The sequence below is a fragment of the Peromyscus eremicus genome, chromosome 5, assembly GCF_949786415.1.
Source record: "Peromyscus eremicus chromosome 5, PerEre_H2_v1, whole genome shotgun sequence".
Taxonomy (NCBI): Eukaryota; Metazoa; Chordata; class Mammalia; order Rodentia; family Cricetidae; genus Peromyscus; species Peromyscus eremicus.
In genome coordinates, this window is record NC_081420.1 from 122,271,276 (window position 1) to 122,343,364 (window position 72,089).

Below are 72,089 nucleotides of genomic sequence, written 5' to 3' on the forward strand. Positions count from 1 at the left end.
CTGTCCCTTCTCTCCCCCATTCCTCCTTCAATACTTTTTTGCACTAGCTATACTGATTGTCGTCTTCTACTGTGAATACAATATTCTCCAAGTCCTGCTCTCCCTCCCAACTCATTTTAAAGCTACGCTGTATGCTGGAGTTTCTCCATATCCTTTTAATGATAAGTGCAATATTTTTACCCTGCAACTACTGCAGAATTTAACTGCTTACATTGTTCATGCCAATTATTGAATGGCAGTATGACCCTTGGCACCTCTCATTTCACTGTGACCTTCTCACATCAGTCAGAAATCAAATATGTGGGGGCTGCATTGTAGCCAAGTTCAACCAAATAGTTTCCTTTGCATTGGAGCTTGTTAAGCGTCAGGAAAGCAGGGAGACTGCATGATTTGGAATATGTCATGGTTTAGATTATTTTTTCATTCTGTTTATTTTACTGAGCTGGCTAATCAAAGAGTCCACGTTCTTATCATTGAGTCACAAAGGCAGGGCCACTTGTTAGCTGTTGTTTTGAATTAAGAAAACACTAAGGTCACAGCTAGCATAGAATATTAATCTGACTCTACTATAACACTTTCATCATTGACAAAGTCTTAGCAGATGATAGCAAACAAAGAAAGATCTAAAACAGTGGTGCTGATTTATAAATTTCAATTCCCAAAGGTGTTACTTGAGTGAATAGGTCATGATGTAAAAAGAATTGGAAAGAAAGAGGTGGTTGTGCTTTTCTTCAAGACGGTTAGCCTAAGGTTACCAGCCAAGTATAATTCTTGTTTAATTCTCCCATTACCATCCAATCCTGCTTGTGTTAGGAGCACCTTTAATAGGATGTCACTTCGAATCACAGAGCTACACACAGGCCCTGTAATTTACATTAGTTACACAAGGACTGCTCTTCCCTGAGCACCCCTGAGCTTGCACATACATCCACAGGTGATGATGCATGGAGTCTCCGAGCTCTCCCTGGAATTTACAGCCAGCCAAAACCTGCACCTTCCTTCAAATGCTGTGGGTGACCATCGAAAGCAAAGTGCCACAGATTCCAAGCCATCTGGAGAACACATATCCTGAAGTACACTTCCCATAGGAAACAATCATTGTTGTTACAGTAAATGTGTCATTGGTGAAGCCAGGACATGAGTGTTGACGGTGCCGTTGGACGGCAACGATGAAGCCAATGATTGTTCATTAGTCATACATTTGGGCAGCAGACTAAACTTTGATTCCAGAAATACTGAACTCTACAGAAACCATTGCTAGAATGACTAACAATTTATTGCATTTACAACAAATTCGGACAATGAATTTACCATCGTAGGGGTAACTCACCATGGGGGGAGCTTTGTACATTTAAAAGAAGACACTCCCCCTCTCTGTAAATATGATGTGCACTATGAACATGTCAGAGTTCAAGGACACAGTGGGAGTGAGGCAGCAGAGTCATATGTAAAGCATGAGTCCAATAGGACCTCAGGGCACCATGGGAGATGGCATAGAAGTAGGCTCTGCTCCAGGCTTTGCAGTCTCCTTATGCATCATACCACACCCCCAGCTTCCCCTTTTAAAGGGTCACTTGGTCTACTGTGGTGGCTCAAAACTTATAGGAAGTTAGATTGCTGGACTCCAGTTTCAGACATGTGCTTCGTTGAATCTAAAGAGGACAGACTGTAGTTTGCATCTCTGACTACACTCTGTGGGTACCTTGGTTTATCACAAATGTATTTGGAGCAATTTCCTCCAGGGCTCTCATCACAGCATCTCCCCTGTTTTATAACTGTTCTCCCTTGTGAAGCAGACAGTCTACTCCATGACAGTAGCAACTGTGCTTGCAATTATACATGACAGAGGAAGAGTGTAAGCTAACATCTAGCTTTATAAAGTGGTACATCACATCACACCGGTAGACCTGTGTTCACGGGCATGTTGGAGAGGCCATAAGGAGCCGATGGAAGACAGAACATGGCTCCTGAAGGAGGTGGCACAGGTGGGTGCCTAGTATTAGCCCATGAACTTCATGTGGAGCTCTGGAATTCTCTTCTTAGCAATTGCACCTGCCCTCGATTTCTCTTCCTGGGCACTGTGTCTTTGTACCGTGACCATCTCACTCACCCCCTCATGCAGAGGAAATAAAAAACAGCAGCTTTGTGCTCAGTGCTTAGTGTTCTCATCTTAGGTTCACTCTGTAGAAAAAAACCATGATCTTTGACCTCAAGTACCTCACGAACTGCTCTCTCCCAGAGAAAGGGCAAACTTATTTATTATTTTCCCCATCTCTACTTTTCTTAAAACCTAGTAAGTTGACATTTTCTGTGTAGTGTTTCCACAAGCAACTTAGTAACAAAATTGTTACTTCAGGTGATTTTTCTTTGGGGTCCCAGAAGTCACATCCTGAAGAGCTATCAGAGGTGACAGCTGGTGTCTAAAAAGGAGAGCAGTGTCCACATGGATTGGTCTCCAGCAATCTTCCAGGGAATTTTTCAGCTCACTCAAAGTGAAGGTTGTGTTCTGAAAGGAATTATCAAGGGGGCATTACCATGGACATGTCAGGTAGTCTTTGAGTGTAGCTTAGATTCTTTCTGACATTGCACACACAGTTCTGAATGATTCAAATGACATTTTTAGGCCACATTGGTCTTTTATAAAATACTAAGCCTCACCCAGTATTTTTCTTAAAGTCAATATGAAAGGACCTGTATAGTCACGGGTCTTGTCACCCCACATAGTTGGGTCACTCTGGCTGTTGCAGCCATTTCCTGTACAACCACCGGATGTCTGTGTTATCTACATTTCCTTTGAAGGGTCCTGTCAGAAACTCTGGATTTACCACAGGAGTTCCAGCCAGTGCCCTCTCACCCAAAGGGGTTTCTGAAAAAGATGTGTGTCTGAGGAAGACAGTGGACAGCAACACCATATTAACAGATTTTCTATCATGAATCTGGCTCCCCTGGGACTCAGTATAGCACTTTGTGTGGTGAACTATGCTCTCTGGTCCTTCTGATTTGAATGCTTTAATTCAACCCATCTTCTGAATCCCAGTCACTGTCAAGGCCAATGGAGAGAGGAAATCTCCCTGTTAAGATAAAAGACATGACAGAATATTCCATTAAGCCATAGAGTATGGAAAAAAATATATTTAAAAGTCCATGCATGCCTGGAGTGTCTACATAGTGCTTATATTACCATCCCAAAGAAAAGAGAAGGGTCTGGAAAGAAAAGAGAGTCCAAACACACACACACACACACACACACACACACACACACACACACACACATATACACATACACACAGAGACACCCACACACAGACACCCCCACACACAGACACACACATACACACACATACACGCACATACACACAGACACCTACACATAGACATCCCCCACAAACATACACAGACACACACATATACCCATAGACACACATAGACACATACACACAGACACACACACACACACACACACACACACATCTCCATTTTTATCCCTATCACATAAATCTATCCATTTTTTTTTTGTGATGCTCTAGTACAACATCCTTGAATGAAGGCATATTTTACCTTGGTGTTTCTGGAATGTTATTATATATCTAAGAAAAGATATTTGATTATACTTTACACAATTCTAATTAGTAGTTCGAAAGGTGACTTATATTACCTAGAAATGGTCAAATGGGTCAGCTTTCAGCTGTACTAGAGTAGCAAACAATGGACATCATAGGAAAAATCAGGAAGCATTATAAGGACTTGAATTATTGAAAGGAATTTAAAAACTGAAGACTGGCTTGGAAATGGAACGGCAATGTAGTCAGTCTGGATCTGTCCGACTTGAGCTTGCTAACCTCATCTCTCCATTTCTCTACGGCTTCTCCGCACTCTGGATCTCATTAGCTCCATTCTTTCCCCTTTACAGCATCAAATTTCGTTTACTCAAGAAAAGTAGGTCTAAGACATATCTGCTCCGAGTGTCTCCAAGAACCTTCTACTCTTGTAAAAACTCGTCACCCATTCTCCCTAGTCAATGGCAAAAACACTCCAGGTGCCACATTATCATGTAACCCACAAGGATGATCAAGTCATTTCAAGCAGGCATAATTTGTTTTCCCAAACACATCGAGTTTTTAGGAAGGTGGTCTCAGAGAAATCTTCTCTCTTTGGCATCCCGTTGCTCTTGTAACTAAAGGAGCAGATAATGAATCCATAAATCTCCAACCTTAGCTTATTTGAAGGTTGTGATAAACAGCACAGGATAAAAATGAGAAATGTTAAAGTAGGAAATATATACTTTAAAAGAAATGCACTTCAGACTCACAAAAGTCTCACTGACTGGGGTGCTGGGGGGTGCAAAGCCCACATTTTCCTTGTTTTCTGACTTTAGACATGGCTATGCTCATCATCATTACTGACATTATCATTTTCTTCTTTAAAATTGTTTTAACTTTTATAGAAATGCTATATGTTTGTGATAGGGGATTAGATAATTCCATGCCTAATGAATAAAACCCTCAATAGTGTACACATAGAGTTATCTCCTAGAGATAAACACTAATCAACTTTTACCACATCTTTTCACTATTTTCTAAATAAAATTTTAAACATGAAACATTTTATGATATTTTAAATTTTATTGTGAGCCATAGATTACTATAGTTTACCATATCAATAAAATATACTTTATTACTAAAATATTCTTTTACTATCATTGTACTCTATTTTATACTTGTAGCTATGAAGTGTATACCTGAGTGAGTACCCTGATGTAAGCCCTTCCTGAAGATACATGCCTCTGTTAAAAAAAAATGTATTTAAGGACACATCTGCTGTGGATATCACTCTGTATAAATAAACACTGATTGGCCGGTAGCTAGGCAGGAAGTATAGGCGGGACTAACAGAGAGGAGAATTGAGGGAACAGGAAGGCAGAGGGAGAGACGGCCTGGAGCCGCCTCCAGGACAAGCAAGATGTAAGGTACCAGTAAGCCACAAGCCACGTGGCAAAGTATAGATTAATAGAAATGGGCTAAATATAAGAGTAAGAGCTAGACAATGATAAGCCTGAGCTAATGGCCAAGCAGTTTAAATAATGTAAGTGCCTGTGTGTTTATTTTATAAGTGGGCTGTTGGACTGCCGGGGCTTGGCGGGACCCAGAGAGAAAAGCTCTCCAGCTACACACATTAGTGTTGAGTGGGACCTTTCTTGTCTTCTTATATTTCTGAAGGTCTATACCTCCCCTGGCTTTATATTTAGAAAATGTTAGAGGGTTGTCTTTTTCTCCACTAGAATGAGATAGCCCCAACTCTCCACTAGATCAACTAGTCTGATCCACACTTGTGTTTGCTAATTGTTAGGTTCTTTATAGGCAGCGTCTGGTTAGAGTGGGTCATATGTTCTTTGTCTAAAGCTTATAATACCCTTTGTTTCTGTCTGAGGCATATTCCAAAGCTTTCCACCCTTTTCTCAGCTAGGAATCCTCTGTACACTTAGCTTTGAGTGTAACTGAATTAGATGTTAATTGACATCTTAGCTAGAGAGATGCTCAGAGGTTAGGAGCACTTGCTGCTCTTGCAGAGGACTTGGGTTTAGGTCTCAGCATCCACATAATGACTCACAATCATCTTCTGAGCAGAGTTAACAATATTTAGTTAAGTAGAAGATATTCAGACCTGGTCTTAAGAGCACCAAATACTCCAGATACCTAAAAACTCAGTCTCTACAGCCAAAGTTTGGGGTTTAATTTCACTTTTTTGGTATTCTAAATGGAAAGAGGATGCAGTTCCTTGGACCCTCACTTAATAATGGCATATGGCTCTAAGGAAAATTTAAGACTAGGGTTCGCACATAAGTTACCCTCCAAGAAAGCATGCTCAAGTGGAAAATGTATTAACTTCTCTTAGAAAGAAATTTACCCAAACCCAGGAGCTTCTGGTCATGACTTTCATTGTATCTGCCCCAAGTGGTCTCCATGTGTAAAGAAAGTTATGTACTGAGTAGAAAGGAAAAGTTAGCAACAGGTATGTAGGAAAATCCTGAAAAGTAAATAAGGGCCTCTCATTTCTTACCAAATTTCCTCTGAAGTATGAAGACGTAAGAAGGAATTAAATGGAATTAAGTTGTGGATCATTTATGCCTGAAAGGATGTAGTTCAGATAACAGCTAACAAGTATTTGCTTTTTCTAAAGCACTTCTCTGTGTGATCCAGCAAATGGGGAGATTATTTTTTAAAGTTTAAAAAAGTAATGTGGGGCTGATGACCTGGTTCAGTGGGAGAAGCATTTACTCTGCAAGCATCGTCCCCAAACCCAGGATATCTAGACATGGCAGTGCACACCTGTAACCGCAGCACTCCGATGGCAAGATGGGAGGCGCGGCCAGGAGAAGCCCCAGAAACTCGTGGACCAGCTCACCTGGCATCCACAGTGGTTCGCAAGGGCCCTTGTGTCAAACAAGGTGTAAGGTGAGGACTTCCTCTACTGGAGATTGCCCCCTAATCTCCACCTGTGTGCTGCAGTGTGTACACTCCTGAACACACGCGCGCGCACACACACACACACACACACACACACACGTGAAGAGAACAAAAAAGTGTCAATCTTTTGTTGTATTTTTGTTGAAAATGGATTCTCTCATACAATCCATCCCAACCACAGTTTCTTCTCCCTCTGCTCTTCCCCTCTCCCCCTCCTCCCCTCTCCCCCTCCTCCTTGTGCTCCCCCTCCTCCTTGTGCTCCCCCTCCTCTCTGTGCTCCCCCTCCTCCCTGTGCTCCCCCTCCTGCCCTCTCCCCCAGACCCACTCTCCTTCCTTTTTCTTTTCAGAAAAGAGCAAACCTCCAAAAAATGACAGCCAAACAGGACAAAACAAGGTGCAATAAGAAAAATTAAAAAATTCTAATATCGAGGCTGGACAAGGCAACCCAACAGAAGGATGGGAATCTCAAGAGCAGGCAAAAGAATCAGAGCTACATCTGCTCCCACTGTTCGGAGTCCCACAGTAAAGCTAACAGTCATAAAACATACTCAGAGGACCTGGTGCAGACCTATGCAGGCCCCATGCTTTCCACTTCAGTCTCTATGAGCCCACGAGAGCCTTGCTTAGTTGATTCAGTGGACCATGTTCTCCTGGTGCCTTTCAGGCTGATGCTCGGACAGAGGGTTGCTCTCTGAACACTGAAAGCAGGGCTGCATTGCCAACGACAACTTCCACACAGCTCATTGAAGGTAGAGGAGTTGAGCTTGTGCATGCGGGCTTGGAGTCTTCATCCCTAAGTTCTAGTCTCTTTGATGTGGGAAGATACTCTGCAGACTATGGACAGAGAAACCTGGACACCAACCCAGCCACAAAACCCTCAATCTACAATCTGTCCTGTGGGCAAGATGTGCTGGGGCAATGTTAGCACGGAACTTGTGAGAGTGGCCAACCAATGTTTGGTTTAACTCAAGAGGGAGCCCATGTCCTACACTGCTTAGATGGCCAGGAACCAAAGACTGGATAACCCAGAGACCTAGGGTAGAACGAAACATGCTTGAAAAATATAAAAAAAGAAAGAAACAATTCCTAATGATGTTTTACTATTCATAGATTAGTGCCTAGTCTGTCGTCATCAGAGAAGCTTCCTCCAGCAGCAGATGGGAGCGGGTGCAGAGATCCTCAGCTAGGCATTATGCAGAAAAAGAGAGTCTAAACCGGAGGTCTCCATCAGGTCCCTGCCTTGGAAATCGGAGTACCCAATGGAAGAAGGTTGTAGTGGGTAGCCATTCCAGCTTTGGTCTGGAAGTTCCAACCCCTATTGAGGCTTCGGTAACTATCACACCTACAAGGCAGGGCTAAGGGAGGGCCCTGAAGACCCGAGAAGGGAATGTGCCGCACTCTTTTCCTGCTAGCCCCCCCTCCCGCTAGCGCCGCCCCCCCCCCCTCCTGGACTGCGCTGCACCTTTCCTAGAACCCTCAACCTACCTATCCCTTCATTTGTAAGTTACGCCATTAAATAAATCTCCCTTTTAACTACGTGGAGTGGCCTTGATAATTTCGCCAATAGAGGGGAAGGAAAGACTAGCAATCTTTCTCTTACACTCTGAGATGAGGGAGAAATAGAGCTTTACTAAAGCTTGACTATACCAGAAGACCCCAAGTAAGTCCATCTAATAAACTACCCTACCGTCGCCTTAGTCTTCTCATTTTTCACAGCCCATTCAGAGCCCATTTCCAGTAAGCCACACAGGTCTGAGCTGTCCTCTCCCTTCACTGTGTGCCTTTCCTTCTAACATTATGATTTATTTCCCTCAGAAATGTTGCTCCTAATGCTGTTTTTACCTGCGTCTTGTATTAGAGAGAAAGAGCATTTATTTGGCGCAATCTGTTGCTGTGATTATGTAAACTTGTGAGCTGCTATTATAAAAAGAAGTACATTTGAGCCTATTCATGAGGCTGTTTTCTCCCTGCAGATGGCTCTCCCTCCCTTACTTAAAATGGGAGTGCTAACATCTCACCATTATTCAAAATTGAGAAATTATGATTTGGTACAAAATGCATCCAAGAGAAAAGAAGACCGTGCAGTGACTCAGAGGACACACACACACACACACACACACACACACACACACACACACCTGTTCTGCTCTGTTAAATATGTGTCCTGATTTTAATCAAAATCCTTCATATGCATGATTTTATTTCATGAGACAAATGCAATGCCCTGGCCTACACTTGATCCATCCGTCTTTATTGATTTTTTAATTCTAGACCTTCTCTATTGATTATTTTTACCAGTAGATGAGAATTTTGCATCTTACTTGACCCCAATCCCACCATATACTTTTCCCTATCAATGCATCTGTACTACATTGTTGTTTAAATTAGTACACCACATGTGATTGTTGAGGCTATGTCCACTGTCCACTGGTGAACCCCTAGTGTCGTGTACAGCAGGCTCCTCCTGTTGGCACGTTTTAGCGTCTATGATCGGCAGTCACATAGCTAAGAGAACAATGCTAACACAGCGCAGCAGTCAGATTGTTACTCTGGGCATTTCTTTCATAGCACATAACTCTTTTAGTGTGTTTGTCACATGGAACCACCACATTCTTCCATCTTCTGTAAAACGGCAGGGGAGAATCTGCCACACACAACAGCAAAACAACTGGACTTCCAAGTACTATTTTTTAAGTAAGTAAGCCTGGAAAATTCTTTAGAAACTCCATGCATTCAGTATACAGGGGGCACTATGCTATTGACCATGTTAATACAGGACTTCACTAGCCCTCCCTGGGAAGCCTAAGGATGAGTCAGGGAACTGTGAGAGCTCTGTGAAGAGACTCCTGTCTGAGGCAGTCTGAAGTCAGCAGAAAAGAGCTGAGAGACGCTCTCCCACGATCCAGGCCTGACCCCAAAGGGGAGATAGCAGTGGTCTGGATTTGCTATGAGACAGAACAGTCAACAAGGCTCTTCTGTGGCATGTACATATGTGACCTGCTGAGATATGATGGTGTCAGAGAGGATTGAGACACGTCATGAGAAGGGTGAATAGAAAGTGATCACAGTCATCCACCAGCTGTCAGAGTCACAGGAGCCACAGAGGAGACAAATTCAGGAAACCATACATACCCAGGCCTTGAAATGGAGACAAGGTCATGGCTTCACACTTTCTGAAGAATGTGGAAATAGACTTGCATTTGCCAAAGCAAACGGCTTTAAACTGGAATAACAAAGCAATTCAATGGAGAAATCAACACATTTTCAATAATAGTGCTCAAAATACCTTTTATTCTTATTTATAAAGAAAAGAGCATCTCATATTATAAATAAAGAGCACTTTGAGATGGATTATAGTCTTGGATCTAAAGCTAAAATTAAAAAAAAAAAACTTCCAGAGGTTTTATAGTAAAATATTCACTACTTTTGTTGAGCAAAGCTTTCTGAAGTGACTCAGAAAGTATTGACTGTAAAACAAAAACCTTCCAACTAAAATTCAACAAAACTAAAATGTGTTCTCATGAGAGTTCCCCATTAAGAAAATAAATAGAAGCCAGGCATCATGGCTCAGGCCTTTAATCCCAGTACAGGGGAGGCAGAGGCAGGCAGATCTCGGTGAGTTTGAGGCCAGCTTGGTTATATAGTGAATGAGTTCCAGGACAGCCAGGAAACCTATCTCAACATAAAGCAAAACAAACAAACAACAACAAACAAACAAATAAACATAAAACCCCAAACTAAAACAAAGGAAACAAAAAAAGATATAGACAAGCTTCTGGAAAAAAAAATAGTCTTAACGTAAATATTCAACAAATACCGTTTTCTTCAGAACATAAGTTTTATAATTCAAATAAAAAGAGAAAAAAAAAGCCAGTGGGCATAAGAGAGCTACTTCCCCACAGAAGGTACACAAATGGCTAATAAGTAAGTGAACAGGGGCTGAACATTTAACTTTCAGGGAAATGTGGGGATCTACCCTGCCGCAACTAAAAGGATTACAACAGCAAAGATTTATATCACCAGCTGTTGGGTAGTTAACTGTGATTGTCCGCTTGAGCGGATTTGAGTCACCCAGGAGATTAACTGAGGAGCGAAGTCCTGCGCTAAATGTGAGTGGGTGTGCTGGCCGACCAAAGACTGAGAGGGGCAGGAAAGCCTGACACCCACCGACATTCACCTCTTCGCTGCTTCCTGAGGGTGGCTGGGATACTCCCAGCCGTCTTCTCGCCATGACGGACTGTATTCCCCCAAACCAGAAGCCAAAACAAACTCCTTCTTCCCTAAGGCAGAAAAGTAAGTAATTTAGATGTAGAGATACTTGACTTCTCATTTGTTCTTTCTGGGATGTCAAATACCATAAGAACTTTGGATGCAGTAGGGAAATGTCTTCAGCTCAGGTATGCTTAGACACAGCTCAGCAGCTGCACTCAGAGCTACAGTGATTTTATTTTATTTTTTAGCTTTATAGTTGGATTTTTCATCATCTCCCCAGACTGGAAACAACCCGCAATTAAAAAAAAATGGAATTAAACACTCACACCAATAAAACGTGCAACCACAGGTAAGTTTTGATATCAACTGGAAATTTACCAATATCATTATGTTCAGTGAACAAAGAAACTCAACATGCCTGCTGTAAAATTCCGTTTACATAGGAGTCAGGAACATGGAAAACAAATCTTGGGTGTTTTCTCTAGATCAGGATTGACCTGGCACAAGGGAAATTCCTATGGTGATGATACATTCTGTACCAAACAGAACTGCCACTTATACCTAATTCCATGTTTACCAAGACCTTCAACATTTTCTTGTGAAGTTTCTGTTGATACCACATATACATTACATTCAACAAAAACGTATTTATGAATGTTTAATTATTATTTTTTTTATCAAATATACATGTTCCAATACTTTTTCCTTCTACATGAAGTTAATGTTATGAAGTCAGATTTTAGTCATCTATGAAAGGAAATTTGAAGAATGTCTTTTGACTGTCAGGGTCTTTGGGTATTTAAATGGGTTATATCCATAGGTTTGAGCCCGACTTTAAACTGGACTAACACACAGTGAATGAGGCCCATGTACTAGGAAGAATAAAGCAGTTGTTTAGCTGGGAAGTGTATGAACACTGCAAGATGAGTCACTGTCTGACAGAGCAGTTTAAACATGCTGAAAACGCATCAAGCTGGGTAAGCTGCGAGACTTAATATCTATTTGCCATGATGTTTTAAGAAAGTGGAATATTACAAAATATTTAATGAACATATGTTTAGTATATCCTCACAGAAGGCAGAGATGAACCAGAGTGCTTCCTACAAGCCAATAAATAATTAATTACTCGTTAAAAACCATATTAATCTCATTTGCCTAAGTCACTGTTGTCTTTGAAAGTACTTTGAAGTAGGACTTCACTTAAATCACATACTTTTTGCTTAAAAATTTAAGAGCTAATTTTAAAAATCACACGACAAAATACTTGTAATTTTTGAGAAACTGGCTTAATCAAGTTCTTTATTCAAAAATAGTTCCAAATTACACTTGATTATTAGTTTTTGCAATCTTCCTTCTATAGATGGTAATTTATTCTCATTAAGAATACTTAAAAGCTTCATTAATAGGATCCTGCTTTTAAAAAAAAAAAAAAAAGACTGCATCTTGTCAACCTTGAGGAAACTTGGTTCATGATGGATGTCAGGACCAAGTTTATGTTGGCCAAAGTGAAAATGACCACCCAAGAACCTTGTATGCTCGTTACCCAGAATGCATTGTGAGAAGAGGCAACTGACGGCCGGGCTCTGCACACTGAAAAAAGCGTGTGGCAGGACTTAGAGCTGGGTCACTGCACTGGCTGTCAGGAGGGGTTGCTGCTTGACTGTCGCTATGGTACACTGTCCATTCCGGGAGAGGACTGCAGTGAGAGGAGAGGCCTTTGCTACGTGACTGACCGTCTTATGGGGTCAGAAAGTCACAGTCAGCAGAAACTTGCCTCTGAGAGCACAGTGACCTAGATTATGCAGTCACAAACCCAATGGTTCCCTTGGATTTTATAACTTCCCTTGTGACATTTTAAATTCTTTCTTAGTCTTTAACTTAGTTGAAAAATATTAAAAATGTGTATTCAAAGTTATTGATATGAAAGACATGCAAGTTTCTGTCTAAACTTTAGGAACCCAAAGAATACCCAGCACAAATATATTTTAATAGGTCAACATCAGACTTAAATAAAAAAGATGCAACGTGGTCAATAAAATAGCAAATGCTTTCATCTGAAATAAGGTACATAGATTTGTCAACAAAGAAAGAATATGAGATTGGAAGGTTAAAAGGGGCTGGAAGACTCCCTCCAATCGACAGAAAGGTACGTGTGCTGTCATGCAGGTGCATAGCCAAGAAGACACGTGCTGACTTTAGAAGCTTGAACATTTTCAAACCTGTCTCAAGTGAGGTGCCATTCACAAGGGGTCACGGTATCCGAAAGAAAGAACTCTTATAGGAAAAATTGGAAATTTTGATTTTACTCTGTATGTGAATAAGAATGTTTGTATTTTAGGGAGTCCCTCTGCTAATAGTAACTTAGATGACATAATTTGCTTGGCTATATTTTAGAATAGTTTTTTCCCTGATATAATGTGGGTATGGATGTTGCCCAAATATCCGTGTGGCAAAGGCTTACTTCCTAGCATGGAAGAACTGGGAAAGAGGGAAACATTATCATATTAAGAAATTAGAATAGGAAAGACACAAGCAACATTTAGAGGGTGCAGTCTACAGAACCTAGTAAGCATGAATTTGCAGTGATAAGAATAGAGAGTGATTCTAAGAAGTTAGCAAGAACTAAACCTGTGCCTGTGAAACCTCTGCTATAGGTCTCAGATGCTATCTGGTAGCATCCTTAGCTTTGGGGGGAAACTAAAGCTCTGTTCCTACAGTCCAAAGGATTTACTTAATAGTCACAAGATGTTACGTCACATACAGAGGGAGACCATAAGTGGCCGCTGAGAGAGCAATCAAGCTGGAACTGGGTAGCAGAGTAGAAGATTCCTCTCTGATGGACAGCTTTCGGAGTGCTGAAAGGTGCTATGTAAGCTACTGGGGAACAGAAATTATTAACAGTGTTACCCAGCTGTGAACTCTGAAAAGTGCAGAACAATCTGCAAGGGAAGAAGTGCCACTAATGTAGTAGTAGCACAACTATTATGGGGTTAACCAATGACTTTCAGATAATATTCTAGGCTTGCTCTATAGGTAGAATACACGCTTGGTACTGTAACCCAGTTGAAAACCCATGGCTGGGAATGTCATAGGCTCTAGAATGGAATCCTATTTCAGATACTTATCTAAATTAACATTATAGCAAACACAGTCTAAATATTAATGCTTGTACCCGTAGACAAGAGCGACTCTCATACTTCATTAGAAGAGATTCTCTTTGCAATGAGTGCTGATGCCTACACAGACTCACAACTGCTCAAGATGCTGAGACTAAAGGGCAGTTGAGTGCTCACCCCTAAATAGAACATTTGTACACCCCACTCTAAAGCTCAGGGAACATTGCAGAAGAGGAAGAAGAAGGCATGCAAGAACCAGAAGACAGGAGTGAGGGATGTGAACTTCTACCTTCAGGGCATGGCATCCATTGCAAATGTGACCTCAGCAGTGGTGGTTGCTAGCACAGAGTCGGAATAAGACTGCTCTCGTTCATGGTCAATCATGGATCAAGGATGGGTTTTTTGGGACCCTACTTTTTCCAATGAACTATTGGTAACTGACAGATTCTGAAAGAGGGAGAAGTATTGGGTGGGAGGGAGATGTGCGGAGAAAGAGGAGGAGGGTGACAGTTGGGAGGGAGAGAGTAAACAATGAACTCAATCCCTGTATGACATTGTCAAAGGAAAAAGTTAAAGAGGTGTCTTGATAGAGGGAACCATTAGGGTCAGGGAGAAACCTGGCACTAGGGAAATCTCCAGGAATCAACAGGATGACACCAGCTAAGACTCCTAGCACTAAAGGAAAGGGTGCCTGAACTTACCTTCCCCTGTAACCAGATTAGTGACTACCCTAATTGTCATCACAGAACATACATCTAGTAAATGATGGAAGCAGATGCAATGATCCACAACCGAGCCCTGGGCTGAGCTCCTAGATTCATTTGAAGAAAGGCAAGAGGGATCACAGGAGCAAACGAGGTCAAGATCATGATGGGGAAAACCACAGAGACAGCTGACCCAAACTGGTGGGAGCTCAGGGATTCTGGCCTGTCAGCTGGGGAACATGCATGGGACCAAACCAGGCCCTCTGAATGTGGGTGACAATGTGGTTAGATCTGTTTGGGAAGCCCTGGGCAGTGGGACCAGGAATTATCCCAGGTGCATGAAATGACTTTTTGAAACACATCCCTAGAGTGGGACACCTTGCTCAGCCTCGACACAGAGGGGAGGGGCTTGGTCTTGCCTCAACTTAGTGTGCCAGACTTTGTTGACTACCCCAAGGGAGGCCTTACCGTCTCGGAGGAGAGGATGGTGGTTGGAATGGGGGGAGGTGGGGAGTTGGAGAAGTGGGGGGAGCTGGAATTGGTATGTAAAACAAAAACAAACTTTTTTTTAAATAAAAAAAAAACTATTAGATTTAAAGATGGCCAAAGATTTATTGTTTCTGGATCTGCAACATTCCAATCTCTCATATCATTGAACCTCTAATCAATCATCTTTATCAGGTATGGCTTCTTGTTAGGGACTTTGCTTCACAACATGGAAGCAGAAGTAAAACTATGTGGGGATTAAAGGGGGTAATAGGAGAAAGATGGGTGAAATACAAGGGGCTGGAGGAATATTATGCCCAAAGTATATTATGCATAAAATGGCCCTATATAACCCTTTATAATACTAAAAACATTAAAGTGTCCAAAATGGAGATTTACAAGCACAGTTTTCTCATGCTAGTTTTCTAGTTGATATATGATTCCTGTATACTACATATCTCATACAATTCTTACAGACATTGAAGGGACCATCTTCAAAAAAATAATATAGCAATAGGTAATCTTGACACACTGGATCTTCAGGAAAAATAAAGGAAGCCCCTCACATAATTCTCCCTCTCAGTGCCCACCATGAATTCTTATAAATATGTCACTGATTACTGATGGATATTTTGGGATAGAACCCCCTACCTGACTTCTGCATTGATCCAGATGATCTAAACACTTATATTATTTGATTAAATTTAATGCAGGAGCCAATTGCTCATTTGAGAATATTGGCAAATAATAGCATTGAACAGATTTTGATTTTCTGCATATTTCAAGCAGAACCTAAAACTCTGTCTCCAGGGCCCCTGTCTTATTTCATCAACAGAAGGTGTCGCAGTCGATTGCTGTGCTCTTGTACCGGCATATAAACTAACGCAGCTATCCAAGGGTGCATTAAATATAGAATGGCTGAGTCATTCTGTCTTACAAGGAAACATATGGGGATCTTTGCTTCCTAATAAAGAAAACAATGGGGTGGAGGCAGCCACCATGGGATTAATATGCATCATAGAGCTTCATCATTCAGCAAACAGCTTGAAATGTGCAACAGTTTTAGGTTGTTAACTTTCAAATATAGAGGCATCTTGAAGGAGAAGTTGCATTCTACAAGTATTTCCAGTACATTCACTTCTTCATTGGCCTCCAAATCTCTCTTGAGTCCTTAAGGGACTATTTCATTTTCTTTGTCTGACAGAAAGTTTAGTCCTCTACACACCACTCTTGTTTACTCCAACACAGAATACGCCTGATCTCAGCACCTCATCTGAGGCTCCAGCTGACCTGATGCCATTTGGGCTCTTGCACTGAACTGAACTTCTTTTGGAATTAGGCACATGAGGATGAAAGAAGTACATGACGAAGCCTTGAGGAAGAAATCTCTGGGTCATATAAATTTATTAGTTATTGCTAATACAGAACAAAGAAAGGGTATGGAAAGGTGAAATTAAAAATGGCGAAATCATATACAAAAGCAAGCCAATCAGAAAAACATCTGATTATCCAATAGAAGCTGAGGGATAAAATAAAATACATAATTTCCATAGTATAAACAGGCTAAAGACATTTTTGATCATTAAGATAATCTCTTAGTTCCGTAACTGTACTAAATCTCCATGACCAAAAGCTATTTGAGGAGGAAAGAGTTTATTTTGTTTACACTTTCATATCACGGCCCATCATTGAAAGAAGTAAGGGCAGGAACTCAACCAGAGCAGGAACTGATGCAGAGACCATGGGGGAATGCTTTATACTGGCTTGCTCATCATGGCTTGCTCAGCCTTTCTTATGGCACCGAGAGCCACCAACCTGGGGATGACAATGCCCACAGTCAGCTGGGCCCTCCCACATCAACTATTAATAAAGAAAACACATCATATGTTTGCCCACAGTCCAGTCTGGTGGGGCATCTTCTCAGTGGACGTTCCTTCTTGCAAGTATCAAGTTGATGTAAAACTTGTAGCACAGATAACTCTAAGGAGGGTCTGGAAGGAAAAGGCCAAACTTTAAAGACAGATATTAGCTAGAAAGTTGGATTAACCCAGACAGAGTAACAGTGGTTGCTTTAAACACTCTCCACTCACTGATGGGCAAGTCATCCAGATAAAAAAAATAGAGAAAGTCTATTATGGAGATTAAAAATAGCTCAAACGGATCTACCAGACATCTGTAGAGCACTCCACCCAAAGAATAAAGAGTACACATGCTTCTTATCAGCTCATGGAACTTTCCCCCCTAAAATGAATCAGACATTCGGATATAGGACAAGTCTCAGCAACAGAAAATTAAAACAGCTCCTCATAATCCATCTGACCACAAAAAATGAAGCTGGAAATAAATACCAAGAGAAACTACAGAAAATACATAATCTTATGGAGAATGAGAAGATAAGGAAGAAAGAAGACATAAGGGCAGAACAGTATAGGTGAGTGCCCAGAGCAGAGTAAACCGAGAGTCCTCAGAATTTGTTTGGTTCTGACACACGCTCTAAAATTTTAAAAATATACTCTGTTCCTTAATATCATTATTTTAAAATTTTGATAATTAAAAACATGAATAATACTGAATATCTATGCGCTTCTTATAAATTACGAATTTCATAACTTTTCTTAGATTAAAATATTACATTTATCTATTGACTTGTGTGTGTATGTGAGAGAGAGTGTGTATGTGGGTGTGTGGTGCATCATACATGTGAATGCCAAAGGACAAGGTGCCAGAGAGTGAGGGTGAGGAGGAGGAGGGGTTCAGGTCCTCTCTTTCTCTGTGGGTCATGGGGCTTAATATTGTAAGCCTTGGCAGTGAACACCTTTACCTGCTAAGACATCTCACTGCCATTATCTTAGATGTTTTAAAATTCCAATTAAAGGAGGCTGCCAATTGACCTCTGTCACCTAAGATTTTTAGTTTATTGTGTGAGAAAAAATATTCAGGGAATTTCAAACATTCCCTCTTCCCTTGTCATATGTAAGTTGAATTACCATATTTGTCAAGCATAAACTAGCGAAATACCACGTGGTTGTTCTCCAAAATCTTTCTCTTTCCTTAACTTTCTGTTTCCCATTTTGGTGCCTTTTCCTTTACAAACATCTGTTAGCGGAAGGGATTTATGCTTCCTTTTGAACTTACGTGCTGCTTACAGGAGTAGCCCTCTTGGATGTCATCCAGAAATCAGTTCCTTCCATTGTCTCGGGTTTGTCCTGGACATTTATAGGAATATGAGGATGATCAAGATCATGGGTTATGATGATTTATGCGTGTCTTCCTGTACAGTTCAGTAAGGATCTTTAGAATGTAGGAGTGGAGTACAATGCTTTAGGCTTCTGTATGAGGCTGCACTGTGTTCTTTGGAGTCCCTGCCCTCACTCCAGATACTCCCACCCTGCTTGGCTAGGGGTGCCAGGAGTCTCTTCCCTCCAGAATCTTTATAATCAGGTGTTTATGGACTTTCTAACCTAAAGGTGCAAGGTTTATAAGCAGGAGAGAACATGGAAAGAACTACAGCATTAAATACTGAAAGAATGGCAGGAGAAAATGGGGAAATGTAGCAAATAAACAAATACTCTGACTAAATGGCCTGAAAAATGGCCCCCAAATTCAATGCTGTCAATCAAAACAAGAGAGCAGTGAACATCATCTCAAAATAAAACCAAAGGGAGATAGGCCCCATAGAAAATAACTCCTTAATATTCAAATGTGGAGGCTACATGGATGCTTGGGTACAAGGGCCTCTGGGACCTACTGGCAATGAAGGTTGCTTATCTGGTAACAGGGGAGCAGCCTTGGTGCTCCCTATTCAAGTGCCAAAGCTAGTATACTAACATAACTCTCACCCCAAGAGGAATAAGAGTTTATTCTCGAGACAGATAGGAGACTAAGGCTTGAGAATATGGTTCAGGATGCTCCAAATAACATGTTCCACTGTGGAAATTATTTCATGAATCTATTACACTTATAGTACAAAAAAAGTCAGAAGAAAGCATATTTTAGTACATGGGTGACAACATCAGAGGTGTGTTAAGCAAAGGAGGAAAATATATTTTCAGATGCTAGCTGATGACATTGGATATTTGGAAGGTGGAAGCTAGAGATCTAGTAAGTTAATACATTCAAAAGGCTTTACCCAGTAGTGACAAGGATGTTAGATGAAACCAGAATGAGCAATGCAAGTGTGTTATGGAGATTAAAGGTAGCTCAAGATAGTTTAGATCTGGTCTTCAACAACTGGGTTCTAATCAGCCAGTCAACCTCATAGAATCGATAACATGGGTGTGGCTTGTCTTTTTACCAAGAAACTCCTTCTTCCCTCCTTCCCTCCCTCCCTCCCTCTCTCCCTCTCTTCCTCCCTCCCTCCCTTCTTCCTTTCCTTCCCCCTCCCTCCTTCCCTCCCTCCCTCCCTTCCTTCCTTCCTTCCTTCCTTCCTTCCCTTCCTTCCTTCCCTCCTTCCTTCATTTCTTTCTCCCTCCCTTATTTTCTTCATCTGTCTCTAATTTCACTTGGCTTTTTTCCCTGTTGAGTGATTAGAAACTACTGTTTGATGATGGTTAGCAGATCACAGAAAGTTTTCAAACTGTTCTAACCTAATATACTAAAAATTCCACGTCTCTTTAAAGCCAAGTTAAGCTGTAAATACTTAAGGGTTCTAGTGGAAACCCCTGTGAATGAAGATAGATATATCATATTGGTAGTATTATCCCCTAAAGTCTAAAGCACTGAGATACAATTTATTTTCGTGTCAGTAGGCACATAACAAGTACCTTTTAATGAATAGACAATACTTTTTCCCCCTTTACTGTTCAAGATCACAATTCGAAATAACAGGATCCCAGACAACTAGACCACAAGAACATAGATCCTGAAATGGAGAAGGAATGTGCAATTCTAAACTGGAATATAGAGAATGGTTGTTAAAATGGAAATGATCACAAAGTTTCACTTTCCTGATGGCAAACTCACCTATCTGTACACTCATAACTGTCTGCCTTTTCCAAATCATCCACACCAATCCTCCTCTGTAAGAGCATCCCAGTTCAGTTCCTACTGAAGAATATGGACGGAAGAGGTCTAAGTCATGCACACTGGGAGAAGAAACCAAACCCCGTTCACAGCGGACTTTTGAGACCTGGGTCTGCAATATATTCCTGATCTAACAATGGATTCCTTTTATTCTTGTGGGGCTTACTGCCCAGTGGCCCAAAGTCCCTTTTTCTCTCCACTTCAGGTGGACAAATGTCCAGGCCTCCCTTCAAAGCAGATGATTAATTAGTGGTTTGCCTATTCTGAGTGGCTTGAAGGGAGTAAAATGAATATTTTATAGCTTTATGAGGAGGTCTAGCCAGTAAGAAGGGCAAGTTGTTTGGTGGATACTAGATCTTATCAAACTGATAGGCCTACTTCTTAATGGTTGATCCCTGTGCTGGAGTATAGAGCACAATACATAACTAATCAATATTATCATAAACCAATTTAATAGTTTACATTGTAAATTAGCCACAAACAAACTCTTTGAAGTTAAATTTTAAATTTTATTTTATTTTAATGGATAGTTTGCCCTGTGTATGTGCACCACATGCATGCCTTGTGTCCACTGAGGCCAGAAGAGGAATCATATCAGCAATAAGTGGGTTTACAGAGGATGTGAGTCACCATGTGGATGCTAGGAACCGAACTCTGGTCCTCTGGAAGAACAGTACATACCTTAACTGGTGAGCCATCTCTTCAGTCAACATGGATATCAGTTTCCATAAGAAGCTGAAAATATGCCAAAGTATCTTCTCTTGGAGAACTTTGCTTTTGAAAAAAGTAGCAAGTTTGATAAAATATGAATCTCAAGAAGAACAATAATATTACTGACTTTCATCAGCATTTAGCTCATGTATGGAAAACCATATTTTCCCATGGGAAGGGCAATTATATTAAAGGGGACAATAATATAACTATAGTTCCAAGGCAGTATCCATATACTTAAACTTCTTCAAGTTAGTGCTATTTATTTGCATGATAATAATGTTATAAAATTTTTAATCTTCCAAATGCAAATAGTCCAATCAATGTTGAAGGCTTTGGAAGAATGTCATCGTGTGCTTAAGAGATGGTTAGGTGGTCATGGGCTTGCTGCTTAAGCATAAGCCTGTGGATTTGGATTCCCAACACTTTTCCAGGCGTTGAGGAGTAATTCTGTAACCCCAGTGCTAAAGAGGAGAGATAGGTTGACCTTGGGCATATCTCTGGGCAGCTAGTGTAGCTAAAATGGCAAAACTGAAAATTCTAAGTCCAATGAGACACTATATTAAAAAAAAATAAGGAGGACATTGCATTGTTAACCTCTGGCCATCCTCATAACAAAGGCATGAATGAATGCACCCTCTCTAATACACACACACACACACACACACACACACACACACACACACACACACAGCATTTCAACCTTATTTTAATGCTACAATTGTAGATTTTATAATCATTACTATGAGTAGAGAATTCAATGTTTTGGTTTAAAACTATTTTTGGTTGAATGTATGTATATTTATGTTCATGTTTTAATATTAACAAGGATTTATAATTGAGAAGTTATTGATCAAATCTTGTTGATTATGATCACAGAGGAGTTTTTGAAAATTCTAAGATATTAATGTTAAGGAAAAAAACTATATGTAGAGACAAACTGCATACAATCTATGCCAATATCTTTAAGCAGATAGAGGAAAAGACCTCAAAAACGAACAAAAAGAGGTTTACAGGAAGGACAGGGTAAGTAGTTGTGCTCTCAGTCAAAGGCAGTCTAAGTTTTTACATATTGTAAAAGTGCAGACCTGTTACATGGGAGGGATCTTTTTCTGTCCCAATGTTAGAAAGAAAGAAAGAAAGAAAGAAAGAAAGAAAGAAAGAAAGAAAGAAAGAAAGAGAGGAAAGAGAGAGAGAGAGACAGAGAGAGGGGGGGAAAGAAAGAAAGGAAGGAAGGAAGGAAGGAAGGAAGGAAAGAAAAGGAGGGAAGGAAAATAAAATGAAAGAAAGTAAAAAGAAAGACATGGGGCAAGAGGAATATTCTAATCTGGACTAAGAGAACCAAAACACATATGCCAGCAAGTCTCCAGGTTTCCTCCTCATCTTCCCCTCCTCTTACCTCCCTCCTCTCCCCTTCTCTTCCTCCTTTTTTGTCCTCTCTTGCACACGTTCCTCTTCACACTTTTTAAATCTATAAACCAAGGGCCTACAAAACTGCCCGACTGTCACCACTGTTGCAGCTATGAGGAGAGAATGGCACTAGCATGAGCAAGAGGCACAGATCCAGAGAAAGCCCAGCTGAAGTTTCACAGCACTTGAGGGGGAAAACTGACATGTCTCATTGTCTAAGTCCTCCACCTGCTTTGCTCTGTAAACCACTTGTTTTGGACCAAACCTCAAAACTTCTGCATTAGCTAGCTCTTCATAAATACAACAAAACGCCTGAGATCCTTCAAGAGAGATCATTTTTATTCAGCTGACAACTTGGAGGTTTACATTCAAGATTCAACTGGCGACTGTGCTAATGTCCCATGACAGCATAGGCTAGCAGGGCTAGAAGCACAGTCAACAAGCAGCCACATCACCAGACAAGAATGACACTGAGGGATGGGAGCCCACCTTCCTCCTAGAGGTATGCCTTCAATGACCTGAGGATATCCCATTATCCTTGTAAAAGGACCACACTACCCAATTCCCCAGAGCCTTGAAGATCAAACTTCCTATAAATGGACCTTTGAAGAGGAAATTTGTTAACCATATTCAAATGATTTAGTGTGAGTCCCATACAATACTTTTTCCTATTTGCAGAATAGTTATTTGAGTCCTTGATAAGTGCAAATCAATGAAAACACACAATGAAGCTGAAAGAAATGTGATTTTGCAACTTCTCTGGAGTATCAAAGAATGAGAGGTATACAGACATATCTAAAGATGATTTTATCTTAAATTGTGTGTGTGTGTGTGTGTGTGTGTGTGTGTGTGTGTGTATCTTTATGTACTTGTGCAAGTGCAGGTGCTCATGGAGTCCAGAAGAGAAAGCAATGGATCTCCTGGAGCCGGAGTGACAGATGGTTGGAATCACTGATGTGGGTACAGAGAACCTAACTTGGGTCCTCTGTAAGGCTAACATAGCCTCTTAGCAGCTGACCATCTCTAGCCCTGAGGTATATAGTTTATAAAAATGATAAACTCTGTCTGCTAATATAACTTGAATTCAGTCTCCAGAATCCACATGATATAAAAAAGAACTCACTCCCGCAAGTTGTCCTTTGATCTATGTACTTGTTGTGGCAGATGCATATCCCCAACACAATTAATCAATCAATATAATATAAACTCAGATAAATAAAAATTATAAACAAAAAGACTTAAGGAGTGTGCTTTTCTTAGGTCCAGTAAAAATAAATAAGAAATAAACTTCTTGCTTATTAATGCACATGTTAACAGTCATATTTGGCATAATCAAAACAGCACTTAGTGTGCTGTATAAGGTTAGATTTTTGTAAAGAAAAGCATAGCCGAGTGGATGAAGCCTACTATTCATTTTCTCTCAGGTAAACATGCCCAGGGAAAAGTAACTGAGGTAGGACAGCATCCCTGAACACCTGACCCACGGCTCTAGACAGAAGCCACAGCACAGCGAAGGGACCCTTGACATACCACACAGAGCAATCCAGATCCTTTCATCCAAAAAGCATGTGTGTTGTTATAAATGGCACACAATTATCTAGTACCCTAAATGTTAGCACTGGCACATTTGTTCTCTCCAAATCCCCACTCTTAGAGCTGTGTGAAGTGTTGGGGAGACGGAGGCTCCCGGGCACATCCAGGGTAGATATTTGGCTAGGAAGAAATTTCCCACTCCTCATAAGAAAATGTGTCTGTATAGTTAAGGCACTTAGATCTTCTTCTAATTGATTTAATTGGCATTATCTAGAGAAATAAGAAAGAAAATTGCATGATACATTGAGCCATATATACTCAGGAATTCATCTAGAAAATAGCTGTGATATTAAAGTTTGCCTGTGCACCGAGTCGAAAGTTAGCATTGATTAAGCAATTCCAAATGGCTACTTACAATTAAGAAGTCTCATCTAGCTGCATCTTAAGAGGTCCTGGGAGAATAAAGAGGAAATGAAAGACCATACAGACGAAATATATTTTATTAAGGTATGGATCTTTTTCAATTTGCAGATGTACACTTCATTTGTTTTAGAAAATTAAAGTTTTAATCTAATCTAAGACAAATGGTGAGATACAGTGAACTAACTGAGAGGTATTTGTGATTTATGATGGGTTTGGAAAACGTTGGTGGCACTGATTGCACACCAAGCACACTGGGGTACCACGCATGAAGAAATACTGTTGTGTCTTTTTCATTATGCTTTGGGCCCTAGCAGCTTAACAGTGCTGTGCAGAGTCACCAGAAGGAGAGAATGTTTACCGAGGGCCAGTTTTGTGCTCTGATGTAAGAGCCTGTTTCTTTTCATCTTAAAACGACGTTGTGCTGTCAACATTATATTCCTGAAGACATAATGCTCAAAAAGGAAAAAATGCTGTAGAAAACAAGAAAGATGTAAAAAATAAGCTTTGTAAACTAACTATTTTAACTTTAGGGCTTTCAGTTTATTTATTATTTATTACTACTATCATACATGGCTGGGGGACATGTGTGCCATGGCCTTTTAGTGAAGCTCAAAATGACAACTTGTGGAGTTGGTTCTCTCCTTCTATCTTCCATGTGTTCTGTGGATAAACTCAGGCTGTCTGTCTTGCAAGGCAAGCATCGTTACGTGCTGAGACATCTTGCTGACCCAAGGGCTTTCCTTGATAATGAAAAATTTAAATACATTAACATATGGATTCCTGGCTTTTAAATTAGCAAAAACATATCTTAATTATAATTATAAAATGCAGTTATCATGTTGCTTGTGATTCTTCCTTCCTACAAATGATGGAGAGTGACGTTGTGTGTTACACCCAGAAAGAGCTCCAGTTTTCATAGGCTTTTCTCCTAGTGATAAATCAGTCAGGCCTCTTCTGTCTGGAATGGCTCCACCACCCTGTGCACTTGGCTTCTGTCCTGCCTCTTTAGACCTCCCCAAGATGGCAGAGGAGGAGGGAACATGAAAGGTTTTAGCACCAGGATTAGAAGAGGTGAATACATCTTTCTGTCCAATTTCATTGACTAAAAATTAGTCCAGAGCAATGTTTTAATGGTTGGGCATCTGAAAAGGCCAAGCTATATTCCTAGGGATATAAGAAAACAGACTTGTAGACTCACTGGTTTGCAAACAAGTCTCTGGCTGCCTTTAGAGTTATCAAAGTTTCCCATGAGTTATAGTGTTGTTGCAGAAATGGTACAATATATGCATGCAATGTTAGGAAAGAGCAGAAATGAATTTAGAAGACAGGGAACATATTGAAAACAGGCAAATGAATCCTAGTCTTGGATCTGACATGTGCAAGCTAAGCTCTTCTCTGAATGGGAGCTGTCAAATGTGAATAATAACTATACCCCAAACAAATGTGGTGAAAAGAAAATATATGACCATATTTGGTAAATATAAATTTTTAAAACACTCAACTATTTTTCTTACCAGCCCATAATCCACATTGCTGATAAGAAAAAGTTTTCCAAAAAGCAATGTTAATCATACCCTTCTCATGCTTGAAAACTTTGATTGGTTCCTATAACAGAGAGCAACAGATGGATGGATGGGTAGATAGTAAAAAGAAAGATTAATGTAGATACAGTAGTATGGTCTATAGACTATAGACTCAAGATTCTACAAGAGTCTACTATTGTGAAGAATTAATTTCAGAATAATTTTCAACCTGACATGTAAAGATCTATAAATGTAGTCCATACAACCAACTACAGAATGCTGAGAGCTAGTGAAATACTGTCTTCCTCAGGGAAAAGTACACCAAATAGTTTTCCAATGTCATATGGTCTGACATGAAACCATGTAGGTACAAGCAGTAACATTATACAAACTGAGCATGTTGTCTTTGTGTGTTTAGAGATATAAACATACATATAGATAGATGTATATATAGATACAGATATAGATATAGATAGATGTAGAAAAAAGAGGCCATGAATTTTAAAGAGAGCAAGAAGGGTTACAAGGGAGGGCTTGTAAAAAGGAGAAGGAAGGGAGAAATGATGTAAGTACATTATAATCTCAAAAAACAAAAAAGTTAAGGAATTGTAGTTCAAACGGGTATATCTAAGGAAATTTTCATTAAACAAATTTATTTACTCTTTGGCTTCTTTTTCTTTCTACAGTGCTTACTATTTGGGTCCTGTTAGCCCTTCAAGGTTATTTCTCACATACTGTGATTTTAAGTTGTCTTGAATATCTTTAAGTTTGTCTTTGTGTTAAGCTAATATTTTTTATTTGTCCTACTAACATTTGAGCATTTCCTGCTACATTTTTAACTTTGGTCTAGAAATACCCCACAGATTGGTCTGAGGGTAGTAAGACTATTTCTCTCACATGTATGTACCATGTAAAGGCTGTTCCTTTCTTTGTATATCTTTATAAATTCTCGCAGCTCTCAGGCTCTTCATGTGTCTTGCTCTGGGCACCCAGTCTTATAAACTATTTGACATTTCACATTGAGTACTTGAAGGATTGTCTATAATTTAAAAACATTTAGACTGAACTAGATTAACACTAGAAGTCAGCTTTTCCCAGAGCATTATTTAACCTGTTTAGTGACAAAACTCTTAGGAGTTATGGACATTCAGGTCTATAACTTTAAGGTCTTACTTTTTTAAATGTATGTAACAAATAAAAATGCTGATCACAATAAATACTTTAAAATAACTTCCTGAAAAATTGACAGGAATATAAACATATAATAATGATAAGCAAAAGTGAGTGGTGGAAATTCTTGGCAATTCTATGCAGTAACTTGCTGTTTCTTCTTTCTGGGATACTCCTCGCCATCTCTACAGGCTTTTTTCTTTCCAACTTTCTCAGTTTTACTCTCAGTGTCTGGCTTGAAGTGAGCTTGTTCTGGCCACTTTGTCTATGCTAGCCTCTTTCTCACCATCTCTTTGTACTAGGGAATTTCTTCTTGAACAGTGTCACTTAAAACTTACTTTTTGCTTTTACCCATTGCACTAGGATGCTAGAATAATGTGGACAAACATTATCTTACCTCCAAGTCAGAGAGAGGAAACTTTGAACATGTACGATCCTTTTAAGAAGCATGCATAAAATTCATTAAAGTATCAGAAAAATAAAATATGCTTCTTATATCAAACTATATTACTCACAATTATTAATATAAAATAATGTTAATAAGAATTAACCAAGTAGAGGTAGTTGCAAATGTGTCAACAATGACATGTTTAAAAAGAAATTGCTTTTAAATATATGAGGTAAATATTAAATTACTGCAGTGAACTACAACATATAATTAACTATGTATCAGAAACAGTTATGCAGCTGATGAGGTAAAAGAAACAAGGAAATAAATGCCTATTAACTAGAGGAAAATAAAACTTTAACAAACAGACTTTATCTTAATCTCAACAAACTTTTGTAGTTTTCTATAAAATAATAAAAGAAAATCACTAACTTTTCCTAAGTAGGAAGAAGAGCAGTGTTAGTAAAGATAAGAAAGAGAACACTTCCTTCATCCCCATTTACTCATGGAGATCTCATCTATTTCCCCTTCCCAGGGTGGTCCATGTGTCCCTCTTTGGAACTTCCCTGTTAGTTGGCTTCTCTGGAGCTGTGGGTTGCAGTCTGATTGGTCTTTGCTTTATATCTAGTATCCACTTATGAGTGAGTACATACCACGTTTGTCCTTCTGAGTCTGGGTTACCTCACTCAGGATGATAGTTTCTAGTTCCATCCATTGGCCTGCAAATTTCATTGTTTTTCTCTGCTGAGTAGTACTCCATTGTGTATATTACAACATTTTCTTAATCCATTCTTCAGTTGAGGGGCATCTAGGTTGTTTCCAGGCTCTGGCTATTACAAATAATGCTGCTATGAACATAGTTGAGCATGTGTCCTTGTGGTATGTCCTTGTGACATTCCTTGGGTATATGCCCAGCAGTGGTATAGCTGGGTCTTAAGGTAGATTGATTCCCAATTTTCTGAGAAACTGCCATACTAATTTCCAAAGTGGCTGTACCAGTTTGCACTCCCACCACCAGTGGTAGAGTGTTCCCCTTGCTCCACATCCTCTCCAACATAAGCTGTCTGCAGTGCTTTTGGAGGGTAGGGGATAGCAGATGAGAACAAAAGTGAATGGGATGCTTAAGCTGGAACAGGGAGGGAGCGGGAATACAATGAAAGAAATACCATGATAGAGAGAGATATCATGGTGATGGAGAGAAACCCAGTGCTAGAGAAGTTGCCAGGAATCCCCAAGGATGACCTGGACTACAAGCATTAGTGGAGAGGATGCCTGAACTGAACTGGCTTGCCCCAAAGATCAGACTGGTGAATACCCTAACTGTCATCACAGACCTTTTCTCTAATGACTGATGGAAGTAGATGCAGAGATCCACAGCCAAACACCAGGCAGAGCTCCAGGAGTCCAGTCAAAGAGAGAGAAGAGGGATTCTATGAGCAAGTGCATCAGGATCATGATGGGGAAACATGCAGGGATGACCAAACCAAACTAGAGGGAACTCATGAAGGATGGATCAATAGCTGTGGAGCCTGCATGGGACTGGACTAGGCCCTCTACATGGCGAGAGAGTTATATAGCTTGATCAGCTTGGGAGGCCCCCTGGTAGTAGGATCAGAATCCATTCCTGGTGCATGAGCAGGCTTTTTGGAGCTTACTACCTATGATGGGACAACTCACACAGCCTTGAGGCAGAGGGAAGGGCTTGGACTTGCCTCTACTGGATGTGCCTCCCCATGGGAGGCCTTTCTTTCTTGTAGGGGGAAGTGGGAGGTAGGTTGGGCGGGGGAGGCTGGGAGGGAGGGAGGAGGGAAGAGGGGGATCTTTGATTGCTGTATTAAATGAATGAAAAATTTTTCTTAATAAAAAAATTTAAAAAAAGAAATAGAACACTTCCAATCAGGTTATAGAAGACCCAGTCACTCAGAAGAAAACATCTGCTGCTTACAACTAAAATTACTAAATACATTATATAAGAATCCTCTTAGTATGTATCAGAAAACAAACAACTAAGCAAGAAGTTACCTAGACAAAGTGGAAGTGAAAACAGAGCAGGGACTCTAAAACACTGAACAGAGCCCAGATGCCTGCTGCACTAGAAACATCTGTCAGCCCTAGAGGTGTTGGATCTTATTTCTAGATCTGTAAAAAAAAAGAAAATTAAATATACCAAAAACAAACAAACAAAATAAACAAAACCAAGAGAAGTCAGGACCCGGGAATTTCAGCCACACATGAGACTGGGAGTGCCATCTCCACTGTGGGGAGGTGCTTCTCCTAGTGAACTGCTAGGCAGTAAAAGCAAACACTTCCACAGTGAGCCAAAGGCCACAGGAGAGAGGAGACTCAGCCTTATGCTTGCCTCATGATTGACTGCCCTTCTAAGTGGCACCGAACACCTTGTAGCACACAGGCAGACCCTCCCTAAACACAACCCCTGTCCTCAGACCTTAAATAAGTCCTCCAGCTTAGAGCTGTGATGCTGAGATATCACAGTGTCACAGACAATTCTTTATTTTTTCTTTCTTTTCTTTTCTTTAATGATTTGCTATGGTGGATTTATTTATTTTTTTTAAGATTTTTTTTATTCATTTTACATACCTGTGGGGCATGCATGGGCTGCAAAGAGGGCACCAAGGGGAGGTTAGACAAGTAGAGCTTAAGCTGTTTACACTGAGAGTTGATACAAATGGTGCCAGAGTAAGTTAGTTTAAGCTGCGTGAGAAGAAAAAGATAGAAAGGATGAAGGCTGAGGACGGTGAAAACTATGCCATTAAGAAGCAGGCAGAAATCCTGCAAGAGTCCCGGATGATGATCCCAGATTGCCAGTGCCGGTTAGAGGCTGCATATACCGATCTTCAGCAGATACTAGAAAGTGAAAAAGACTTGGAAGAAGCCGAGGAGTATAAAGAAGCACGTGTAGTTCTGGATTCAGTGAAGCTTAAGCTGTTTATACAATACAAGGATGGGGCTGAGAGGACGTTAGCTTGGGTTGTTTGTATGGAGATCAGATACAAGTGGTACTGAAGGAAGTTAGCTCAAGTTGGTTATGCTGAGATAAGATACTAAGATCAGGAGATGATGTCAGTGCATACACAAATCGTAAACAGGAAAATGAGTGTAGGGTGACCTTTAAAATGATTGGTTGGTTCCTTTACTCCCTCCTAGGGTGCTGAGGTTTTTGCTATAAAAGAGGCTTACTATCTAACAATAAACGAGTTCTTGCTTGACTTGACTCCTCTCCCCGGTGGGGCAGGACCCCACACATATCAGCCACAGATCCCCTTCACCACTCCTCCTGTTCCCCCTCCCAGCCTCCCTTCCCCAAACCCACCCCTTTTCCTTTTCTCCAAAAGGGTAGGGGCTCCCATGGGGAGTCTACAAATCTTGGTACACTCAGTTGAGGCAGTACCAAGTCCCTCCCCCTGTATCAAGGCTGTGCAAGGTGTCCCACCATAGGTAGCCAGCTCCTGCACCAGGGATGGATCCTGATCCCACTGCTGGGGGCCCCTCAAACAGACCAAGCTACACAACTGTCCCCTGTATGCAGAGGGCCTAGTCTGGCCCCACAGAAATCTCAGTACCGCAGAGCACAAGGCACCAGCTAAGGGACCATCACAGAATGGAAACAGGAGCATTGAGGACAGGCGACAGAGCAGCTGCACAAATCGGAGTTTACAGAAGGACAAGAAAGAATGTTTAAAGAGGAAATCAAACGGCATACAAGTGACTCTTTGTGACAAACAAGGTCCCCTGCTCAGTCTAAATACGAAAGACATTCATCTTCAAAAGTAAGGAAAAGGCTGCTGGGCACAGTGCTGCGTGCCTAGGACCTCAGCCCTAGGAGTCAGGGGCAAAGGTCAGCCAGTTCCAGCCTGGACTGGAATACAAGACCTGAAATAAATAAAGGACTGGAAAGGACTGGAAATGTGAATTCAAGTAAAATATTTTTATTAGTGGTTTGAGAAAAGTTTGTAAAATACTGATAATAGGGGCTGAATGGCTTGCTCAGCAGTTAATTTCTGCTCTTCCAGAATATCTGCGTTCAGTTCCCAGCACCCATGTGGGATGGCTCAGTCTCTAGGGCATCTGGTACTCTGCCCTGGCCTCCTTGGGCAGCTGCACACACACACACACACACACACACACACACACACACACACACATAGGACACACACACACATACATATACACACACAAACACATACATACACATAGGACACACACACATATACACACACACATATACACACACAAACACACAGATAAACACACATAACACACATATACACATAAACACACACACAAACACACACACATACATATACAGAAGAGCACACATACATACACAAACAAATCTTAATACATCCCTGAAGATATTTGGGGAATTAGGCTTTTCAGGCCCTCTTGCTGGTGGTGAACACTGTTAACTCGGTCATTGCTAACACTTCTAAAATTCAAAACTTGCATATGCATGAGTCACTTGCACAGGCAGTTTCATTGCTAAAATTCCTTTCTTCATATACTTACTCTAGTACATTCAGTAATTATGTAGATGGTCTTTACATTATTATATATGAAAGAAAAGCATAGAAAGATTTTGATATCCAACAATAAGAGAACAGTCAAATGTGCAGCACCTGTCTGTGAGTGCGGCATGAGGCACGTTCTAGTGTCCTCAGAGGCAAGACAGTTTAAACTGCTGCAGTGTTTAAGTGGGTAGTTTCAGTTTAAAAAGCTTAAACTTCTTTCATTTTTAAATAGTTTAATTTCAGCAAATTTAAAACTGAAATCTGACATTGTGCTGCTCATTGTACTTAAAAACCAATTTGAGGAAATTATTTGGGGTCTAAGAAAAGAAGACTCATCTCAAATTAAACCATATTTACTTTTAAGGGAAAATCAGCAGCAAGGAGAGACAGAGATTGGATGTCTTAGAATACAAAACTCATATACAATTCTGAGTATATATATATATATATATATATATATATATACATATATATGTATATATATAATCTAGATAAATTCAAGAAAAGTGTTAATCATCGTGCCCTTTAAGGAGAGGCATCAGAAGTCTGAATGAGAGAGAGATGCTTCAGATTGACCAGTTCATTTATTAGAAAACCATGTTGTCTATTTTAAACAATTAAGATAGTATATATTAAACAAATTGGTTTTAGTTAATTTTTGCTTGGTTTTGGTTTTTCTGGAGCCATGATATCACCATATAGCCCAGGCTGGCCTTAAACTCATAATCCTCCAGCCTCAGTCTCCAGCTGCTGGGATTACAGGCACATAACCACCTCACTCAGCTATTTGGTTTAATTTTTAATGCATAATTTAATAATGATAATGTAATATATATTATAAAATCTTTAATTAAGTTGATTTAAAACAATTTGTGCATATATAGAGAGGTATGTATATATATATATATATATATACACACACACACACATATATGTGTGTGTGTGTGTGTGTGTGTGTGTGTGTGTGTGTGTGTGTGTTCCTGTCTTTGCAGGTAAGTGTGTGTGTGTGTGTATGTGTGTGTGTGCCTGTGTGTCACTGTGTCTGGTTTTGTGTGTGTATGCATCTGAACATGTGAAGGCTAGAGATCAGTTTCAGGTGTCATACCTCAGGTGTCAGGGTCTGTCACTGGGACCTAGGGCTCACAGATTAGCTAGGCTGACTGACCAGAGAGCCCTGGAGATCCACCACCCTAGTGCTGGCTCTACGAGCACATGGAATTTTATATGGGTAGTGGGATTTGAACTCTGATCTTCATGCTGGTGTGATAAGGACATTACTCACTGAACCCACGTAACAACTAAGCAATTACAACCCTAATAAACTCACGACACAAAAAGAAGGTATTTCTTTCCCATGTCTTTACAACTTACGGCTTTGCTTCACGTCTTTGCTGAAGTGGTCCTCAGCATTTTACTGACCACTTCCTCCAGCGAGTCTTCTTAACAGGCTTTCAGCTCAAGCAAGCAACCCTCTGAAGCTCAGTCTTTGGTTCCTGGTGCTTATGGATAAGAGGGTGCAGGGCCTGGGATAGCTCTTATATTTCCTCCTTCCAATGCAAACCTGTGTCCACTGAATTCACAGAAATTTCAGGCTAGCAAAATGCTTTATGCTTTTTCCTCAGAAAATGAAAGGAAAGTTTCTCCACCTTCGGTCAGATTTTTTTTCAGTCTTGTCAATATCTAAGCCTTTGATCTATTCTTGGTTCATTGAAACTAGCTCTTGATTTGAATGTCCTTTCAAATTTTAAGGCCATAGTTTTACTTTCTTTAATTAAGAAAACATTGTGAGTGCTTCGAAGCCGAACTACACATTAATTTTGTGATTTATGAGAAATTGCTAAGATCAATTGCCTCATTTTCAAAAAATTTTAATATGAATTTTCTCCTTTAAAAATGTGTTTTGCACATGCAGGGTTTATCTCTGTTCTGCCTGAGTGAAATAATATGGTAACTGCAATTTGAATTAATTCTAGTAAGCAAGAAAAATCTTACCATTTACTCAAATGAGCAATCCTGACCCACTTCACAGTCCTTCATCCCCACACCTACTGCCTTTCAGCCTTAGACTTCTAATTGTACTGTTGACACCTCCAGCATTGTGCTCCAGGGATGAAAAAAAATTCCCGCATGATTTCTAAATTCAATCCATCCTTCAGTAATTACATTTGTAGATAATGGGAAAGAAACCATTAGCACAGAGTGCTTTTAAATCATAATTAATTGCACATGCAAACGCACTGCTAAATTTGGATGCTCAATTAAACAGCTAATTGCATTGAAAATGAAAGCATGCCCTTAAATGGAGGACCAGGAGCCCTGGCCCACCTGTGTGCATCCTTTTACTTAAACAAGCAACAGTTTCCTTCTTGGATACAATTATAGGCAGAGTGAGAAAACAAGCCTCCACCTGCCCAAAGTCAGAGAAGGAGCCAATCATGCCTGTCACACACTGACATCTGTAGTCCAGATCATCTATTTGAAAACCAGATCCTCTGAAGACAAGGTACTCTAGGGATTTCAAGAGTTTTAGACCTTCAGCAAGTGTTTTTTCTTTTAATGCAGGAAATGCTGTGTTATACTATAATATAGTATTCGAAAATGCAGGAAGCGTTTTCCTCTGAGCCTTTAACAGGTAATGTCTTGAGGCTTTGACATAAGCAGCAGGCAGTTAAGGTGGATCATTTTTCATAATAGTCAAAATTACCACAAACAAATACATTGTATGACAGTTCTACAGCAAAGGTCATATACCTATATATTGGAATAGATAGTGCATCTCATTACCCGTAGAGCAAAACTCTGACATGGGAAGGGAATGTATAATTGCCAAACATTGGAGCAGACAATTTTGATTCAGAGAGATCATGTTTCCCGACCCAAGCCATCCACAGTAGGAAAATGGCTCCATTTTAATACTCTGGTGTTCATCAAAGTGGTGGTAAGCACTAAGATTACACTTTGTGAGATAAGTGAGTTTAAAATATTTACCACAACAAGGGAAATTTGAAAAACTAATAACCATTTTATAATTAAAATTATCAAACTATCTTCCGATCAAAAGTAATTAGGCAGAATAATGTTTCTCCAAATATGCCCATATTTTAGTCCCTGAACCTGTGAATATATTAGCTTACACAGAAAAAGCTAATTAAAGTTTCAGTTGGAAGGAAGCGTGCAAATCAGCCAACCTTAAAATAGGTCCTGAATTATATGCACATGACCAGTATAATCCAAACTCCTTAAAAATGCAGGGTGGAGGCAGAGGGAGGTGAGAAGCGCTGAGGACTGCGGGGAGGGCACAGATGAATGCATCACTGCCGGCTGGGAGGACAGAAAGGATGCAAGAAGCCCAGGAACGTCAGTGGCCTCTACTAGCTGGGAATGTATGGTGTCAATCCTCCCCTAGAGCCACCGGCAGAAAGCACAGTGCTGTTGACACCTTGATTTCATTTTCATGACATCTGCTTCAGCCTTCTGACCTCAAGTTTTGTAAGATGGAGCCAGAGACATAGCTCAGTGGGTAAAAGCTTGTTGCCAAGCCTGATGACCTGAATTCAATCCCTGGGATTTGCATAGTGAAGGGCCAGAACTGACTCCCATAACTTGTCCTCTGACCCCCATATGTACATCATGGCACATGCAACCACACACACACACACACACACACACACACACACACACACGCACTAGATACATGTAATAAAAATTCTGTAAAGAATTGTAAAATTAATAAATGACTTTTTAATCCACTTAGCTTTAAACCAGTTACTGCAGAAAACAGACAGCGTGAACCACTCATGTCTAAAATGTTTGCAAGGGAATAGCAAACAACTGCTTCTAGAATAGACTCTCCAAAATGTCGTGACTCTGTTGGGTCCATACCTTCACACATGACATTCGTGTTGTCTGATACCCAGTCGGACTCCAGCAGTCTCAGGAACCATTCTGCTCTCTGAGAGTCCACTCACACTTACTGACACTGCTGCATCCACTCACACTCACACTATCACATCCACTCACACTCACACTGCTGCATCCACTCACACTCACACTGCTGCATCCACTCACACTCACACTGCTGCATCCACTCACACTCACACTATCACATCCACTCACACACTATCACATCCACTCACACTCACACTGCTGCATCCACTCACACTCACACTATCACATCCACTCACACACTATCACATCCACTCACACTCACACTGCTGCATCCACTCACACTAGCACTGCTGCATCCACTCACACTCACACTGCTGCATCTACTCACACTTACTGACACTGCCCCATCCACTCACACTTACTCACACTGCCGCATCTTCAAATGCAGACTGCATGTGCAGGTCCTTGCTTTGTGAGGATAACTTTTTATTTCCCCCTCCCCTAAAGCAGACTTGCCAGGCTGTCTGAGAAAGTCTATATATCATGCTGATGTAAGCAACTTTGATGGCTGACTTAACTCTTTTTTTTTTTTTTTTTTTTTTTTTTGGTCAACAGGCTTAGTAAAGAGGCTTCCCAAATGATGAGTTACATTCTGGTGGATCCATAGTGAATTCAAAATATCACCAAAAGTGCATTTAATGTCCCTGCCCCCGACACAGCTTTGCCATATAGTGCTATGTGGGTGACGGTTCTCCACTGCTGTGACTGCTGTGTTAGCTGCTGAAGCTCAGCGTGGTACGAGTGTAGAAATACACACTGCAAGCATAAAAATGGGTCCAAATTCAAACTTCCCAGTGGGTTCCTATCAAATGCATGTGTTGCTTTCATTATTGTCTTAAAGCTGAAAATTGTAGGTGGGGGTACCACCCATGTTTTGAATTGATTTCTCTGTTGTTTTTGAAACATTCTGCTAATGTGATGATTTTTTTTAAAAAAATGGTCCCCAGAGAGAGTGGTACTATTGGGTGGTATAGCCTTGTTGGTATAGATATGGTCTGTTGGAAGAAGTGTGTCACTGTGGAGGTAGGCTTTGAGGTCTCATATGCTCGAGATACCTCCCATTGTCTCACACCATTTCCTTTTGCCTGCAGGTCAAGATGTAGCCAGCACCATGTCTGCCTGCATGCTGCCATGTCCCACCATGATGATAATGGAATAAACTTCTCAAAATGTAAGCCAGCCCAATTAAATGTTTTTCTTTTATAAGAGTTGCTGTGGTCATGGTTCCCTTCGCAGAAATAGAAACCCTAACTAAGATAGAAGTGGTACCAGGAGTGGGGTATCGCTGTGATAGACCTGCCCATGCTTTTGTTTGAAGGAATGTGGCCCTTGGGACTGTGGATTAGAAGAGCAGTTGAGTGTTTAAGCTCTGCTTAGTGGGCCACACTCGTAGGAACACGGAAGACAACGGTGCTGAGAATGATTCGAACTATGTGAGGCTGGCTCAGGAGGATTCAGAGGAGAAGAGTGTTAGTTTGTTATATAGAAATCGTTCTTGTGATAATTTTTTGAAGAATGTAACAGCTTTTTGCCCTTTTCTGAAGAGTCTGCTTGAGGCTAAAGTGACGAGTTTTGGATTAATTCTGGTGGCAGAGGAAGTCTCAAAATAGCCTGGTGTAGACTCTGCCGTGTGGTTATTAGTGATAACTCTAATGGCAATTATATGCAGGAAGCATGTGATCAGCTTGTTGATTTTGATTTTGTAGGGGATTACAATTAAGAGATTGCATGAATCTCAGAAGAGACTTTGAACTTTAGACTTTTAAATAAGTTTGAGACTATTACAGACTATGGGTCTTTCAAAGTTGGACTGAATGCATTTTTACATTGAGATATAGCTACAAACCTTTGGGCCAGGAAGTGGAATGTGGCGGTTTGAAAGAAAATGGCCCCCAAAGGTTGAGGCACTATTGGGAGATGTGGCCTTGTCAGAGTAGGTGTCGTCTTTTTGGAGGAAGTGTGTCACTGTGGCGGTGGGCTCTGCAGTCTCACGCATGCTTAAGATACCACCCAGTGTCTCAGACCATTTCCCGTTGCCTGCAAGTTAAGATGTAGCCAGCACCATGTCTGCCTGCACACCAGGATGTTCTTCCACGATGATAATGAAAATGTAAACCATCCTAATTAAATATTTTTCTCTTATAAGAGTTGCTGTAGTCAGGTGTCTCTTCACAGCAATAGAAACCCTAACTAAGATGGTTAACAAGAATGTGGCTTGTAAAAGAAGGGCAAAGTGAAACAAGCCTGACTGGTTATGGCTGGTTTTGCCTGGGAATTAACCAGTGTGTGCACCAGACATCCATGCACGTAGTAAATCTCAAATAAATGTGTAATTTCATTGACTTCCAGATATTGGGAATTTTATATTTTAATAAATTTAACATCAGTATTCTGACTAGAGAACCAATAGCATTCTACAGTCACTCTGGTGGGCATTTGTGTGTGTGCCAGCTCACTCAGGGCTGTTACTGTTTGTCACCCTTTCCATTGACAGACTGATGGATGTGTCCTTCCTGCTGCTGCCTAAGTCTGACTGGCACTGAAGAGGAAGTTGGAACGTAAACAAATGGCACAGAAGTATGGGGACAAGGCACACTTTCTTTGTAGGAAATCAAGAATAAAATACTTCCAAGGAACTAAAGAAAGAATTATGATTTGTTACTGAGATAGGTGACAGTTTCCAGGAGACTCATACCAAAGTGGGTATAGAAGGAATAGATGAGCGTCATAGAGATGCCAGGCTAGCTTGGCTAATTCATCTCTTGAACTCTCACTAGTAAGTCTGAGGAAAGACAGCTGCATTCAGGTAAGGCCATTCAGGTACCACCCTGGAGAGGATTTGACAGTTTCCAGACAACAGCTGGCAGGGGATCTAGGGGACCCAGTAGATATGGAAGCAATAATCTCATTGGCAGAGCCTGAAATTCCAAAGATTCACGTGGTGCAATGGGTGTAGACGAGTGCATCTCATGAGAGACTAGGAGCCAGAGCCACACAGCTAAGAACTCTGAGATCCTTGACATTCAGAAACTGTAATAAGATTTAATTGAATAAATTTTGAGGCAATTTTTACTCACTAATAAATACCTATTATCTAAAACTAAGGATAATCTGTCTTCATAAAGTACTAAAAGACATAAAGGAGAGCAAGTTGAAAACTGTAAAGTGCCAATGCCAACTCCAATTACTGTAGATCTTACACACACACACACACACACACACACACACACACACACACACACACACCCCTACACATGTTAGGTAACAGGAATACTCTTTCAGATTTCCAGATAATAACCTGAAATATGCCATGGAGAGTATTGTGTTGGGCATCCCCATGACCACCCCCTGTTTCAGTGCTTGGCCAGGATGATTCATGTAACTCAGAGAGGCTGCCATGACTGAAATCAGCAAAGCTAGGAAGACAAGGCAGGGTCCGGAATAGACAAGGAATGTGCTCTGGGTGTGCTCTGTCTGCTGGCTTGTCCAGGTGACACTTAGTCATCCCAGGTATGACCTATGATGGTAGCATATGGTCCACTGAGCCTTGCAATCCAGGGTGGGGTACCTTTGCTGCCAACCTTAGTGACCCGGTCCCCACCTCCTCTAGAAGTCAGATTGATACAGTATAAAAGCCAATGTCTCTACCATTGATAACATCATTAGCATAAGCTTTTTAGCATGCCAGAGTCTCCATATATAAAAATACAATGTCATTCATCAGGTACATTGCAAGAGTCACAAAAGGCCAATCCTGTATTTCAAATGTAGAGAGCCTAAACTCATTTTTTGCCTAGCCTGGTTCTATATAGATATTTATGTTTACATTTATCTCTTCATCTATGAGACATCCTGCCTCAGTTTCTTTTCTTGTCACTGTGATAAAAGATTGATGAAGGCAACTGAGACAAGGTTTATTTTAGGTCTTGGTTCAAGGTACAGTCCGTTGTGGCAGGGAAGTCAAGACAGCATGATCAGAGTCATCTTGACAGATGCATGATCAGAACAGAAACGGTTAAACCTATGCATGCTAGTGCTCAGCTTGATCTCTCCATCTTATACAGCATAGGATTCCCTGCCCAGGAAATGGTCCCACCCACAAGTAATGTGGCTCTTCCCCATACATTAACGTAATCAAGACAATTCCTCATAGGTATACCCAGAAGTCCACTTTCAGGTGATTCTAGACTTTGTGAAGTTGACATGTAACACTATCACACATCCTCATCATGCTATCAACTATAGTCTCTGTTTTAATGCAATTATCTTGGAATTCAATCATGTATATACTATTCCTGAGTGGTCTAGATGTTCAATAGAATTGTTCTGCAAGAAATCTGTCTTCCTCCGTAGAGTCATCGGGGGAAATCACTGGTGTCTTCAATGGAACCCTGTGTCTCTGTGATAATGAGGGCATCCTGGATCTCTTTCAGTGGTCTAAGAGACAACAAGAGAGTGTTTTAATGGGAAAGCTGGAAACACCAAAACCAATTCTTGGTATCTGTGTCCCTTTGTCCCCCATGAGTACTTGTATAACTTTCTCTGTGTCTTTTCAGATTCCCCATCAATAAAATGTGATGAAATACATGTAACAATTTAAACACACATTACCAGCTTTGTTTGAGAATCACATGTAATTGGAACTTTTAAAAATGAACATTTAATGAAAGTATAAAGGTTTCAAGTTTAGGTCAGACAAAAAGAATCATTGCAGAACTGTGAACCAAACGCTGGTTGATCGCGGAGGGGAATAGTGTGTGGAAAAGTCTAGAAGTGAGAGGGAGAAAAGAAGCAGGGCCGCATGAGTGTGTCCCCTGTCATCTCCTGCCAGCAGCACGTAGCAACGAGGGATTTGAGCCAGGGAGTCAGCAGAGGGCTCGCTTTGCTGCGAAATCATTAGGTTGGATATTTAAGAGCTCTGGCATGGTGAGCTAGCTTGGAAAACAGAATTCAGGAGTTCTGACCATACACAGACCCACATGACAAATTAAAGGTGTCAGTGTTTTTGAAAATATGCAGTACTCCCCGCATAAAGGGGGGTGCCGATCCCTCTTTTAAGCTTACATTATTTATGTGAATTTTTCTCTTCATCTGCTTCTGATTTACTTCCAATCATCTCACTTTCCTATTTACATTCCATATCCAACATTTCATTTCTGTCTTGACTCTTTTCAACATTTATTCTGTTTTTCAAAACTGAATGTGTGTTCTGTAAGACTCTTCAAACTCTCCCCTCTTCAGTTTCTAGAACCTTCCTTACTCTGCTAACAAACCTGTGTGTTTGTTGCATGGAGCACTCTCATTACACGTGAACAAATATGAATTTTAATTTACAACAAACTATAGGGGATTGTAATTGTATCTTGCAACAATCAACCTTACATTTGAAATTACTTCTACTGGGTCACCTACACTGCCTTTGGGTGGCCCTGTAGAGGGTTTTATTAAGGTGAGAAAATGGTTTGCAGAAAGAGGCCCAACATTTCCTCACATAAAACATATTTTTATGGGCTGAAAGGGCTGAATCATTTTCAAGCTCCCGAAGTCCTGTTTTGCAAGCACGGCCTTTACGTCATGCATTTCAGCCTTTATCCTTACACAAAACAGAATCTGTTCTATCAGGCACATAAATAACTCAGAATTATCCCTATAAGCCAGGCTTACATTTGGATGTGGAAAGATGAAGCAGAGGATGATAGATGCATCTCAAATGCAGCATTGATGAAAATCACCAACAGCTATGTGCCTCAGGTCTGAGGGGCAGACAACTGGCTCCCTGTGAGAAGAATTCCCTGTCCACACCATTACCTGTCAGAGGTCTGCCTGCTATCATTTGTTTCTACAAGTGTCTCATTGTTTGGTTAGAGGTCCAGGTTTGGGTTAAAAAGATAAGTAAATAAAACAGTGGTAGTGCTTTGCCTAGATAGGAAATCACAAGCGTGTAAATGGAGGTTTTTCTCTATCCCATTCTTTCCTGCAGGCACTTCCAAATAATCGCTCAGAGGCTTGTATTAGTTATAAATGCTTGGCCAATGGCTCAGACTTGCTACTAGCTAGCTCTTACATTTAAGTTAACCCATATTTCTTATCTATGCTTTGCCACGCAGTTCGTGGCTTGTTACCTCATTTTCTACATTTTTTTCCTTGACACCTGACTGGCGTCTCCCTGACTCTGCCCTCCTTCTTCCCATCATTCTCAGTTTTGCTTTCCAACTAACTTCCTGCGCAGCTACCAGCCTGTAGGCTTTTTTTTAACCAATGAAAGTAATACATATTCATAGAGTAGAAAAGGACTGTTCCACAGCACAAGAGCAAGAAAGAGTCCTCAGAGGAGTTAATATTAAAGTTATCATCGCATTCTGTTGGAAGTCTGTGGTCAGTTTGAGCTTTCGTATGGCCTCAATGATCTGTCTTCAGATGTCAGATCAAGCTTCTTATTCAAATGCTTCTTCTCAGGCTGCCCATTAGCTGCCATTTCAGCTCAATTATCCTATCTGAAACTTTTAACATCATCATAAAAATCCAGAAGTGTAGCTAGAGTTTTCCTGCCTGGCCCACAGTCAGGGCAAATCTCTCTCACCTGCCAGTCCCACAGCCACTCAGACCCGACCAAGTAAACACAGAGACTTATATTGGTTACAAACTGTATGGCCGTGGCAGGCTTCTTGCTAACTGTTCTTACAGTTTAAATTAATTCATTTCCATAAACCTATCCCTTGCCACATGGCTCATGGCTTACCAGGATCTTCACATGCAGCTTGTCATGGTGGCGGCTGGCAGTGTCTCTCTGACTCAGCCTTCCACTTCCCAGCTTTATTCTCCTCCTTGCCCCGCCCATACTTCCTGCCTAGCCAACGGCCAATCAGTGTTTTATTGATTAATTAGCAACACATTTGCCATACATCCCACACAGAAGTGTCCAAGTGACGATAGTTTTTTGGTTTCAAGTACAGGAAGGAAGCAGAGTCCTGGGATGAGTGTGTTCTGCTGCTGAGCTCATCTTAGTAAACCACATCTGGACAAACCAGGTAGGAAGCAGGGAAGGCAGAGCTCTGGACACTTTGAGAAAGAAGAGCACAATCTAAAATATGGTGAGAGGACTTGACTTCAGCGAGCTTATTGTGGTTGGCTTAGGTTGAGCTTGTTTACAATTGCTGCGTGAAATAATTTTTGCAAGAGCCTCTTTTACTCTGAAAACACTCCTGGTTTGGATGATAAATTACAGCTAAGCTTGACTGGTACAAAGCTCACGTGTCCACCCTTAAAGAACTGCAACATTAGAGGGTTCTAAGGAGGACTGGGGCTTTGATCTAGATCCACAGGAGAGCAGGCAAGAAGGAGAAAGATGGCCATGCTGCACAAATGCAGGTGGCCTGACTCCAAAGACAGCTCACCCAAGGGAGCAGCAGGTCACTGGTGACTTCAGAGAAGAGTCTCCCAGTATTGCCAAAACAGTCTCATGTCAGAGACAGATAATTCAGTGCTAAGTCCTGCACTGGCAACTTACACTTTAAAAAAATTGAGAGATAAATGAAGGAATTAAATACTGGTGGTATAAAACGTGGGTTGCTTTTAAAAAGTAGGTAAGAGAGAAAGTGGCTTTGCTGATTTCAGGTGCTATGGGAGCTGTAGGCCAATGTGCAAATGTTAGCAAGTTCAAGACTCATATCCCTCAGAACCTGAACACAGAACAGAGATTACATGAAGACACCCCTATTGCAAAGTTATGTATTCGTCCAGGGGATACATTCTGCATTTGTGAGGAACACACATTTTAGAGGAGCACAGGACACCTTGAAAAGATGCAGGCCCTCAATGCCATGGCCATGAGTAGAGCTGGAAAACCACAAGGCCTTAGTAAAGACTGAGGAAGTAAAGCCCAAGATCTGAAGGGGTGTCAACCATAGGCTTGATGATGTTGTCTACCAAGAGACGTGCTTGGGATTACATTACTGAGGTTCTCAGGTTGTGTAATCCATCCATGGCTAAAACCAATGCTCACACAGGGCCTAGGTCCAGACTCAGGCTCAGATTCCAGCTCCAACTTCATTTCGGGCTCTCTTGCAAGCTCCTAGCTCTACCCTGGCTCCCAGGAAACGAGAGGAAGTATTAGCCATTGAGAAGGTACGGACATGGACATTGGATTCTGTCTGCAGGGAGCTGGTGTCTTTCTGTGATGTTTGTGCAAATAATTCTGATGTAGGAAAGGGTTTCAAAACAGAGCAAAACAACCAGAAAGGAGGGTAGAAAGGAAAAACTCTAAAATGGTTCTTAAACATCTGGGAATAAGTTTAATATAAAAATGTAATTGAATCAGAATTATAGTGTAGCATAATTTTTTTAAACTGTTACTTTGGCAATGGTGAGAGGAGAGAGACACTTTCATATTAGAGATAGCAGGGAATAAATTGTTGCAATCTCAGCTGAGAACGGCTTGGCAATGCATATGAATATATAAAACATGTGTTCTTTTTGACCTAGAAATTTCTACTTTCAGAAAATACCCTATTGCTGTCCTTGCATATATATGGATAACATCATATGAAAGTGTGCGCTGAAGCATTATTTGTAAAACTCAAGATATTAAGATAACCGAATATATTTATAGGAGTGCAGGCAAGTGATACAATATTGAGCATTAACTAAGCATCCAGTACTTAAGCATTTACTCCTATTGATTAATTTATCTTTTTATAAAATAAGTCACAAGTCACGAGGTAGAGATAAATATTATCTTCTTTTAGCACACAAGGAAACTGAGGTTACACATTTAAGCGTTTGGTATGTGGTAAAACAGCTACCAAAGAGTACATGTGGGATTGATTGATCCTAGAATCTAGTCTCCAAATTACATATAAACATAGCTTGTTGTTTTATTCTTCTCTCATATATTACCTCCCAGTTGCAATTTCTGCTCCCTCCCCTCCCCCATTCTTTCTTCCTCCCCTCTCCTCTTTCCCAGATCCACCCCCCTCGCCTCCCCACAGAAAAGAGCAGGCCTCCCAGGGACACCAACCAAACATGGCATAGCTTGTTTTTAAAAGCATGAAGCTTTTCATTGTTATTCTTAACAAACTCCAAAGTAGACCTGTATGTGCTTCTGTGGAATGGTCACTATGATGTCATCTGAAGTGAAAATAGAATGGTGCACTGTATTAAATATAAATATTCTTGTAGGAACAAATACACACATGAGTTGTGTACATGGACTCTGTCTAGAGAGCTATAAAAAACGTAGGAAGTCTCTGTGAGCAGTCATCTCATAATTGGATCACAGAGGTCAGAGGTCAGAGCCCACTTAAATCATTCTTGTCATGATTTGATTCTAAACTGTGACCCAGAGGCTCCTGCTCTGAGGGTCTCCAGTGAGGGCATGGCTGTGGGTAGCTGGGTAGTCTTTAAGACATGAGGCCTGCCTGGGAGGAAGAAGCCACTTGGAACATTATGGATTCCTATTCGGGGCTGTCTCTGTTTCTCCGTCCAGTTATACGAACTCCCACCAGCAGGAACTGAGGCAGTCTGTTGTGCCTTCCATTCTGGGATGGACTGTGTCCTCTGAACAGTGACACCAAATCTTCCCATAAATGACTTCTGCTGGTGTTCTGTCTTATCTATGCGAAGTGACTAATACAATACTGTGGGCTCTGTTCAACCTCCTAGATTTTAGGTGCCTTGTTTCTATTACTTTTTAAAAGGAAAAGACAATAAAAGCACAGAAGCAATAGAAGAGAAATGACGGGGCCGTTGACACAGCTTGTGTTCCAAGGCAGTGAAGACTCTGAAGGCTGTATGTGGGAAGAAGACCCAGACTTAAAGGAGAGCAGCCTGGTTCAACATGAGGCTTTGTAAAAGTTCACATTCTTGTTAACTCCAGTTAAAAACAACGCTGGAGTGGAGGCTGGAGAGGCGCCTCAATGGGTAAGAATACCTGCTGTTCTTGAAGACCTGAGTTAGGTTCCCAGCAGCCACATTTTGTGGCTCACGACTGCTTGTAACTCCAGTTCCAGGGGACCTGATTCCTGCTTCACTAATACTGTGCATTAGTGGTATATATATATATATATATACAGAGAGAGTTTAAAATAAGCCTTTTAAATTAAGGAAATCAGATCTACCCTCTTAATAAAACTTGTCAACACTATTTCTAATTATATGCACATTTTTACAACGCATCACCACAGTTTACTCATCTCTCGCAGCTGAAACTGTGTCAACATGTACGACCAGCTCAGGCTCGCTACCAGCTGATCTCGGAGTCACTTTTACCTTGCCTTCACTGCGACACTTGACAAAAGAAACTTAATGAAAGGGTGATGGTTACCGTATCTCTCTGTCAGAGGACTTCAGCTCTTAACGACAGACAGCATAGCACAGAGGCTCAGTCCAGGTAGCAGTGGCATCCAGCGGAGCAGGTGTGTGCTAGAAGCAGAGAAGCGGCCATGCCAGCATTTGAGTCCATGCGTGCCCAAACATGTGCCATCACAAGCATGTGGAGATCAGAGGACAATTTGCAGGAAGCGGTTCTCTCCTTTAACCAAATGGGTTCCTCAGGATCAACCTAAGGTCCTCAGGTTTGGCAGCAAGTACCTTCACCCTGTGAGACATCAGGACAGCTCAGCATAGTTTTTTTTTTTTTTATTACAATGATTTTGTTTTGATTTTTTTCTTTAAAAAGGGCAGGGAAATGAGCCCAAGCTTTGTGCATACTGCCACTGAAGTAACAACCTGTAATTTCTTAAAGGTTACTGGGTACAAGGTTTCCCTAAATGGCCCAGGCTGGCCTGGAACTCACATTCTTCTTGCCTCAGTAGCTAGAGATACAGGCAAGCGCAGCCATGCTCAGCTTCATTACTACATCTTAATATTGCTTTCTTTCATTTCTCAATTAGGATTCTAAAAGATAATTAAACTCGTGAAAATTATGAGAGAAACTATTCTTCCATGCTTTCTTAACGGAAACACCTAGCTATTGCCTGAGGGATGTAAGAAAATAATTAAGCCATTACATATAACATGAGAAGGGCCTTAGGAATGGTGCTTGGATCTTATACTGTGTGGGAAAGGGATTTTCTTGGTATCCTTCAGCTGTAGGGATGACAGGATTGTGGCAATAGTTGTGCTGTAATGGATTCAGCTTGGTACAGAAGAGAGACCACGGGTCACAATCAAGAGAATCCAGGGACAGACTAGCTTAACTCGTCACCTTTCTCAGAGCCTCAGCGGGTTAGGGTAGACCTCAGGCCTTGCTCTTCTGACTGGAGCGTATCTGTAGTGGAAGGAAGCAGCTGATAGCCATTGACAAGATGAGTCCCTCATTTCCAGAGCAGTGCATCTGACAATAGGAAGCTGCCAGTGTCACACCAAACAACTTTAATGTGTCTACCCTTACACTTTCGCCATTTGTGTTTACCATCATGATGCTTGCTATCTGAGGAGCATGTACATCATTACTTATCAAATGGCCCTTTTTAAAATCTGTTAACAGGCTGTAGGGATGGCTCAGCCATTAAAGGGTAGGCTCACAACCAAAAGCAAAATCTGATAACTTCCTTAATTTTTGATGTAGGCATTTACAGCTATCAGCTTTTCTCTTAGGACCACTTTTAATGTATCTTGTGAATTTTAAATTTTGCAATTTCAGTTTTGTTTGCTTAAAAATTTTTCTTTCTTTCCTTCTTCCTTCTTTCTCTCCTCCTCCTCTTTTCTCTTTCTCCTCCTCGTCCTCCTCGTCCTCGTCCTCGTCCTCCTCCTCCTCCTCCTCCTCCTCCTCCTCCTCCTCCTCCTCCTTCTTTTGGTTTGAATCAGTACCTCACCAAGTAGCCTTGGCTGTCCTAAAACTCACTATGAAGTCCTGGCTGGTTTGAACTCACAGAGATCCACCTGCCTCTGCCTCGCAACTGTTCATATTATAGATGATTCTGGTTTCTCATTTGCTCTCTCTTCGGCTGACTGTTTGCTGAGGTGTGCATTTCCATCCCATTATGAATCTTTATTCCTTTTGCTGTTGATTTCTGATTTCCTTTCACATTTGCATGAACCCTGGCTTGGGATGATTTCAGTCTTCTTAATTGTGTTAAGAACTGCTAAGGGCTACCTGAGCTCCTTCCTGTGGAATGCCCTGTGTATGTCTGGGGTGATATGCATTTCTCTGTCAGACCCTGTGTATGTCTGATTGATTTTGGTATATTTCAATTCTTCAGTTTTCCTTGCTGATGTATGGATATTCCATCTATTATTGAACATGGGATACTTAAATAGTTTACTAGTATTATGTTACTGTCTTTCTGTCATTTTTGATTTATCAATGTTGCTCAATAAAGCTAGGTGATCTGATGTTAGTGGGTTCATATTTATATCTGTTACTTCTTCCAGAAGTAGGTTTTCTTTTTATAATGTCACTTCAATCTTGTGACAGATTTTTAATTAAAAATATATGTGTGTGGGTGTTTTTATTGCATGGATGACTGTGTGCCCTGGGCATTGTAGAGAGTGTCTGATCCCTTGAAACTAAAGTTACAGACAATTGTGAGCTATTAGGTCGGTTCTGGGACGTGAACCCAGGTACTGTGGTAGAGCTCCTGATTCTCTTAACCACTAAGCCATCTCTCTAACCCTTGTTTTGAAGTAGATTCTGTTTATATCTAAACAGATAAATCTGTTTATACCATTCAGGCTGGCCTTGAACTTACAGTCCTCGTACCTCAGCTTCCTGAGTGGGATTTACACTTGTACATCCACTTGTGGCTCCTTGTGACAGTTTTTTTCTTGTTCATTTATTTTATTTTTTTATTTATTTGGTTTTTTTTAGACAGGGTTTCTTTTTAACAGCCCTGGCTCTCCTGGAACTCCCTTTGTAGACCAGGCTCACCTCGAACTAACAGACATCTGCTTGCTTCTGCCTCCTGAGTACTGGGGTTAAAGGCATGCACCATCACCACCTGGCTCTTGCTTATTTTTGACATTGTAATTTAATTATAGTTATCCCTTCTCTTTCCTCTCTCAAATCTTCCTATACACCCTTCTCCTTCAAACTTGTGGCCTCTTGTTTCATTGTCACTGCATGCATATATATACACATATATATTCATATATATGAATGTACATATTTACAACTGTTACCTCTTCCTGAAGTAGGTTCTCTTTGTATAATATCACTTCAATATAAATATATTCACTATATATATTCATATATATACATACCTAAATATAACCTGTTTAGTCTATATAAAATTATTTGTATGTGTGTTTTCAGGACTGACCGTTTGGCACTGGACAACCAATCGGTGTGCTCTTCTCTTTGGAGGACCCCCCTCCTGCTCCCAGCCTCCCTCAGCTGACTATCATTCTTTGTGTACTGCGGATGCCTCCTGAGATTTTCCCCACCTGTGACAGTTTTTGATGGGAAATTTACTTTGTGTGTGTGTGCGTGTGTGCGTGTGTGTGTGTGTGTGTGTGTGTGTGTGTGTGTGTGTGTGTGTATGTGTTGTTGTTGTTGTTGTTTGAGTGTTTGCACATGTGTGTGCAGGTACATGAACTTTAGTACAGGAAAGTTGGAAGAGGGCGTCAATCCCTCCAGGTTGCAGTTACAGGCACGTGGGGCCTGTGAGGTTTGGTTTGTGGATAAGGGGCCCCGACCTCTGAGTCCATGATGAGACAGCAAGTGCTCCTAATTTCTGAGCCATCTTTCCAGCCCCCGGAAGTTTACTTTCTTGGTGCAATTATATTCTTCTTGTTGTCTTTCTTTTTTCTTCATAGAATGCCACATTCTATGTGTGTCTTTAAACCTTCTGGCACTATGTTATGCACAGTGTGTAGCTGTTGCTGTTTTATTCCATTCTACCACCAGAAGCAACTACTTCTGAATGGAATAGAGGAGCCTCGTTTGGGTTGTTGGGAGCTTTCATAAAGGAAAATGGTCTCTAGTAAATCAACATCTCTGTGGTGCAAAGAAGGTCCAGGGCTTCCTTTTTCATCATCTTTCTTATACCACCTTCACATATTATCATATGCGAATCAATTTGTAAGAAGACATGCCTGGATCTGGATATGTATTGGGCTTCAGGGAAGACAGAACTTGAAAATGCTAAGTCTCCTGCATTGAAAGGTTTATCAATGGCTTCCTGGGACATCTGATGGTCACCAAATCATTGTTTAAACAGATCAGCATGTATACCAAACAAGCAGCTTTAAGAGCTGTCCCTCAGACTTAGTTAATGCACTTGTTTTCACCTAGAACACAGACACCTCCAAAGTAATTTGCCTTCTAGTGTTAAACTTTGGCTGATAGACTAAATCAAATAATATGTTCATTTCAGCAATGGATCCTAACTTGATTATCTGAGAAATTGTCATGATGAATGACGGAAATTAACCCAGATAATGTCTAATGATATAGCTACAAACGTTGCAAAATTATAGGATTCATCAAAGGACTATGGATAGAAAAACAGAAATTCCAGAAGTTCAGTATGGAGAGAAAACACAAAACTTTTAGGATATTTCATTTCTAAGTAAGTTATTGTCTTTACATTAGCAGTAAATCAGACTTGACTTTTCCTTGAGGATCAGCTTGGTTCTTTTAAATCTCCAGATAGTATTCTTTACATTAGCTACAAGTGAAAGATACCTTCTGAAACCAAACCTTCAGACATTATTTTTCTTTTATTCTCTGAGGAATTTGTCAGAAGCAGAATGAAATTCAATGAAAAGAACTTTAGGCATATCTGCAGTGAGCTGAAATCATATGAAAGAAATGAAGATAAACAAATCATTTATCAGAAAAAGAAAAATCAGGCCTTTAAAATCCTACCAGGGAAACACCCTGTTGCGGCCTTAAAAAATGGACTATTAAGCGCCATGCTCACAATGTAGTGAAGTTGCTGCTTTGTCTGTCTAGAGCACATGAGGATTTTTTTTATTTATTTCTCTTTAGAGGCTCTGATACAATCCATCCAAGTTAGGAAGAAACTAAGCTTTTTCTTTCAATCTTGTGTAAGATTCTCAGTTGGAATTCTCCTGCTTGGCCTTTATAGATTTTACATTTCAACATTGAAGAACTAAGTTTAAAGCCTGAAAGACGGCCTGATGCTCATGAATATTTAAATAAGTGAATACCTAAGGAGACCTGTTGTAAATATTCCTAATAAAATAAATGTGTTCTGCAAAGAGCTTTTCCAATATGATGGAGTCACAGGTATTAGTACTGACAATAGTGTGGGTCACTTGGTTTATAGCCACACTTTACTTGGAGATGTAAGAACAAAGTCAGCAATATTAGAATGATTGTTTAATATTTATGTGGTTGTGTGCAGTGAGTCACAGGCCTGAAGGTTCCAGAAGGAAAAGAAAGACCAAAGCCAAGAAGTTGCATCACAGCAGGGAAAGGAATTTATGTAAGAAGTGCTCCTACATTTCCAGTGTGCCTACATGTGAAAAGCAGAACGGTAGAGGCTTGGCAGTGGGAGACGGATGCCGACATGGCAGCCTCTGTGCCACTCACAGACAGAATATTAAACTGTTTGCCTGAGGATAAACATGTTGTTTAAATGTGTTGACTGTAAGTGATAACAAAATCAGTAGAATAATGTTAATATGGTATTTACCTACATCTTACCTCTTACCATCTGTCTTCTATTTTTATCATCTATCAATCTTTCTATCCATGTATGTATGTATGTATGTATGTATGTATGCATCTATATCATCATCACCATCTACTATCTATCATCTCTCTCTCTCTCTCTCTCTCTCTATATATATATATATATATATATATATATATATATGCATCTATTTCCTATCTATCTAATTATCCATCTGTCACCTATTATCTGTCTTCTATCTATCCATAATTATTTATCCATCCACATAACCATGATACTGCAGGTTACTCTATCAAATCTAAAAGATAAATTTTCCATTCCAACAATAAGAGATAGAGAACTCCCTTCAAGGTAAAATAAGGTAAAATTTGAAGCTTAATGTCAGACACTGAATGACTATGAAGGAAGGATCCCACCATCCCTTTATTTTTTGCACCCAGTACTCTTTGGGGAATATTTATAACTTGGAAATAGGCTGGGCAACACTAAACCTTTAGTCCCTAAGCCTAAAGCCGTGCTCTAAAATTGAGTGAGCAGTGATAGACACATCATCCTTAAGCAAATGATATTCTTTCTATGCAGACGTTATGTCGAAGGGAACGAGTGGGAGGAAAAGCAGAAGCAAGAAGAGAGAGTCTTCAAGTGGCACTGAAGCCCAATGCTTTCGAGAAGACAGGGATAGAATTCAGATTGGGTAAGAAGAGCTTCACTGTGTAGTGTGTCTCTGAGAAAGTCTAGCAGCACAGAATGTTCCACAGAAGGGCTCAGCAGCAAGACGGCTCTGTTTGGCTCTGGTACCTCCACCATGCTCATTATGACTAGCTCAGCTGGAGGTTCTCAACCCCAGTAAGAATGGATCAGTGGATCCCAAATGTTGGACTTGTGAATGCCTGCCTCACATCATGTTCTCCTCAGAACTAAATCCACCATTTTCCAACCTCAAGTAAGTCCAAGGTAGCAATGGAACATTCACACTAATGCACTCCTATGTACACTATGATAGGCATCACTAATCAATCACTGTAATCTTTTTGCTGATCCCGATAGCAGCACTGGACACTTCTCAACCCAACTCCCTGGGCAGTCAGCATAATATGTTCAGCTTATGAGATAAAGCTGGTCAGTGTATCTAGTTAAGTCTCTGGCATTTTCTATAAAAGTTGCAGAGATATAGGTGAGCCTGTAATGTTGCAGAGGGGAAAATGGGGCTTCATGTGTGGATGTCTTGCTGAATATCAATAAATTCTCGAAGTTCCTCTACCAGTTCTCTCAAGCCGTGCATACATTATGTTGCATAGACGTATACACATCCCTGTCGTGTATTGCCCGTGTGTGTGTGTGTGTGTATAAACCTTTTATCATCAAGCGGAAGTCCAATTACGATCAATTCCTACTCTCGGTACCACTCAGCAGACAAGTGCTTCGGCTCCTCTCTTCTTCTCTGACATCGAATCAGCTCTTCGTTGGGGGCCGGGACTCGGACTCTTGCAGCCAGCCACGCATGCTTTGCTGACACCGCAGTTCTCTGCATATCATTGTGTGTGTCGTTCCACGCACAGTCCAAGCACGTTAGAGACGACTGCCTCTGGATTTGGATCCCGTAATAGGGCACTTGGTGAAATCTTCACTTTATGGATAGTATTCTTTAATGTAGAAATGGAATAATACCATTGTACTGGAGAGCAAATTGGGTTTTGCAAATCCATTTCTAACATTTCTTTGAAATTTTTTATTTCCTTAAGTTCCCCTTGGTTGAGAATTAAAAAAAAAAAATTCTAAGAGCAAGAGATGTCCAAGGAATTTTGCTTATGTATTAAATTCTTGCTATAGGGCAAATCTCCTGACCCAGGAAGATTTATTCTAAAACTTTTATAAATAATCCCATCCCTTTTCATATACTTCTTCCTACATTCTAATTACATTTTGAGAAATGCAAGAACAGATTTGATTGCCAGGATTCTTATAAGACACGAAGGAGGCTGAGCTGAGCTGCTGAGTAAAGCCTGGCTACCTTCTCAATATTTTCCTCCTCAATCTTTATCAATGTGTCAAGCAGAATTTATTCTTCCTGATTTGATTAGATTCTTGAAAGCAAGAGGGATTGGAAATACTGAACTGCTCATTTGTGACTCATGTGGGGTTATTCTGAACCATACACCGGGGGTGCAATCAAATCCAGAAACTTGGGCGGAGCACCAACTTCATTTGGTTCTCTGGGAAATGAACTTGGCCTGTGGTCACCATAATTAGAGTTACTAAAAATTTACATATGGATAGTGTGCATAACTCTTAATAAATCAAGGCAGAGGAAGAGATGTCTGGACGATGCGCATCAGTTGACAGGAGTGGAAATTTTGGGTTGAATCATATCCCCACGGTGTAAAGTCACAGAGGGAAGCAGAGCAAGCAAGACAACATTTGCTATATTCATTCCTCCAAACTGAGTGGACTGTGAGGTCTCCCAGGCAGGTTCACTGTAGAGATGCCAAGGAAGTGTCAAGGCTTTTCTATGCTGTGTCTAGGAAAGTGGGAAGGGCCAGGAATGGGTACCAAGACAAGCCAGAATCCACCTTCTCCTCTTCTCTGCACTGTGCATTAGGTCTTCAGTGGCTCTATCTGTGGACAGATGCTGCTCATGGAATCTAGAAGTTACGTAGCCCCTGTGATTGAAAAAAAAAAAAACTTAATCTCTGTTTGTGCTATTCTGTGGGTTGTCTACTTAACTTTGTTTTGAGACAAGATCTCTTACAGCCCAAGCTGGTCTTGAAGTTGCCATGTATCTGAGGTTAATCTCGAACTTCTAATCCTCCTGTCTTCACCTCTCAAGTAACACCACACCTTGTTCTTGTAGTGTTGAGGATCAAACCCAGGATTTATGCATACTAAACAAGCACTCCAGCAATTGAGTTACATCCCCTGCTCTTATATTCTGTTTTAAACGGGCAGACACACCCTAAGTGTTTGAGTAGCATCCTTATCCAGTAGCATTTCAGAAACCATGTGAAGAAAACTCTAAAAATTAGATCCCCCAAGAGAGGAATACTTAATCACCTCTTGTCACAGGCACCAAGATAAACTAGGAAGGTTGGCTCCAGACATGGGTGGCTGATCCTGTAACCAGGGCTGCCTTTATGAGTTGGTCTTGTTGTCAGGCACATAGGCCTCATGTGCAGAAGAGGCCTGAACCTTGCATACAGGCATCATGTCTAGAAGAGGTCCTGATCTCATGTACACACACTGTGTGCAGAAGAGGTCCATGCCTTGAACACAGGCACCATGTGCAGAAGAGGTCCATGCCTCACTACTGCTTTGCTGTGACTACAGTATAGTTCTTGAAATTTTTAAGCAAGGATATTTGAATACTCTTTTTGTGCTGCTTCCGTAGATTTTATAGTCAGTCTTTCTTGTAATCCTTCCCCTGGTCTCCTCCCAGTTCCCATAAGTTTTAAATAGGCTGTTACTCAATTGATTCCCCCCTATGGAAGTACTTGGTGGTGGCAATAATTAGAGATCATGAACACTTGACATTTCATTAGTAATTGAAGTGACAATATTACTAATGCAACAGTTCTTTATCTTTCATAAAGAAAATGATAAATGACAATGTACGGTGATTTCTGGCCAGGCTGTGTTGACCAGCACTACAGGATCTACCTTTTCACTCTTAATTACAACATTCTCTCCTGCCAAGTACAAACTTGTCAATGCATCTTCTTGGCTGCCATTTCCAAGAGCAGACATATTCATAACCTGCCAGTACAGTGTGAGAAAGTAGGCTTGAGGATTCAGAACAAGGCTACATTGGACACCAAGGAAGATGAAGACTATCCCTGGGTACCAGGGAGAGGCTGAACCTGAAGAAGCAAATCGAGGTTGCCTGCATTTCGAACACATTTCTTTAGAAGAACGTTTTAGAGACAGAGTGTGGTCCAGCTTTAGTTTATGTCTGGTCTGTGCGTGTGCACCACACTTTCACTTGCCCTGTCAACCAGCTGTCTTTACCAGTTTTCTAGTTTCTTTTGCTTAGCGCCTAGAAGGCAAAGGCTGTCTAAATCATTTAGCTGTGTCCACGTGTTGCAACACCCCACTTTAGTACCTACTGACCTGAATTCATCCTCCTCTCTGTGCTTCGGGCTTCACTCCCTTTGTTTACAGCAGCAATTTTCAAAAAGAGTCAACACAGATCTTTAGTAAAATTTGAAGCTCTACTTTATTATGTCTTCATAAAACTTAAGCCAAGTGAGCGTTAAGAGTTCTCCATGGACCTGCTTGTCACATATGCAGTAACTAAAGAAGTCCTTGGAAATTAATCATTTTTGTTTGAAGGAAACCTTCATGAGGAGCATAGAAGGGAATCTAAAGGGCAACAGGATAATGGAGTCAGGCTCCCAGTCCCTGTGGCCTTAAAAGGAGACTTCCTTGGTCAGAGTCAGTTATAAGCACAGGGCTTCCCTTCAGAAATGACACCTTTTAAGTCACAAAACTCCTGGACTATTGCTTAATGTTTCAGGTACGTGAGCACATGAGGTCTCGAAATTCTTGTGGAGCTACAGAAAACATGGTATTTATTATTTAATTGTTGAGATGAAAGACAACTGAAGATAGCTTGATTGGAAGTCACAATCCTATCTCAAGTGGCTAGGTTAAAGTCCCCAAAGGTGTCTGAAATCAACCTACTGATATGTGTTTAATGTTTTCAAAATTATTCTTGACCTCCTTCAAAGCTTATAAGGCAAAAATGGAGGTGATAGGAACCGTTTGCAGAATCTCTGTCCTCTGCCCTTTCTCCTGGCCTCCCTGGCTCCTTGGAGAGACACTCTTGTATGGAGAGGATAGTTCTGTGGACTCAATTGTGTTCCTTAGCATCAAACCAGACTCATCTGAAAGTCTTCAGAGCAATTAGCAAATTGTCATCTGATATTTTCTTCTTCTTCTCATTTGCTGACGCCGGGGCCGATGCAGGGAGCTGTGGCTGGGGTGATTGCAAACGTCTTTCACTTTCTTTCTTGCTGATTCTGAGCCAAGCTTTGTTCAAATACGGCTGTAGGGTTCATAGAAGGAGTGCAAGACAGCCTCAGAAGCCAAACTTACTTTCCAGCTCCATGATTTCCTCCCATTGGTATTTCAGGAGAGAACTGGCTTCCGTTTCACACTCCTTGGGAGGTGGCACTATCCTATCATCACACAAACTAAATTAGCTGTTATTGTCCCTCGGCCCATATTTTGAGGTCAGCCAATTGGAATTTATCTTTGCTAATCCTGGAGCCTGAGCTACCAGGGACCAGTAAAATGGGCAGCAAAGCAAGAGGTACCAAGTCTCCCTCCTGAGGGTCCTGAGAAGGAGAAGGGTAATCTCATGTCAAATGATGTTAGCACTGTGAACGGAATCTCTTATTACTAATTTTTATTTCTGAGAGTAAGTGCACTTGAGTTTGAAGTTCTCACCATTAGTGAGGGCTAATTTCAAAGGCCTTCTAACGTTATAAAGGCTGAGAAGACCCTCAAGCCTCTCCCTGGGAGACTAGTTCAGTTGATGTCACCACAACATATTTCTTTGAGAATTCTGCCCCCACCACTACAAATTACAATTTATCATCTGGATTCTGTTTGGACAAATGAGTGAGTCACCAGCTAACCATCCCTGGTTAAAAAAATGCCTATAATATGCCTAAGACTCCTACAACTGTATAAAACAGCAAGGGTAGATATGTGTATGAGGATGGCCCTGAGAAGTTGTCTGGAACCTTAGATAAGAGGAAGAGACCTAACATTCTAACACTTGCTGAGAGTATTTTGCTATCTTTAAAGTGTGAACAAATAATGCCATTTACACCAATACCTACTTCCTTTGGTGTCTGGATTTTTGGTTCATGCCTACAGAGAATACCAATGTGACTACCTCCCAGTAGAAATAGTGGGCACTAGATCTTGTTCATCTTTATAGATAATACTTTCCAGGTATTGCAGGAGGGATTAAATGTGCTGCATTCAAACAGGTGGGAGGGGACTCTTGAAAGGCCAGCCTTGGCCCAATTGGTCTCGGCCTTTGTTGGTTTTGTTTTGTGTGTTTCTGCTGTAACAAATCACAGAAGAGAGTATAACTTTGGGTTGAGTCATGAGTTGTAGAAAAAAGTGACCTAGGGGAGCCTTTCCATGAGTTGTGATCAAAGGACGTGTCTCTCCATTGTCACCCAGCCTTCTTTGGAGGGGCTAGGGTTGCAGTTCATCACGGTGAGGAAGTCACAACAGCAGGACCCTGAGGCAGCTGGTCACACTGAAGAAGCAGAGCAGTGAATGCTTTCACCTTGACCTCTAGAATTAAAATATCATGTTGTGTGTGATTATTATTAACATCTCCTTAGATAATCCACCAAATAACTCAAATAACAGTAAACATTTTTAATTAAAAATATTTCATGTGTGTGCGTTGTTGTACCTCACACATATCTACCCATTACATTCACAAAGTGCCCGTGGAGGCCAGAAGATGATGTCATATCCTTTAAAACTGGAGTTAGAGATGGTTGTGGGTGCTGGAAATAAAAAACCAGGACCTGTGGAAGCAGCCAGTGCTCTTTACCACGGAGTCATCTCTCCAGCCCCTCACAGTACATGATCAATTCTGAGAAAGCTTCAGTGTTTCATTAATTCTAGTTTTAAGTTCGTTTTTCCCACAGTAGTGAGATGTGTTCTATTCCAGCTGAGTGTTTGGGCAGCTCTTGGCTTTAGGATGCTTTCTCAGTGGATGGAAATTTCCTTAGGTCCATCACTTGTCTCTGCAACATTGTACTGGAAAACACGGGTCTGGATGAGTTACTTTCACAGAGGAGATGCTATGAGTTGGATTTTCTGAGATGTAGACATAAAATATGGTATCTGAGGAAACATTTTGGAAATGAGGAACTGTATCATTCCCACGATATATTTTTGTGATGCCGGATATAAAGAACAGTGTCCACATCTTTCAGATATTCACCAGAAATGCCATTACTTAAAGTTTTAATAAAAATCAATGGAGCTGCTAAGGGGTTGTTAGATTCAGTAGGTCACAAACAAACGAGGGACTGCAGTAAGGGAATGAAACTCTCCCTAAGAAGAGAACTCTTGGTTCTTGCCTAGTTATAAGCAAGTTATGACCTGTTTGCAGGTCACATGAGAATCCGTGACATGTGATAGAGGCTAAGAGGCCCTGGGATGTGCAAATGCACCTGGCTGATCACAGTTGGGTAACTCATGTACCAAGGGCAGTGACCTCTATTCTTCAGATTCTCCAGGGTCTGAATAGATGGCTTTCAATGTAGATAAACAATGTTATGCTGCAATGAACCTTCTTAAAATCAAATTGTATTGAGCTCGTTAGCTAGAATCAATGAGATTATAAGCATGGGCTATAGAGCCAAATAACAAAGATGCCTATTAATCATTAGATAGTGCTTAGGTCACATTCCTTCATTTTGAAGTAGTTTTTTAAAAGTCAGAAAATGAAATGACAGATTCCAATAAACAAGGTGTTGCAATAATGGTGAGATGAAACCCATCTCATGACTACGGGAGCTACAGAGTATGTCTGAACATTATAGTAAGCACTAAATCAAAGTTAGATATTATAGCCAATCCCTGTCCTTTGGGGAAATCACAGCCTGTGATAGACAGATGGTCAAGGAAACATAAGTAAATAATTAAATGCATTTCTACCCAACTCACTCTCAAGCTATTAACTAGAGTTCCCCACCTGGAGATTCTTTGATAGAAAAGGCAGTTTGGGGTCTCTAGAGATGGTGTGGTGATTAAGAACACATGCTGTTCTTGCAGAGGACTCAAGTTCAGTCCCATGCACTTCAATCAGGTTGCTCCCCACTATCTGCTATTCCAGAGTAAAGTAAAATAGAGAGGGTTTAATTTTAAAAAATCATTGTTTGGAATGCAGAGCACCTCTTTCTTTTGTGACTCAGGGTTTGACAGTGTTTCTTCTGCACAATTTTTCTAGCACCTCCCTTGGCCTCTGCCATTCCGTGAATAATGACATGACATCTTGCATTCTGTAATTTTAGATTGGGTTCAACTTAGTGGAAACTTGCCTTGTTGCTTTCTTATGACACATTACAAATAAACAAGTAGATTTAAGTTTCATATCATTTCTTATGGAAGCAATAACTCCTCATATTGATATCCACTCTTCTCTCTCACTTCCAGAAATATACTGATAACACTGACTTAGGTGTGATATCACTAATACCTGAGGACAGTGTGCTACCAGGATATAGACTATATGAATTCCTTTGAAAGTTCATATATTATTGTCCTAAGTTCATTTCTATTGCTATGATAAAATACTCTGACAAAAAACAACTTAGGGTAGAATTCCAGTTTTCAGTCCATCCTAGCTAGGATTTCAAGGGGGCAGAAACATCAATCAGTTACTAGACACATCGCTTCTACAGCCAAGAACAGATAAAAATAAATACACATATGCTTGTCGGTGCTCAATTCGCTCTCCAGCTTGCCCTTCCTAAAGAGCTGTGATTCCCACAGCTGGCCCCACACACATAACTCCTCTTTAGACTCTTCCCAGGAGATTCTGGATTATGTCAAGTTGACAATTAAAGCTGATCACCCAATGATCTAAAGACATGAATATTTATGGAACAAGGAAATACTGAGATAGTAGAACTAGAAAAAAAACAAAGGGTAAGAGATGAAGTATAGTCAGGAACACATGCAGAATGCATGTGGTAAAGGGGTGGAAGTCCCTCATCACCTAATCAGGTAGGGAAGCATCCTATATTTAGGATCATTCTGAACATTTATCAAATCATGATATTTGGAAACAAAGCACTCACTACACTGAAGATCACTTTGTGGCCAATGGCCATGTGATAGATTATGAAATCAGCGAGCTCAGTTATGTCTGTAATCAAGAAGGGTCACAGAATGTAGATTAGAAGGAGCAAACAGCTGGGTAAGACTACAATGCCAGTTTCCAATAAGAAGACAATGTTTTTATGATAAAAAAGGAAGTGAAGAACACGATGATGTTCGAAAATTTGAACTAAGCAGTGGGCTGAGAAGATTCATAGCAATGCTGTGGGAACAGGAAACACACAAAGATGGGAGGGATCTGAAAACAAATGTAAGGCTGCTTTAAGAGTAATGGAAAGCACTCGATCAGGTGTGAGTGGTCCAGACTTGGACCTTGACTCTTCCTCCTGCATGCTTATCAAGCCTCATGACATGTGATGTCTCTAATACATCATGATGACATCAACCCAGAATGACCTTTGCCTATCTTTTGCTCAATAAACCCATGTTTAGGGGTTAATGGTCAATGTGCATGTCACTCTCTCTGAAGAGTTTCTGGCTTCAATCCGGGTAAACCTGATTAATACTTTCTTTGGAGTCTCTCTGTTTATAATAATTACTTAGATCAGAGTATCTATAACATTGCATTCATTTCTTCATGTGGCTCTTTTTCTTGTAGATTAAAATTTTCTTATGCTCTAAGAAGCCAATTCATCTTTGTATATGCCTGGCACACAAATTTAATTTAGATTAATGGCCAATTGCATAAATGAATGTGAGGAGAAAGTTAGAAAAACAATAAACAAAGGAATCCAAGGAGCCTCATAAATTTAATAACATGATCAAACATGCACTGTTTGTCTCACCTGGGCTTATACTTAAATCATGAGAACAAAATTTCTCCTTGTGGGTTAGTCTCCAAAGATGAGCAAATACCAAATCATAAAGAGAAAAGCAAAACAAAGCATGAAAACTTTCTTCATTGACAAATTCATTGTTAGAGGAGAAAGTGCAGCCTGAGTAACCCTGCTGGTACAGGCTGAAGACGAAAGAAAGAAGTCTTGATCACAGTATTTTTTTTCCTTAACATCAGAGATTTCCGAACTAAAAATAGCTCTCAGACATTTGAGTTGAAGTCCAAAAGTCCACTGAGCACACACAGTCATCTTCGGCAGGAGGAGAGACGAAGCTGCTTGTCTTGGGGTCACCAGGAGGCCCTGGAGAATTACCTCAGTGTAGTCGGCTTCTCTGCCTCCTTCACCCATCTACTTTTCTACTTTGAAGTTCCATTTCTGACCCGAGTGACTTTCCCAAGTGCGAGCCTTGGCAGTGGTGGTTCCCAAGGCCATCAGAGCTCTGCATTCCAGCATCAATCACATGAGAAGGTTATTGGCATCTGGACACTTTCTCATTAAAAAACACTCAAGAGAAATATTCTTAATGGACTCAAGTCCAAGCTGTCAGTGTGAGTCTTCAAGTGAACAACCTGCTTCCAACAGCCCCATTATGAGCAATGAATTGACTGAGCTTTGGTCTTAAGACCTACCTTGGGCACACCCAAACCTAGGGATGTGCTCAAGCTACTAAGACTCCACAGGGCCTCCAGCCCTCACACAATCTTGTCAGGAAGTCCTCAGGAGCAGGACTGAGTACTTAGTGGAGCTACCAACTCGAGCTTCTTAACCTCTATCACTGTTTACCTCTCAGAACCTATGCCAAGTACACATTACATAGAGCAAAGACAGAAAAGGAGTGAAAGGTACACTTATTCAGTGTGTAGACAGACAGTAAATAACACTAAGTGCCATAAAGTGTGCTAAGAACAAACTATAAAGACGACTTTCACCTACTCTCTACTCTCAAGAGCTTATAAACTGTGGCTTGAGAAGGGACAGGTAATAACAAAACATAACTTAAATGAGAAAAAAATGAGAGCTTCAAGTTATATGTAGTTGGATTTTTTCTTTACTTTTTTGGCTCTTTGCTCTTTTTGGGGGACCTACCACCCAGCTACCAAATAAATACACACACAGAGTCTATTTCTTACTTATAAAGGCCCAGCCTTAGCTTGGCATATTTCTAGCCAGCTTTTTTTAACTTTATTTATTCCATCTATCTTTTGCCTCTGCGCTTTTATCTTTCTCTGTTTCTGTAATGCCTTTCTTTTCTTCTTTCTCTGTGGCTTGCTGTGTAGCTGTGTGGCTATGTGGCTGTGTGGCTGTGTGGTTGTGTGGCTGTGTGACTGTGTGGCTGTGTGGCTGTGTGGCTGGCCCCTGGAATCTTATCTTGAGTCTTTCACTCGCTCCTTGATCTTCTCATTCCTTGATCTCTCTTCCCAAATTTCTCCCCATATTTATTCTCTCTGCCTGGCAACCCCACCTATCCTTTCTACTGCCTGACTACTGGCTATTTAGATCTTTATTAGACCAATCAGGTGTTTTAGACAGGCAAAGAATCAGAGCTTCACAGAGTTAAACAAATGCAACATGAAAGAGTGCAACACATCTTTGCATCATAAAAACAAATATTCTACAGCATAAACAAAGGTATCACATTTTTAACTAATATTGCTCAACTGTTATAATATAGGATTCCCATCTATCTGAGGGTGAAATGATTAAGAGAGAACATTTCCATATCCTCAGGAAAATTTGAGATGGATGCCCAAGGAAAAGAAAGGTCCGAAAACCCAAAGCACACCTAAACATTCAAACAGGAGAGTGGGTGGCAGCTGTCTAACAGGAGCACACACATGTGCCTTACCAGTAGCCATGCCACCAAAGAAGACATCTTTCCCTCAACCATCAATTATCATCTGTTTCTAAATCATTGGAAATGGTGGGTGGATCCCTTTGAGCCTCTCCTCTCCAGGCTAGGGTGTTGACGAGCTAATCCTGTGCAGATCTTGTTCAGGTAATCACAGCTGCCATGAATCAGGAGTGCAGCTGCCATGTCATGTCTGGAAGTCAGTGCCCCACACCTCTCTTGAGCTCCTAACTCTCTTTCCTTCTCCTGTGGTATTCTCAGAGCTGTGGGGCAGGTATGTGGATGTCCCATTTATGGCTAGACATCAAAAGTCATCGTAACTCCGACCAGTTATGAATCTCAGAAGTCACAGCTGCAAAAAGAGGCTTCTCTGTCCAGAGCTGGGAGCAGGACTGATATACGGGCATAAACCTGTATCTTAAGGTGATTTGATAGGCACCACACATCCAGTTCATACGACAACAGCAATGGCTTATCACTCTTAGCCATGAGTATACCAGATGTGAATTCTCTCCCAGGGACTATAGACATCATAGCCAATCAAAAAGCAGTCGATTAGTCACATCTACCCCCCCCAAAAAAAAATCCATAAAAATAGAAGGACAGAAGAAGGGAATTAATCAGGGGTGAGAAAGATGAGGGAGAGAGCAATGATTGGGGCAAGTAGAAAAAATACAGTATTTACATGGATGAAAAATGTTATAATGAAACCCATTGTCATGTATAGTTAATACATGATAATTAAATATACAAAAATTTTAACATATATTCTAAAAAATGGAATAAATTGATCATGCAGGCTAGATACTATGGGACTCCTAGCTGCTCCTTTTGATAAACAGTGAGAATTTGAGGCCCGGAAGAAGGAAAGAACAAAGAGAGATCATTTATTGCATTATGGAAGGCATAAAGTTCACCAGAAAGCCACAAAGAAAAAGGAAAAAAGGAGCAATGGAGGAATATTTCCAACACCAACCTCAGGCCTCCTTATCCATGCACACACATGTGCATGCACACTGTGAACATGATACATATAGGTTCACACAGTACACTCACACCCAACTCAGACCTCCATCCATGAGCACACACACGTGGATGCTCACCTGTCAACATACATACAATAGGCTCTCACACTACATTCACATACACACATACAACTTTAAAAATTAAAAAAAGTGTGTGCATGTTGATCTTCTCTGTTCTTCCTCGACCACTACCATATTTTTCTTACAACGGCTTTGATTCCTGACATTTCTAGGAAGAAATTAGGACAGCATTATATAAGCTGCTGGCTGTGTGCAGGTATCAGGGGAGTGAAGCAGCCTTCTGACAGTACTACAAGGTATGATGAATTGTTGCCTGGCTTCTCTCTCTGCTCTCAGACAGGGACAAGGCTTAAAAAGCGAGTGCAGGGCATCACAGCTCTTCTCCAAAGAGGAGCTGTTTGGGTGACATTCCTTTCTAGTTGTCACATTGCTTTATGTCATCTTGGAACAAACTGACAGAATCACTTAATCCATCTAATTCAAGCAGTCAAAATTGAACTGTGCAACTTCAAGGCACCTTCGGACTGTAAGATTCTGTGACTTCAGCCCAAAGGAGCTGATGTTGAGGGTGTGCAAGTGTGTGTTCTTATGGGACAATATGGTTCATTTTCAATCAGTGATAGTTGATGTCACAATTAGACAAACAAGTCCTTTTATTAGATCGTTAGCAATAGTGGGGGCAATTCTAGGGGGGACCATTTAGTCTTTTCTTTGTAGGAGAATATATTTTCTGTATGTAAGAAAAATCTTTCATGCTAAGTAAAAAAGAGATTTGGATAATATCTGGTAGTTTGGAAGTTTCAATACCAACTAGAAATGCGTGTACATTGTGTGCATGTGCGTGTGTGTGTGTGTGTGTGTGTGTGTGTGTGTGTGTGTGATAAGATTTAACAATAACACACTCACAGTTAAAATGAAGCTTAGCTGTTCTTCACTAATGTTCCAGCAGAAGAGAAGATAACCCTTGTGGTGGTATTGTGTTCCCCAAAATATTTGTGTACCCTAATAAACTTATCTGGGGTCAGAGAACAGAACAGCCACTACAGATATAGAGGCCAGAAAATGGTGGCACACACGCCTCTAATCCTATCACTTGGGAGGCAGAGATCCATCCGGATCTCTGTGAATTTAAAGCCACACTGGAAACAGCCAGGCCTGGTGACTCATGCCTTTAATCCCAAGAATTGAGCCTTTAATCCCAGGAAGTGAGGGCAGAAAGGTATACAAGGTGTGAAAATCAGGAACTAGGCTGGTTAAGCTTTCAGGCTTGCGAGAAGCAGTTCAGCTGAAATTCATTCCAGATGAGGACACAGAGGCTTCCAGTCTGAGGAAACAGGATCAGCTGGGCAACTGGCGAGGTGAGGAAGCTGTGGCTTGTTCTGCTTCTCTGATCTTCCAGCATTCACCCCAATACCTGGCCCAGGTTTGTTTTTATTAATAAGACCTGTTAAGATTCCTGATACAAACCCTTGACAAGCCATAGGAGTCTGCAACTGTATGTGTGGAAAGCATTTTTCTTTTGAAGACCAAGGACACTAAGGTGCATGCCAACACAGAGACAGTGTTTACAGAGAGAATCTGAGTTGGACTGGGCACTGTCCTGGTAGACTGCATGCTGGGCAGCTGTAGTAAGAGTTTAGAACATAGGCTGACTGTCCTTTTTAAGATTTCCCAATACCTGCTCCATCAAAATACAAAGAGCTGTGAAAAAGTCTATGGCTGGCCTATATGTAAACAAAACAAACATAATCTGGTTACACACTGTGTTAAGTAAAATATTATATTAATTTTAATAATATTTTACTTTTAGATGGCATTTTATCAAATGAGTAATAAATATATATTCAATTCAAACTTATTTTGATGGTCATTGGGCAATTTGTAATTAATTAGTAATTGCAATAAGTACCTCATGAACTCTTTGATGTTGGACACATCAGTGAAGAAACCATTCATTCAGAAGTGCACACCTTTATGGAGATTACATCAAAGTGAGGGGATTTGGTCAACAATGAAAAAAAAAAGTCAAATACATATTCTAGAGGATGATAAATGATGTGAATGAAAAGTCCTGGAGGGGTGTTACAAAGTTTGTGCAGATTGAAAAGAAGGAGGTTTCTTGCAATTTTCAGAAGAGTGGTGAAAACATTGTTATTAAAACCCAGGAAGATGCACCAAAGTAAATTATGGGCACACAAGGAAGGGTCTGTGAGGCAGAGGGGCCGTAAGCCCAAATGCCTGGAGGTGGGTGCTTTGAAGACAAATGTGAAATTATCTGACTTATGTCTGAGTAACTCTAAATGTGTGAGAATAAGCCAAAGGCAGAGGATGCAGAGCAAGGTCAGATATTTTAATAATTTAAACAGTGACCTTGTGTGAACAGAAAGGCAAAGGAACGTACTGTAAGCTCGTCAGAGATTTGAAACAGAGCTATCAATGGTTTTTATACAAGGTGGGGTGGGAAGGAGACAGTCCCTTTGAGGGAGATGGAAATGGACACTGAGAATGGGAATGTGTTCAGAAAGAAGTTCAAATTTTAGCATTTTGACACCTAAAAGTACTAAAGGAGACAGAAGAACCTCAGGGAGAGAAACATAATTTGGGACCTACAGATGGCATTTAAAACATGTATTGAAAGGGATTAGATGAAGTTGGCTTGCTAGGCAACAGAGCTGAGTCCCAGGACACCAAAGCATGGAGACCGAAGGAGGCAGAGGAGGAGGGAGAGGGAAAGGGGTGAGGCGTAAACCCTTCAGGACAGACTGAAGCGGGCCAGAGGTAGCAGCTGAGGGTTCCCAATGCAAAGGGGAGAGTGGCCAACTGTGACTCGCTCTTTTGGCTGTCTGGGAGATGGGGTGAGGGTGACAAACGGGACCTTGGCTCTTGCAGTGGTTCTCAGTCCTCCTAATACTCACCCTCTAATGAAGTTCCTGCTGTGGGGACCCCCAACTATCACATTATTTTGTTGCTACTTCCTAACTGTAATTTTGCTACTGTTATGAACCATAATGTAAATAGCTGATGTTCAGGATATCTGATGTGTGACCTCTATGGGGTCATAACCCACAGGTTGAGAATCAATGCCTCACAGGACTCTGGAGAGTTTACTATAAACAACCTGGGAAGAATATTAAGAATAGAAGACAAAAGCCGTGCATGGTAAACACGCCTTTAATCCCAGCACTCAGGAGGCAGAGGCAGGAGGATCTCTGTGAGTTCAAGGCCAGCCTGGTCTACAGAGCGAGTTCCAGGACAGGCAGGACTGCACAGGGAAACCCTGTCTTGAAAAAACAAATAAAAAATAATAACTAAATAAACAAATACATAAAATAAAACAGAAAAAGAATAGAAGACAAATTCAAAAAGATTTAAAAGATATTTGAAATTTTAAATTCTGTTTCTCCTATCGATGAAATCAAAATACATTTAAATGTATCAGGAGGTATACTATAAGGCACTATAAAGTATTAAACACGGATATAAATAATAGTCATTGTAAATGAAGCAAAAATAGCACCAAAAGTTGTGATGATATATTGTGTACCCTAATAAAATTTACCTGAAGATCAGGGAACAGGAAAAGCCACTAGATTAAACATAGAGGCCAAGCAGTGGTGGCACACACCTTTAATTCTAGCACTCGGGAGACAGAGATCCATCGTCTCTGTGAGTTCAAAGCCACCCTGGACTACATGAGATTGACTCAGTCTAGGAGAGAAACAGAGCCAGGCAATGGTGGCACACACCTTTAATCCCAGCACTAAGAAGGAAGTGATATGGCTGAGAGGAGAAAGGTATATAAGGGGTGAGGAGACAGGAACTGAAGCTTTTTCAGGCTGAGGAGTCCTAGAGGTAAGAGGTGGCTGCGGCTTGTTCCTTTGTCTCTCTGATCTTTCAGCATTTACCCCAATATCTGAGTCCGGGTTTTTTATTATAAGACCATTTTAGAATTCATGTTACAAAAAGGCTTCACAGGAGAACAAGTAAATAATTTAGATCCAAGCAGCATTTGGGGGGAAGATTGTGACATAATGGATGTTATAGAATTATTTTCTTTGATGATAGTGTTATTGGCAATAAAGTATAGGCATAGAATCATATTCAATAAGCACTATTTTATCTAAATCTCAAATATATTAGTGTACAGTGTGTTTGACTAGTTCAGTAAAGGTGAATGTGTATATATTTATAAAATATAAACATTAAAGTATGGAATGGTGCCTTTCTCAAATACTATTTGTACCTTACTTAAATAGGAAACATGGTAATTAAAAGCTAATAACTTCATCTGAATATTTAGCTTGGCATATTAGCATGCTATCAAAGTATACATTAAAAAACAAAGTTATGAATCAAATAAAAATGAGAACACATCAAAAATGTATTTAACTCTTTAATGAATGAAAATCAGCATGATTATGCCAACTCAAAAAGCATCATGAGCCGGGCGGTGGTGGCGCACGCCTTTAATCCCAGCACTCGGGAGGCAGAGCCAGGCGGATCTCTGTGAGTTCGAGGCCAGCCTGGACTACCAAGTGAGTCCCAGAAAAGGTGCAAAGCTACACAGAGAAACCCTGTCTCGAAAAACCAAAAAAAAAAAAAAAAAAAGCATCATGAAGAATGCAAAGTTGGTTCTGGAAGGCATCCTGCAACAGGGTGGTAAGTAAAAACCAAACTGAGCAGTGTCCTACAGGTCAAGAAAACAGCAACCTTTGCTCTCAGGGGTCAATCATTTCCATCCTGAATAGTCATCAGTGGCTAGAATCTCGTTACAGTAAGTACATGATTGCACAGCACGTGGGTCTAACTGTGAGAAGAAGAAATGAATGTATGATACCTTGTATAGAGATGCGATATTTAGGTGGCCATTCGAGAATGTACTGATGGATCTTGGAAAGGCACAGAAACACCTTCGCACTTATCTTCAGAGTTTGAGGTATGAACAGTTGGCTTGTGAGTATGAGCAGTCATTGGACATCTTTTTGTTTGTTACAAGCTTCTTCTTGATCATTTACACCTTTCAGTGTAAATGGCTGACACATCTAGAGACTGAAATTCCACATGGAAACTTCATCAACAATACAGAATTGGACTTTGAAAAACCTGTGTTTTATTTTCTCTTCTTTTTCACTGTTAGAAATCTAACAAGAACTCTATCTTTACCAAATGCTGCTTGCAGGTCCATGTTGTGTTAAAAAAACTCTCAGGAGGTCCTTAACATTTACGGAGGTTCCCAAACTCTCAGAAAATGACACTCCTAGGGGCTAGAGATGGCTCAGTGATGTTCTTTCAAAGGATCCAAGTTGAGTTCCAAGAACATCCATTTATGGTGTGTGTGTGTGTGTGTGTGTGTGTGTGTGTGTGTGTGTGTGTGTGTCTCACGGCAGCACTCAGGAGGCAGAGGCAGGAGGATCTCTGTTAGGGATCGCCTTATACTTGTTTCACAGGATTTCTAGTTCATCACTGCACATGCTAGGACAGCTTGCCTGGGATCTTCCAGGGACTCCTGTCTGCCTCCCATCAGAGACAACATGGGAGCAGTGGGATTTCAGATGCGCCCTGCCATGATCGGCTCAGGTGGGCAACTCAGTCTTCGATGCTTTGGTGCCATGCTCTTCACCCACTGAGTCACTCATCCAGCCCCTCTCTAGCTTTTTATTCTTCCTCTGCCTTGACACTTTTTTGTATACCACTCATTTCTTTTTCTCTTCCCTTCTCTGAGTGTCTTCTTTCTGTCTTCAGATCCGTGCTGGCTGTCTTGGCAGTGAACTTGAGATCATCTTTTGGTTTCTCTACTTGGCTCATTGGCAGTCTTTCTCTGCAGGCTTTTCTCTGCATAGGGAAGGTTCTTTCCCCTCACACTTGATCTTGGCATTCAGCAGGCATTATGTGAACAAGGACAGTATCCATTCTGTCTTGACCATTGGCCTCTAGTTTGTCAGTACAACTCCACTCTCCATCCCTCCCATTCACATTCTTATGTTACAGCCTAGGCAGAAAGACAGATTCCTGGTAAGTCCATGCAAATTGCTTATATTGCCAGAAAAAGTAGAGGCTCAGTATTTGTCTATTCCTTGAGATATTGCAGAGAAACAAATTTTAAAGATATCATTTCCGCTTTGTAAATGTGTGTGTAAGAAAAGTAAACAACTTACAGACAAATCCATGAGAAAATAGTCCACTGAAGAAAATTGCCAACAACACAGCACAACGAATGACCATTATTAGATTTTCCTCACCCGTTCACTCACTTCTAATCAATTTCCATCACAGATCTTGAGTCAGCAGTTTAACCTAAGCTTTTATAAGTTGCCTGGCCCTTGGCTAAAACCAGTTTGCAGGTACTTAATGGTTCCCTGGGAAAGTCCAGGGCTAAAAGCCATCTTCTTGGTAGCTTTAATCCAAGCCTGTGCCTTGGAGCACCAGTGGTGGATCAGGTCCAGTGGTTCTCAACATGTGGGTCTTGACCCTTTAGGATCGAAGGACCCTTTCATAGTAGTTACACATCAGATATCGTGCATATCAGATAATTACATTATGATTCATAGCAGTAGCACAACTGCAGTTGTTAAGAGCAATGAAATAATTTTATGGTTGGGGGTCACCACTATAGTAAAGGATTACAGCATTAGGAAGATTGAGAAACCCTGCTGTAGTCTTTGGTAAAAGAGCCTACATGAAAATGTGTTTCTTAGACAACATATTTCTTTTCTTTTTAATTGTATGTGTGTGTGTGTGTGTGTGTGTGTGTGTGTGTGTGTGTGTGTGTAAATGGGTGAGTGTGTACCTGAATGTGTGTGCCTGTGGAGTACACAGGAACCTACCTCTGCTCCCATATAAGATCAGGGAGTACCCTTAACTACTAAGTACTCTTAACCACTGAAGTGTCTCTCCACCACCCAGAAACAACTTTCTAAGGTGATCATGATTCTTTAGGCAACCAGGAGAGTGTAGTATAACCCACTCAAATAGTAAATCTAAATGGTGGTGGTTTATTTCATTACCTTAAGTACCATTATCAGATTCCATTGGAGTTAAATTAGATTATGATACGTAATTACATGGTAAGGATTCAAGTCATGTTTTCATTATTGGTAACATATACTATGAATGGTGAAGACATTGCCTTGCTCCTGGAGCCGCCAAGCCCTCTCTTTAATAGGGATAATCTCTGAAACATACTTGCATTAATTGCATGGTCATATATAAAACTAATTTAAGACGTGTTAGGTTCTCCTGACTTGACAGCTTTTTCAATAGTGTTGAACTAATTAAGAAATATTGAGCATATCAAACAACCTAATTACTACTAGAATTTCTGCTTCATAAGATGAAAGGAGGCTCTTTGTAAGTATCCAGGGACTTCTAGAAGAACCGAAACATCATTGAAGTATAAAAATTATCTTAAAAAGGTATGTTCTGAATATAGAATCTGGTCATAAGAGGCCAACATCAAAAGAGCTATGAAGGAGATTCGCTATTTGACTAAGAGGTATGCATAAGTACCTCAGAAAAATCATGGTTGTAGACTCCCAGTTAATCATAATGTCAAAAGGATGACTTGGAATAGATATCACTAAAGTAACCTAGATGTAAGAGACCTTAGCTCTTTCAGAAATGACTTCCAGTTCTGTCCTTTTGAAAGAGTGTTACGAAGCAACGAGAATGCACCCAAAGTGGTTCTGGGCTCCATCGTTTGGAAATTCACACAGCTAAAAGAAGGATCTTGATTATTTCCGGCTCAGAGAAACTGAGCTCCAAGACCAATATGATGTTTTTGCAGAGAGACTCCACCAAATTCTGGTGTTGTGTTCATTTGATCTGTGGCAGTGGAGGATTCACAATGCTTTTGTCCATGTGCATAAACCCACCAGACCTGCCCCAGAACTACCCAGTGTGTCTTCCCAGACTCTTCCTTTTACGTGTTTTAATTTTAAGTAAAGTCTGTTTTCCTCAGAACTTAATTAACTTCCTGTACTCACTCAGTTCTCCCATCGTCTACTGTATTTGTCTGACATTGTTTTCAGGCAGAATCTTCCCCAGGCACTTTAGCTGTGAACTTTAGCTCAGATACTCAGTTTTGCTTTCTAGCCGGGAAGGTAAAGCAGGTGAAGAAGTCTGTGTCTTGCACAGCACTTTGGCAGATGACAGAAGCGGTGGCAACTCATTCTACAGCCTCTCTTGCCTTGCCGTGTTTACATGTGCAGGAATAAATGTTCATTAGGAGACATCAAGGA

General features: G+C 40.8%; 1 protein-coding gene across 1 annotated transcript; it reads left to right on the top strand.

Annotated features, from left to right (window-relative positions):
- Positions 1–6,312: 6,312 nt before the first annotated feature.
- Positions 6,313–30,186, top strand: LOC131911143 (tubulin-specific chaperone A-like). The gene is made up of 2 exons (XM_059263083.1): positions 6,313–6,447; positions 29,875–30,186. The coding sequence occupies exons 1-2, from the start codon at positions 6,313–6,315 to the stop codon at positions 30,184–30,186; spliced, it is 447 nt and encodes a 148-aa protein (XP_059119066.1).
- The last annotated feature ends 41,903 nt before the right edge of the window (positions 30,187–72,089 follow it).

What these genes read in the sequence shown, in the direction of transcription:
- LOC131911143 (XM_059263083.1), top strand. Translation starts at nt 6,313, where the DNA reads ATGGCAGTGCACACCTGTAACCGCAGCACTCCGATGGCAAGATGGGAG. An exon ending in GCCCTTGTGTCAAACAAGGT is followed by an intron (nt 6,448 to 29,874) that starts GTAAGGTGAGGA and finishes AGTTAGTTTAAG; the next exon opens with CTGCGTGAGAAGAAAAAGAT.